Source organism: Tiliqua scincoides, chromosome 9, assembly GCF_035046505.1.
Source record: "Tiliqua scincoides isolate rTilSci1 chromosome 9, rTilSci1.hap2, whole genome shotgun sequence".
NCBI classification, from domain to species: Eukaryota; Metazoa; Chordata; class Lepidosauria; order Squamata; family Scincidae; genus Tiliqua; species Tiliqua scincoides.
In genome coordinates, this window is record NC_089829.1 from 28,710,904 (window position 1) to 28,782,426 (window position 71,523).

Below are 71,523 nucleotides of genomic sequence, written 5' to 3' on the forward strand. Positions count from 1 at the left end.
GGATGATCTGAGGATCAGAGCCGTAGACTTTATTGCCAAGGAAAAACCTTTCTTTTGTGAAGAATAGGGTTAAATAAAAAGCCTGGGATTGAGAGAGAGGGGGGGGGAAGGTGGATTTTTTAAAATGGGCATCACTGATAGAGAAGGGAGAGAAAGGGGCCTCCCATCGCAATGGTGGTGTGTGACCTTAATCAGAGATGGATCCACAAATGTGGTGGACCTCATAAATGAAATCAGTGCAGTGAGCCCCTTAACCTGGAAGAGGCATAGCAAATGGAAACAGCCATTTTTTTTCACACATGAGCTTTTTGGTGTCCCATGTGCCAGTGGCATAGCTAAGGTATATGACACCTGGGGAACACACAAATTTTTAACAATCCCATACCGTCCGAGTGCCTACCCCCATTTTTAACACCCGTACCTTGAGGCAGAAACCAGAAGTGCCTTTCAGAGGCCTCTAAGACACCCCCAGAAAGCATGGTACCTGGGGCAATGTACCACTCTGACCACCCCCCCCCCCAGCCATGCCATTGTTGTGCTCAAACAGTTTGGTGATGCTGTTCAGGACAGATGGGCAATTGTAACACATGACCCGCTTTGTCACCCTCTGGCCCTGGGTTTAGGGGCAATGTCTGGACTACAATCATCAGGGTGCTTGCTTTCTTCACATATTTTCTTCATGAGTAGCCTACCTTCTCATCTGACTGTATCAATATGCTGCAACATCTGAGGTGCAGAAAGTGGATAGAGAGATTTTGTTTTTTCCCTTCCTTTCCTCTTCCATGACATCATACCTTTGGTTCACCTGAGTAAATTGAAGAATCGGGAAAAACGATTCGCACAACACAGAATTAGTTTACGACAGAAGTTCTGAAAAGTTTTACTGCCGCAAACTACTTCATCAGCCCCAGTGGCCATGTCGCGCCCCAGAATGCAACTCCTCAAGGCTTTCTGGGGCATGGCAAAGCCAATGAAGTGGGTCACACACCAGCGTGACTCAGAAGGTGCAAGGCATTCTGTGGCATGAAGTAGCCAGAATGCCTTGTGTCTTCCAGGTTGCGTCAGCCCCATGATCCACCAAAACCTGGGTCGTGACCCACATGTAAGTTGCAACCCACAGTTTGAGAACCACTGGTTTATGAACTTCATTGCTACAAGACAGTCACTTGCTTAGATGGCTTTGATGCCAAATAGTTCCGGGGGAGGGGGGAGCCTTTCACTGAGCACTCAGTGGTGCCCCCTTGTAGCACTTTGGGTGCTACCACTGCCACCAATGCTCAAAGTTCAGAGGTCAGCCTGAACAGATAGGGCCTCTGATGATCATGGACCATGAGCTAGAGTTCTGCTTTGCAAGCCTCTCATGTCACCCTGATGAAACTAATTCTTATGGAGAAGGTTCAGTCTACCATGGGGTGGCCAATCTTTCAAATTTAGGGGTCTTGGACCTTTAACAATTGTGTAGCAGAGGGAATTTCAGCAGGTGCAGCTTGTCATCTCACAGATTACAAGGTGCACCTGCTGAAATTTCCTCCTCTACACAATTGTTAAAGGTCCAGAAGCCCTGAAGTTGAAAGGTTGGCCACACCTGGTCTACTAGGAGCTGTTGACTCTTTCTGTGTATAGGATGAAAAAAAGAGTGAAAATGGCAGAATTTAATTTCAGCTTGGGCAGTCACAAGATCTAATAAACCCCCTTTCCTGTTATCAAATGATGATCTCCAGCATCTGTGCAAATACTCCTGCTGACCATATGAGAAGAATTTGGGAGGCTCAAGGAAAGGTGAAATTCTGAAGCTGTCCTTTTGGGAGGCAAAGCTGGCAGAATATGGAATTCCTTCCCTTGGAATGCCGTGAGGACGTTGTGAAAGCCACTGGTATAAATTATATTTAGTGAATACCTGGAGATGGGGCCATCTGTGGTTACTGGCAGGACTTCATCTGAGCCACTGTGAAAAGTGCTTTTTCATGTTTTGTCCTGGGATATGTGGAAGAACAATGCAAGGTGAAGTATTGATGCCCATGTGAAGAATCAGGCCCCACACTTCTGGGATTAGGGAAAGACTTTATGGGTCCAAGGACACATCAGTGGAAAAGCAACCTTGGCAATGATCTTTTTTTATGAATTAACCCTTGGTGATTGCATGGAGGTTTGTAAGAACATGAATGATTTATATGTGGCAGTGTTGCCCTCCCCCCCCCCCCACAATACCAGAACAGGCAAGCAACCAACAACATTGATTGACCATTGCGTCAGGACAGGTTGAAGGAAGTCCTTTGTGCAACCCATAATTCTCCTGTGGAATTTGCAGCTACTAGATGTGGCAATGGCCTGTTCCTGAGATGGGTTTTGAAAAGGAATAGTCAACTGCATGAACTAGAGGCTGAGCAATGACCATTAGCCCCATAGCTAGCCATGTACAGTGGCAATATTCTTCAGAATACCTTATGGGGGTGCTAGGCAAACTACTAAGAATGACTCTGCTTGCAGCCTTCCCCAAAAGTGACCTTGTGACCTCTGGATACAGAATGCTGGATGGAGGACAACTCTGTTTGATCTAGCAAAACAGCCTGCATCCTGCATTTCTTTGTCTACCTGCAGAAGATGGATCATCACCATCATATGTTGTAGAAGAATGCCATTTCATGTTTTTGTTGGGGAGAGAGATTACTGTGGGAGTGCAAGATGCATGCAAGGTTCATGGCCTTCTTTTAGCTTTACAGCCCTTATCAGTCTGGGACCAGACCACTGACCGTCTTTACCCAGCTGAACTTATCTTTTCAAGGTCTTTTTAGTGATGGCCCCATAATGGCAAGATTGACTTATTTCTGCTTTTTTTTTCCCCATCATACAGTTGTGCTGTTTTTTCAAACAAGGGGGCTAGAAGAGGGTCTCTTTCCCCAAATAGGTCTGTATCTATCCCACACTCCGGGGTTTTCTGAAAAGACTCTCCTTCATTCCTTACTGGTCTTTGAAACGTGGCTGGCTGTGACACAGATGTGACCTCTCTGATCACCATGGAATGCATGACAAGGGGATTCCTATTTATTTCTCTCTCTTTGTTGGCCCTCTGGCCACATAGTTAAGACCTGTCTTTGGAAATAAACAGTTGACTGCTTGCTCCAGTTTTAAATCTCTTTGCTCTCAGGAGTGGTGTTATTTTTGGTTGTGACCTGAATGGCCTCTTTATTTTTATTTTTTTTAATGATGATGATATCATTTGTAATAGTCTTGTGTACCACCTTGGACATGTTGGGAAAGGTGGGGTAGAAATATACTTGATCATTCAATAAAGATTCAATGTCCAAACAAGCAGTTATCTTTCTAGTACATTTATTGTAATTTGTTGTTTTTTTAAATTTATTTTCATACAAAATCATCAGAGACAAAATCTGCTGTTCAGGAAGAATCTCCTGGGATCTGCAATGAAGGGGGGTATTATTTATGCAATATATAATCAAAACTTCTACAGTGATCCTTCTTTCAGTTCCTTCAAATCTCTTCTTAAAATTCACCTTTTCAGTGAGAGGACACCTTAGTTCCCATGTCCTCATATAATGGAGTTAAGTATGCATAACAGAAACAGTTGCATGTGTTTCCCTGTTTCCCCCTACCTCATTCTCTCCCCCTACTTCCACCCCTACCCATATTGTCCCCTTGGTCTAAGCCTCAGTACAGGGAACCTGTACTTTCAATCTGCGTAAAGCACGGTGTTCATCGATGGCACAAGAACTTCTGATTCAATATGGCAGCCTTGATGTCCTGTTCCTCCACTGACCTTTTTTGGCTCACCCCTGTGCATTTACACTTGGGTAACAGCTCTCTAAAATCCCTGGAAATTACTCATCATGAATTCGAACCTTCATCTCATTCCAGCTACTCTCCGGCAGCAGAGGAACGGATCGCAATAACCACCAATCTATCCTTGCCGGAGTGCTTTGAAATATACCTGCTGTTAACCATGTGGACAGGTGAGGGGCGGTTACATAAATCTAGAGGCTGCTGTTGTCAGAAGTAACAGATTACCAGGGAAAGTAGTAATAGAGACTGTATTTAATCTGCGACCAATTGATTGCTCCAGTGTTTCAGGTATTTGTAGTGTAGGTTTAGATTTGTTGGGTGGTTTCGTTGGGTGTGCTGCCTTGTCTTTTTTCCCCAAATTGCTGCTTTTCACAGTATCATCCCTTCTTTTTTTCCCCTCTCCTTTTTTGGGGGGGAGGGGGGAACTTGACTGTAAATCATGGCACTAATCACCTGTCACCAGCCAACATGCATACATTGGCCATCAGCCTGCAAAATTTGTTTGGAGAGGCCTTTTTCAACAACAAAAAAATGTTTGAATCAATAACCATCTGTTGGGTTCTCCTGTGTAAGTATGGGCAACGCAGAGAGGGACAAGGAAAAAGGTGGAAAGTAGGGAGAGAATTGTAGGGGGGGGGGGAAGGAGAGAGAGAGAGAGCATTAATTGCCTGTTTAAGAAAAATCTTGCAGAAAGATACATTAAGTGCCCAGAGCAGCAGTTCCCTACTATATAATGCTGCAATGTGTTGAACTTGCTTCCTAAGCAGTCCTGCTAATGGATGTCAAAGGGGACTGTAAGAAAATGTGTGTGGGGAGCTAGTCAATGCATGGATTTAGAGGTTCAGCAACCCCCACCAATTCCTTACCAGGTGAAAGAAGATCAGTTTCATTCTTGACAGTGGCAGCATCAGGAAAAGAATATATTTATTCTCTTCCTGAAAGAGCCAGGATGCAGTAGTGAAGTGGTTCCCGAAGTGTGTGTCACAATGCCCTGGGGTGTCGCAAGGCACTTATTGGGACATCAAGGGATACCCAGTTCCTGGCAGTGAGACCACACCACAACGCTGGAAACAGCAGGAGGTGGCTTAGTGTGGTGGTCAGAGCTGCTGTGTGTGGTTTGGCACACTTGAAAAGGCCTTTCCGCCCACCCTGAGTCCCTTACCAATGTTTGATGGGTCACTTTCAGCCTCTGAACCAGAAAGTAAGTGGTGGTGACATCATTGTGCAATCACATCACACATCATCACCACTTTCTTCTGGGTGCCGGGCTGTCAAGATGAAGGTAAGTTTGGGAAATACTGGTGTAGTGGTGATAGAGAGATAGAGCCTGTGTCTGCTTAGCATTGACTCAGAGACCGAATCCCAAAGTCTCTCTATCAGTGGTTTGGGAGTTGAACTTAGTCCTAGAAAATCCAGGTTGAAATCCCTGCTCGGCCATGAAGCTTCCTGGGTGACCTTGGGACAGTCACTCTCTCTCAGCCTCTCCTACCTTGCAGGGTTGTTGTGAGGACAGAAAGAGAGGAAGAACTCTGTATACCATCCTGAGCTCCTTGGAGGTGGTATAAAAAATGTGAAAAATGCATATAGGTGCAGGAGCAGAAACAGCAACGTGAGTTGGGTGGAGGAGACAAGTCTCTCACATGTTAGATTTCTGAAAGAAAAATAAGGATGTACTTCACATTGGTGCTCATTCAAACATAAAGATAGGTGTGTCCACAGGAAACTGTTCTGTATACATTCTGAGCGTGCCTGTGTGCAAGAGGAGAAAGGGAGACTGAGAGACTGTGTAATAAAGTGTTCAGAAAATGTGAAAAAAGTACTTTTTCTCCAAGTTACCACAGGGATTCAGCAACTGGGAGGGTGGGAGCAAAAGAGGTGAATTCCTTGCCCACTCCCAGAAGATGTGTGGTGCATGGGGAGGCAGGTGAGGCAGAGCCTCCCCACCAGAGTCCTTCACCCCCAGAAGAGCCGCTGTGTGAGATGTGCAAGCACTCACAACCCAGTGGGTTTTTGTCACACTTGAAAAGGCCCTTCTACCCACCCTGTGGGCTGTGAGTGCTTGCACACCTCATACAGTGGCAACACTTTGCAAAGGACTCCAGTGGGGAGGCTCTGCCTCACCTGCCTCCCCATCTACACAAACATTGCAGAAAATGCCAGAGTGGAACGCATAGTGCGCATCAATCTCCCTGAGGAGCAAGACTCCCACCTCTCGTTTCCCTCCGCCCCGCACGTTCTAATAAGCTGGGGATAATTATTCCACTGAAACATAATGTTTTTAAAAAATTATAATAAAACCCGCCCAGGGCAACTTCCTGTGCAGCAGTCTAGACCTGAGGTGTAATTCCAGTACAGCGCATCTCTCCGCGCAGTTCCCTGCCACACTTGACTGCCTGCTTCTGAAAGTGGCTTGGCAAAGGGGGAGCCGTTTATCTCTTTTATCTTGGGACCTGATCCAATTAAATAAGTGCACATTTACATTTGCATCCATCAAGGCAGTAGCATGCAGAGGAAAGGGAGGGGGAGAGAGAGGAAAAAGGGAAAGGTTTCTCTGCAAACAAACAGCGGTGGCAAAATACAACCTCCCCCCCCCCGCCCTTGAAACCTTAAAACCTGTTCTGCGGGTTCGATCATGTATCTATTTTGCCATTAAAAAAAAAAAAAATTCTGCTTTTGGTGTCCTGGTCTCTCCAAAGGGGCTGGAATTCTCGTCTGGCTGGCAGGCTGCGATTTTGCAGAGAGCCTTGCTCCTGAATAACCAGGCATAGGATTGAGAAAAGTTATTCGAGGAGGGGAGGGAATAAGACAGAAGACTCCCCCTCTCCCCCCCCCCCAAAAAAGGAAGGAAGAAATCCTTTCCCAATTCCCCATAATGATGATGATTTAAAAATAAAGTTTACAAAACTCTGGGAGTTCTAAAGCACTTTGTACGTGTAGATGTCCTGTAAAAACCATCAATAATAAAAGGAGGGGGTCCTGGACAACCACATCACCCAAAGCCAGAGAGTTGCTTTGTAGCAGCCCCGTCTGCACCCTGCAGTAGAGCTCTAGCTACGAGTTGAAACACGAAACTCCTGGTATGGAGGAGGGCAAAACAGGGGACGGAGACGGGCGTCTCTCCTGTTCCAGGTCGGGTTTTTTTTTTAATGAGACTAGATCTCCATGTTGCCATCAGGATTAGTCATAGTTCAAGAAGAACTTTGCAAACAGAAGGAGGTTTTTCGTTTTCTTTTTTTTTTTCTTTCCTTTTTAAAAATTTTTTGTGAAGATCTGAGCCGAGATTCCCCAGAAACTCCCTCTGCTGAATTCTGGAGGAGGGTTTCTGACTAGAGGAGCACTCCCCCACCCCGTTCTTCAGATCAGTGGCGTAGCTATTGGGGTTGCACAGCACTAAGTTTTGCAGGGAGCCTCCCCGCGCCGTGCCTCTCCCCCTCGGAGCCATTCCGTCGGTGGGAGCTAAACAGAGCCTCACGCTGCGGGGAGGCTCCCTGCAAAACTTAGTGCCGTGCACCCCCCAATAGCTACGCCACTGCTCCAAATTTTTATAAAGGCTGGGGGGAGCTATTGCAAAAGCAGATTCCACATTCGGGACCGTCGCAGCTCCAAAGACCATCCTCAGAGACAGGGCATCATTCCACAGCTCCCACGCAGAAAATGAACTAGGGAATCTTTCCCACGTATGTAAAAAAATTCCTAAATTTGAATCATAAATAAATAAATAAATTGAGAGAGAATAATGGGAGTTTATAAACATCTCCAATTAAACCACCACGCCTTAGAATACACCTGACTTCCTCTGCCACACCTGTTTTCAGGTGCTTTGAGGGACAGACCTGTTATTGAGGCTACAGGCTACAGAGTTGAGTATACATTTTGGTCTGAATGTATGGATTCAGTGACGCAACAGCAACAAACAAAGAAATTCTAGCAATCTATACCATAGGAACCAGACCATCCTCAAAACGACCATCCTTTCCAAACCATCGCAGCAAAATTCAAGTGGGAGTAGCACCAGGAAATAGACGTCACGTTGGCATCCAACTACTCCGTCGGTTTAACTCGATTGGGGGGGGGGGGGTTAGGGGTATACATTTAATTTTAAAAAAACTGCATCGCCTGAGGATCATATATATCCAGTGGCAAATGGAAAGTAGGATACTACAGCTAGCAGCTATGTTGATGATTTGCAAGGCAAGGGAGTTGAAAGCAAAATTTGCGATTTGAAACGGAACATCTCTCGTCTTCCCTCAGCCTCAGTTTTCCTTCCCTGTGAAATGGGTGCATTATCTGCTGGTTTTTGGCGATGCTGCGGGGCGCTTTGAGACGATCGTGATAGAATCCCTGATCTGTAGTAGCTCAGGCGTAGTTCCTACTTGGGTGTAAACCAGTCAACCCAGTGTATGACTCACAGGTGCGGGCTGTAATGGGCTGGGCTCCCTGGATCACTGTATCGCAAGGCTCCACCACTTCCTAACTCAATTAGGAGTTGGTGTCCTCCAAGAATGAATCCTATTTATGGTTGTTGCGAGTCTTTAAGGTCAAGGGGGTAAACGCTGCTCCGGTTTTAATTCGGGCTGGGCGTGTCACATGGTCTTTCTCACAACTTTGGCGGGGGGCTTACTTCCGAGTAACCTGCATAGACTTGTACTAGAGCCGAAGGAGAAGGTATATGGAGGACAATAATAGAGAAAGCCATCGCCATCACCACCACCCCCAATCTTTGCGGAAAACCAGGAGTTTTCAATCACTTATATTCTAATAAAATTGCTACAGAAATTAAAGTATGATAGAGGCTGCAAGCCTATCCACACTTATCTGGGAGTAAGCGCCATTGACTATAATGGGACATCTGCATAGACATGCATAAGATTGGGCTCTAAGAGAAGGAAGCGAGACTAGGGTATATGGGTCTCAGAGGGGCTTACTTTCAAGTAAATGCGCATAGAGTTCACCGTCAGACAGCCACAAGACAGGGCTTATTAATAGGTTGGGTGGTGAAGAGTTTTGTCACCACGCAATAGGGTCTCTCCCCCACCAAGACCTCCAGTTGCCACAACAGCTGCAGAAGTCATATGCTATCGATACTCAGGAGTATACCCTGGGGGTGGTGTTGAAACTGAGCTACTGGCCCTCCCTATTTATGGAAAGTCTGTAACTCAGTGGCGTAGCTGGGGGGGGTCAAAGTACTAAGTTTTGCAGGGAGCCTCCCCGCGGAGGGTAAGAACCATTGGGGGGGAAGCAACCTTCAGAACCATTGGGGGGGAAGCAAAACGGAGGGGTGATGCTCCCTGCAAAACTTAGTGCTTTGCCCCCCCCAGCTACGCCTCTGCTGTTAACTCACCTCTCGCTTTCCTGGGTTGTCTCTGCAAGGCCTCTGTCGAGCCTCAACTGGGTTGAGGGCTCAGTAGAAGCGGTGTTGCTTCTGCTGGAACGCTCCCATTGAGGTAAATGGGACCTTGCAGCTACTGTCCTGTACACACTTACCTGGGTGTAAGCCCCATTGAACTTACTCAGTCCCGTTGAGTAGAATTTACTTTAGCTTTCCAACTTACCTGAGAAAAGAGGCTTACCTGAAAAAATTGGGGAGGGGGACTTCTGAGCCTCTGTTTTTCTTTAAAGTCGTGGATTGTACCCCCCCCAATGAAAAGCTCTAAGACACAATAATGTATTTTTATTGGTTTATAAGAGATGCTTGTCCCCTCTTTCCCTATTAAAATAACGCTCCAGGGGTCTTACACCAGTAGTAGCCAATCAAACGGGAACTACTCTCCGGATCAACAGGGAAGACATGACCTGCGAGACCATCTCGAATCCAGGCCGGGGACTCCAAAGATTAAAAACCCCACACCCACCCCCGTTTCGTGGGAATGGTTTCTTTCCAAGTCAGGAACCGGATCCAGTCCAAAGTCTCCATCCTCTGCCCAGCCGAGGTTTCCACACCTGCTGCTCTTACTCCCCCGCGGAAATCCATGTGTATTCTAAACCAAAAAGGGTCTGGCTTGCATTTTTTTTTGGAGGGGGGGGAGATGATTAGGAAAAATACCCCCCCCCCAAAAAAATACTGCGAATGAAGTCAACGATTAGTAGCACCCTAAATCAGTGGCGTAACTAGAGAGGGGGACAGAACGCTAAGTTTTGCAGTGAGCCTCACCCTGGCATTCGCCTGCATTTTGCCCAGCCCCGCCCCGTCCTGTCCTGAATAGCTCTTAAGGGGGAAAGGGCCGATTGCCCTCTGCGGTGAAGCTCCTTGCAAAACTTAGTGCTTTGCCCCCCCTTCTAGCTACGCCACTGACCTAAATCCCCTTTTTGTTTTCTGCTAACTTGCGGGGGGGGCGGCATGCTTGGTCTCCCTGCAAGCTCTCACTTGTTTCATTTTCCAGCAGCCCCAGGATTCTTTGGTCTTGCTCTCTCGTTGGTGAGGCTGCAAGAATGCGGAGCCAACAATCAACCATCTGTTAGTTACAAGTTACCGCCCCCCCCCCTTCAGTGGGGGAGAGAGAGAGCTAAGACTCCATGAAGAGAAGGGGGGGGGAATAAAAACACCCGAAAAGCAGCCCTGCCGCAGACTTTCCCTTTCTCTGCGCCTGTCTCCGAGCAGCCCCCCCCCTCCCAAAGAAACAGCTGGGCTGCATTTCTAGCACCCATAATTAATTAAGAGCACTCCAGCCCTGGGATTTGATGATTCAATAAAGCCAGCCCCTCTTAGTCCCTTCCGTGGCTGCGCCTTCTCTCCAAACCTGGGGGGAGGAGGGGGTGTCCCTAGGTAGGGGAGATTAACGCCTTTCTCTCACCCTCCCCCCCCCCCGTTTTATGGGAGAAGGCAGGGTGTTTCTAGATCCTATCTCCCAGTCCCCCAGAACGACCACTTGTTCTCAGGCAAGGAGGTTCAGATCTTCCCATTAGAAGTTATTTTGTGCTAAAATTGGGTTAAGAAATGACCAGCCCAATCCTATGCCTGTCTACTCAGAAGTAAGTCCCATTAGTGTCAATGGGGTTTACTCCCAGGAAAGTGTGGATAGGATTGGGCTGTAAAAAAGCGGAGGGGGGGGCAAGCGGAGGGGAGAATTGCATTGCTCCTTTGCAAAGAAATACCACTCCAGTTTCTCTGCTAATCCGGATTAACAATTCAGTGTTGCGCATGTTTACTCGGAAGTAAGCCCCCTTTTTTTCTCTTCAATGGAGCTTGCCGTCTAAGGAAATCCTAGCGAGGGGAGGGGAGAGATCCTTTATACTAATTCGATTCAGGAGGTCGCTGGAGTCCGATTCGATTTCGTTTTCTCGCCCACCAGGCGAGGTGTTGATTCGAAGCGAGGGAAGGTTGGCTCCGTCCTCTTCCCGATTCGAAGCGTAGTTTTCTCGTGCGATAGAAATCTACACGCTCCGATTGCCGAGGGGTGGACAGGCATGCGGTGGAGGGTGGCTCAGCCCCAGAGGCTGCTGTGGACAAGAAACCGTACTGTGGCAGACCCCCGGCGGGCGTTCCCGCGGGGAAACACTCCAGCAGTCCAGCGATTTTTTCTTTCTTAACCTTCGTGTAAAAGGGAGGATCCACCCACCCCCCCGCGTCAAAAGACCGCTTTCACTTCGGTTCAACCTCACCTTGAGGTGCTAGGACGCTTTCATACCACAGAACAGCCACTCAGACCAGTAGAGTAGCTGGGGGGGACGACAAAGCACTAGTACCTACGCCTCCGTTTTCCTCCCACCGCCTGGAATGGCTCCGAAGGGATAGGGCCGCTTGCACGCAGCGGGGAAGCTCCCTGCAAAACTTAGTGCTTTCCAACCCCAACCCCCAGCTACGCTACTGGCTCAGACAATTGCTAAATGTCTCTGGTTGACGGATGAGACCCTTTTCTCTCATATTTCTCGCTCACACACTTGAGTAAGTTACCACGGAGTGCTAAAACAGGAGTATGGTATTAAGAAAGGGTCGATCTTTTTTTAATTCTGAATCAATTACATTTGGATTAAAATCTCCCCCCCCCCCCATTATATTAGAAGCAACTCTTCGCCGGTGTTGATACACACCACAATGGCGAGTAGGACGGTGTGGCTGAGAGCCCTCTCCCATGAATATCTACTCAGAAGTAAGTCCTATTATAGTCAATGAGACTTGCTCCCAGGTAAGTGAAAGAGGCAATAACGGAGTTTAACTAACTCGTGAATCCGGCTCGAAGAGTCTTTAACGAGCACATCAAACGAACGCTAATGCCAGCTCAAGGGAAGGTCCGGGCTTCAAATCGATTTAAGGTCTTTCTCCTGATAAGACTTACCCGGGCCCGGGCGCTCCAGAAGGCGACCATACTCCGGATCATGGCAGAAAACCAGTCTCCAATTAGAAATCGACTGAATGCCAGTCGTGAACTAGGTTCACAGCGTTATCCTGTGCATGTTACTCAAAAGTAAGTCTCGCCGTATTCAATGAGACTTACAACCCGATGAGTGTATAAGATGGCAACAATCTTGTACACACTTGAGGGTGAAGCCCCATTGAATTTTAAGCAGGCCTTGTTACCTTAAAAGAAGGTGCTTTGAAGAGTGTGATTAGTAGTTTTGGGGAGGTCTGGGCCCGATCCAGCCAGGTGCCGTTGATTCGATCCAATAGCTTCCGAGTTCAGTGGGACTGACTTCGGAGCAAATTCGTCTCTACTACGCAGGTGGAGTAGGACTGGGTTGGTTGAGTTACCATCTGCTCCAGTCTTTCCTGTAGAAATGGTTAAGGGGACTGAGCGCAATCCTAGGTCTACTCAGAAGTAAGTTCCATTATAATCAATGGACCTTACTCCCAGGTAAGGGTAGATAAGATTGCAGCCTTACAGAGCAATCCTTTGCATGTTTACTTGGAAGTAAGTCCCACCGTATTCAGTGGAGTTTGCTCTCAGGTGTTTCTAGGACTGCAACCTTACAACACAGTCCTGGGCGTCCCTACTCCAGAGTAATTCCCAGTGATTCTGGGAAAAAAGATCACTCCACCTCTCTGCCTACAACTTGGAGTAAGTAGTGCTGAACTCAGTAGAACCCCCCCCCCCCCGGCCTGACACAGGTGTGTATACACGTTAGAGGTGAGTTCCATTGAAATCAAGTACTTTTGAGTAAACACAGGACTGGACTGGTGAAAGCACTCCACCCTGGCTGGATTGTCTCAGTTATATTTTTTTGCTGGGGTGGGGGGTGAGGCCCCCAAAATGACTGTATGCCATAGACATGAATGGACCCCTGCAGGTGGATGGGTGACAGTAGAAGCCCAAGCTCCTTCTAGCCTTACTGAAAGTGGGATGTGTGGAGCAGGGGAATAGCCCAGGAATCACAATTACACCTAAGTAGGTTTTATTTCCACTGGAGATGAAATGACTCCAAGAAGCATTTCTCTGGTCTGTGTATAGGGCGAAAAGGTTAATTGGGGGAACAGGGACAGCTAAATAAATAAATAAATAAATAAAATAGCCTGTTCCATGGACATTCCTGCCTTGAAAACATACATACACTCAAGACAGTGGTAGTGGTGCCCTCCCCCTTTTCTAAGAAACCAAGACACTGTTTCTAGTCCTCATGACTAGGGCAAAAGACCCAAATTTTTTTTATGTCAGATGAAGTGTGACCCTTGGAGAGGAGAGAACATGCAGCCCAGCATTTGGGAATCTCCTTTCTGGACCCTGTGTTTGAGCGACTCCCCCTCTACCCTAGTGAATACTCTGGGCAGTATATCCTCTTACACCACAACCCACGCTCCTGCTGCTTTTACTCATGTTGTATCTAACGTTTGTGAACCCCTCCACCCACTGCCCCCCCCAAAATGCATCGCAAAAAGACTTCACTTTTTTATTGTTTGCCCTCACAACACCCCTGTGAGGTAGGCCATGGACACAATGAGCAATGTAAGCACTTCGTCAAGATCATGCTGTGAGTGGGTGGGGCAGGTGTGATGCTCTGGATCTTGTCTGCCCAGAACTAAATTGAGAATCCCACATTGGATGTCACTGGGTGAAGCAAGAGAGATTAGGCCCACAAGAAACCAGCCAGGTGTGGATGTGGCTCTCCACGTTTTATTAAATTCTCAGCTCAGGTTAGTGATTAGTCCAGGGAGTGGCTGATATTTTTGCTTTGGTCTGGGAGAGAGAGCTTTAGACCAAGAGGTTCCCTCGGAACTCAGGTCAGCCTCATGGGTTTCAGGTTTTTTAATAACAGCCTTCCTTCTAATTTAACTTCAGATTACTCTCTTAAGTGCAGCTATGTCTGGGTAAGTCTACTATCCTCTTGCCTCTGAGTTGATCCATATTGATTTTGAAGGCCCCACAGAAAATCAAGGGAATTTAAATCAATTTGACCCTTATCCAGAGGTAACTGACCTAAATGCATATCACTGCATAACCTTGTTCCCTTATATTCTGTTTCATTCCCTTCCTTCAAATGGAATTATAGATTGTAAATTCCTTGGGACAAAAATCTGTCTTTCTGGACTTTGTAAAGTGGCTGGTTTCTATTTCACTTGCCAATCAAACCGATTTGAATTTGGGAAATCCAGACCTGGGATACCCCAGTCAATTGTTTTATTCTGGAAACAAGTCAGGAGAATGTTCTACCTAGTAAATGTCTTTAGAATTTGGGGACCAACTGATTTGCTGCGGGTGGGGTGGGTGGGGCAGCTCCCATGTTCCAGGGGAAAATAGTGTTACAAACTCCTTCTGCTTTCCTCTGCCCCCAAAAGTAGCATGAGAATGATACCATTTTAAGACAGTCAGTTTGAGGCTTGTTTGCTTCATATTTATTCACATGGCCTTATTGCCATTGGCCCCATGTTGTGCAATGGTAAGGATATGGTCAACTTCACAGAGGCATAGATTCACAAGGCCCTGGAGCCCAAACAGTTGAAACCCAAACACCATCCTGGTCTCAGCCCCAAACTCTTCAGACCTTTTCCCAACAGAACTGCACCCTTTTGGCATGGAGGAAAAACAGATTTTTAAGCACCTTGGCTAAAACCACTGACAGCGAATTTGGGTTTGTATGGTGACACCGAACAGGGCTAAACATGAGCTGGCCCAGGGCAGCAAGAAGAATGAACTGATACTGAATCCGCATTAATATCCATATCTAATTCTTGAACTGGTGTGGAGCCTGTTGGAATTCGGATTTCCGCAGTGACACTGAAACCAGGAGAAGACATTTGTCACCGAAGCCAATGCAAGTCAAACCAAAGCAGTAAAATTCGGATCTGGTTGGGAGACATGAGTATGTAGTCTTTGGTTCTAGACTTCAATCCAGAGCTGGTATTGAATAAAGCAGTAGAGATCCTAGGACCCAATCCTATCCAATTTTCCAGTGCCAGTGCAGCTGTGCCAATGGGGCATACGCTGCATCCTGTGGTGCGGAGGCAGTCACAGAGGCCTCCTCAAGGTCTGGTAACATTTGTTCCTTTACTCTGGTGCTGCATTGCGGCTGCACCAGTGCTGGAAAGTTGGATAGGATTGGGCACTTAAGCAAGTTTAAAGTGTGGTATTATGTATATATGGTAACCGCTTTGCACAAAACACTTAAGCCTGTTTCCTTGGAGTGAAGGGCCACATCCTTCACAGCCCATTTGAACCAGCAGCCATAGAAACCAAGTATCTAGTTAGACAGGGAATAGGCGCCTAAGTGATTGCTGGTTCGCTCTTAATCATTCCCCCCCCCCCCCAAAAAAAAAAAACCTCTCTTTGTGCTGCTGAATTCTATGTTTACTCAGAAAAGAACCTAATCCTAGGCATGTCTACTCAGAAGTACATCCCATTATAGTCAATGGGGCTTACCCCCAGGTAAATGTGGTTAGGACTGTATCCTAAATCTCAATGAGTTCAGTTGGACTTTCCATTTGGTGTCATGTAGTGTTTAGAGAGTCTGGGGTTCTAATGACTGGTAGATGCTGAAAACATTTCAGTGACGAGTTACCCTCTCACTTAACCCATTTTTGCCCAGCCCACAGGTGTACCAATGTGGTCCCTGTTGCATTGGGCAAAAATGGTTTAACTCACTGGGTTGTTGAGAAGGTGCTATTAAGGGGAGAACTTGTCCTCTTTGACGTATAAAAAATAAACGGTGTCTAGGAATGGAGCTGTGTAGTATATCCTGGTTTCGGGGACTATTTCTTCCAGGTAAGTACATTCTGAATCGGGGCCTCAGATCTAGGAAACAATCCTCCCGCGTTTCTACTCTGCAGGCAACCCCTTGATCAGAGGGGGCGAAGGAACCCAACAAAGACAGGCTTAAATGTTTCTAAAGCTCCAACTGGATCCAACATTAGAGGGAGTTTAACGTCTCTCTCTGAAGCGGCTTCACACGTTGTGGCTCTGTTTGTTGCAGGTCCTGAACTCTGTGGGAATTCTGTAGAGCAGATCCCTGTGAAGTCTTGGGGGGGGGGGAAGATATTTTCTTTCTTGGGGTTCTCTAGATTTGTCGTACTTTCATAATTAAGCCAGCCTCAATAGTCTCAAACGACCCCCCCCCCAATACAGTGAATCTGTCCTTTGTGGGTCCCACCCGACTAGTCAGTTACATCGAAGCGAAGCAGCATTTACATGGTCACTTTCACCTTCGTCTTCAGCACTGAAGCTGAAGCCAGCTGGCACTCCTCCCTTGGGGCGTACAGTCCCGTTCACACGTAATAGGGGGAACACAAAACCGGGTTTAACTGGCTCTGAGCCATTGACTTCAGAATGGAGATATATGGACTCGGACACACTTGGAAGAACTTCGGCTTTAACGGTTTATGGATCGGCCTTCCGCCCTCCCTTTTCAGTCCCTCCTCCTCCTCTCTGCAGACTGAAAGGACAAGGCCTGCATTCCTGAAATGGATTTCGAGTAGGTCTTGTCAAGAGCCGCTGCAACTCCCCGCCACTTTGTTCTCAAGCCGAGGATCTGATCGCGGGAGCTGTAAGGAGCAGCGTGTCTCTGAGCATGTACAGAGATTCTCCTCCAAAAAAGATGAACAGGCAGCTACACTAGGGAACAAACGCCTCCCTTTGAAACGGATTTTTCATGACTTGGAACGCTTTCCCCAAGGGAGAGTCAGCGCTCGGATTCAGACTGGAGCAACGATCCACCAACCACTTGTTCCGGAACTGTCGTTCCTAAGTGGATTTTCAACAGGACTGCTCGAGAGCAACTGGGCGTTCCAGCTGGAAAATGGGTTACCAGGCTGAATCCCAGTGGGGGTGGGAGCTGAACTCCCAGAGGTTCCACACTGGAGGAAGGGTAGAGAAAGGGGGAAAAAAAATAGGACATCAAGGTGTGTGATTCTGCCCCCCTTCCCCATTTAGGCAAGAGAGAGCTGTTGTAACTGTGATCCCTAAACCTGTTGCGCCTACCTCTGAGCCTGTACTGCAGTCAAAGCACGTTGATTTGCTTACTCGCAAGTGTAACAAATAGCCATCCTCTTAGACTATTTAAATGGAAGGCGGGGGGGGGGGAGTCTGTACCTCTGGCTTCTGTGTTAAGATTGCAGTTGGAGGCCGCGATCCTCGAGCAAGTCTATAGTCTTATGAACACTTCCTTAAGCCCAATTTAGCACAGTGTGAGTAAATCCCGTTCTAGTCAATGCAGGTAGGACTGCAGCCTGGGATTTATTTCTTGGTATACATGCACAGAATCAGGCTGTGATCCTATGCCCAGTCAACTGGGAGTAAGTCCCACTAACAACCAGGTCGGGTTAGGGTTCAAGTGGTTGAAATAATCCCTGGTGGGCTCCACAAGGGACTTGATTTGGAGTAAACACGCTTAGGCTGCCAAGTCCCAGAAGATTTCTGTTTTCTAAGACATGCATTTCCTTTTCTTGGAAGTTTGATTTCCAAATATTGAACCGATGAAGGCTGAGATCCTTGCACGTTTACGAGGGGTAAGCCCCACTGAATATAGGGGTATTGGAGTAAAGGTGTCTAGGATCGCCCTAAAGCAGTATGCCCGCTCAATTAAACCGATTTGAGAATGCTAATGTGCAGATTAACCGGTTCAAGAATAGCCTCTCTCTTTCGAGGGCTGGCAGCGCCCTTCACACAGAGGACAATATCTGGACTCCGTATATGGGTTCCTGGAAGCCCCAGGCCAACCCCCAAGGTTTAGAGAATTGACTTTCGCGTGAAGTCACTTTGACTTCAGTTTAGACGATACAGGCGTTTCCTGGGAGAAACTTCGACTTCAGGTCAAAGCGTCGCGATTTCTCGGGACAAGCAGCTCGTGTGAACTGGGTTAGCCCCCTCTTGAACTTTCTAGAACGTGAGAATCTCAGGATGATTTTCCCGCCCCGATGAGACCTCCCCTCTTTTGTTTCGCCTTTCAATATGCACTGCGGTGCACCCCAAGAGTGAGTGGATCTGGTTTAAATCGGCTTGCGATGGAAAACCAAAAGACTGGGAGCCCAATCCTATGCACATCTTCTCAGAAGTAAGCCCCATTACAGTCAGTGGGGTTTACTCCCAGGTAAGTATGGATAGGATTGCAGCCTGGATCATTAATTCACCACCACCTAGTGTGCAGGAAGAGTCTCTCTGGCTGTAATCCTATCCATACTTACCTGGGAGTAAGGCCCACTAACTGTAATGGGACTTACTTTTGAGTAGACCGGCATAGGATTGGGCTCTCTGACCGCTTTCTGAACTGGTTTCCCCTCCCCCAAACCAACCGGTTTCCCGGGGCTTGGGAAGAGAGCAAGAGTGAGTGGGTGGGTTGCCTCCCTCCCCCAACCCTACAAGCAAGATCTGAAAGATAAAAGCCTGAAAAATTAAGGAGAGAGACCGATAAGCACCCGGGAAGTTATTAGAGCCAGAAGCATGTTTGACTATTCCTCCCCCTCCCCATCAATGAAATGAATCATTCTAGACTCTGAGGACAGAAGGGGGGGGCTCCCTTGCCCAGAGTTTTAAGAGAGACTCTTTCTCCCCTTTGATGGGTCAACCTCTGTGCTGTTTGATCAGGGGATTCTACGCTAGATTTTTCACTTGTACTTCCTGAGAGCCTTGTATTTCCTGGAAGACCCCAATTTAAAGCGACACATTCCACACCCCTGATTCCTAGAAGGCCCTGATCTCGAAAGAAGTTTCAGTTTAGACAGCGATCCCTCCCCCCTCTCTCAGTAGTGAGGCTTCTTTTTAAGTGACTGAACCGGCAGCTTAGAGACCAAGCCTATGCATGTCTACTCAGAAGTACGTCCCATTATAGTCAATGGGGCTTACTCCCAGGTAAGTGTGGATAGGGTTGCAGCCTTAATCCAAAACGTGGTTCCTTCTGAGACATTCCCAATTGATCTCAGTACGATTTACTTCGGAGTAGGAACGTTTGGCATCGAGGTCTTCTGCAAAAAAAGTAAATGTCTTGGAAGTAAATCCCAGAGACTGCCCTGTCACCCTCTCCTCCCCGCTCTACCCCTAGCCCAGTGCTTCAATTTGACCCGCTAGCTAGAGAGTCTCTGGCAGGTGGGGGATCCTAAACACAAGTTTCAAAGTTACCTTACTGCTTCAGAACTTGAGGCTCAACTTCTTGTCATTCTCTTCCACCCTTCCCAAATACTCTCCAGGGCCCTGATTTGCCATCATGTTGTGAGGGGGAAAAAATCCTTTAGAGCAAGTGGAATAATTGGGGGAGGGGGAGAGAGAGAGTTGGGAAAACCGCATCTTTTATCTGTACTGTATAAACGTCTATCTCCCTACAGGATCTGACGAGTGTTGGCTTCCAACGCAAGTTTTATATAATTGTATGATTTTATTTAGTGGTGGGAGGGCAAAAATAATCAGTCAACTGTATAGTATATACTAAAACAAGCTTCTGTTGCGGAATTGTGAATTTGGTTTAAGTCATGGGGTGAGCTATCTGTCAGAAAACAGACCACAAGAAAACAAGAAGATGCTTAAAAAACGTTCTGAAGAAAGTGTATGGATTGCGTCAATCAAAACACGTTTTCTACAGTTCTAGGTGTTTGTCTGAACGTTCCAAAACTCCTGGCAAATCGAATCCTGGACGACGTTTCGGTATGGGAAATAAATGTTCCATTGGTGTGGAATATGCAGTAACAACCCCTCTCCTTCCCAGATAATCATAAGGTTGGTCACCACTCCCCAGCCTTGTACACGTCAAAGATTTAAACTGGTTGGCTAGTACCAGGGAGCCAGTGGACTCGAAAACCGGTTTAAATTCAGCTTCTTCTAGAGAGAAATGGACTGGGAACAGACTGCAACCCCCAAACTTTGCAAACACACACACAAAGTTCCATCTTTTGGGGTTTGCAGGTGGAAATAAATTCCAGTGAAATCTGTGGGACCCATTTTAAGATTATTCCAAACAGTATAACACAGGAGGGAAAAAAAAAACACAAAACGCCAAGATCCTATTCGGATACCTGGGCTTTACATTGAAGGAACACACCGGCACCGGAGAGGCGTTCTTAATGGGGGTCTTTGGCCTCTGACCAAAGACAACTTGATAAGAATTAAGTCACTGGAATGCTCTGTTTAAGATTCATGGGAGTTTGATTTTTGCAAAGTTCCCTGCAATCAACGTATTTTGATTCATGTAAAGAGGGAGAAATGACTTCTTTCTAAAATATCTACCCCCCCCCCCAAAAAAAAAGCCTTCCTAAATTTCACTTGGGGGAAATCGTTTAAAGTCAGGTAAGATAGGCCTCTTGTAATTGTGAATTGATTTAAGAAGGGCCCCTGACAACCGACTGGGTGCATTTAAGAGAAAGACATTTAATATGGGGGGGGGGGATTGTTGAAAATAGGGTTGATAACCACAACATTGTTTGTTTGCTGCAATCAATCAAAATGCAGGCTCTTTTTTCCTTTCTCCATATAATTCTTTTTTTTTCTTTTCTTTTTTACTAATCTCTCTCTCTCTCTCTCTCTCTCTCTCTCTCTCTCTCTCTCTCTCTCTCTCTCTCTCTCTCTCTCACTGGGGAATGTACACTGCAATTAATAATTAATAATATTAAATTTATTCTCTGAAGCCATCCTCCTTGAGCCTTAACTAGGGCGAAGCCGGTGACGACAGGATTGAATCGCAGCGACCCTTAAGGAAATGAATTAATTCCCAGTGGAATTTGTACATCAAACGAAAACCCACTGATGGATCTATTCAATATATAGCCCTTATTATATAAGTAGCAGAGGCTGGCGGGGGAGGTGGCAGGCGGGAGGGGTGGCACGCCTTCTTATTTTTCAATTGAGGAGGTGTTTGCTTGTAGAGTTTGGGAGGGAGCAGCAATTAAAAAATACGCCTACGAAATGAACCCTCTAATTAAATGAATCAAACGGGTCGGGTCCCTGATTAAACCCTGGTTAAACTGCACCCCTTTCTCTGCATGGAAGGCTGCAGACCTCAGGGATCTGCTTATGTTTAAAACACCTCTGTCAGAAAGTGAAAGACTGGACGACCATTCTTTTTCAGGGGCCAAGAGGTTCTCTTGAATCAGGTCAGGGCATCCCTTGCGAGTGAGACCAGCTTTCTCTCTTCCCTTAAATTTTAAAAATAAATCCAACAGATTTATTTCCGGGGGGGGGGAGTTTGAGGCTCTTCCCCCCCACAAGCCTTTCTCATAGTTCACTAGTTTAATCTGTAGTTTCTCCGCAGTTGTGTCCTACTCACTTGTTTTTTTTTTTTACCAAAATCCTATTATTTTTTTTACCAAACCCTATTAATATTCTTTCTTTCTTTCTTTCTTTCTTTCTTATTTTAAACGAATTGGTTTTGTTTCTCTAGCTGGCGTCTTGCAGGAGGTTAGAGAAGCCTCTTAATTCTCTCTCTCTCTCTCTCTCTCTCTCTCTCTCTCTCTCTCTCTCTCTCTCTCTGGGGAGAAATTCCAACCCAGACGGGATGGGAGAAGAACCCCCTACGATTAGGACATTTGAGGCCAAGACAATCAACAGCTAATGACGAGTCCAGACAAAGTGCTGAAGGGGTTGCAGACGATTTATCTGCAGCTGTTTAAAATGTAGCCTCATGGATCTATGAAGAAAAAGAAAAGAAAACAAATGCCTACCATCCTGCTTAAGAGGTACCAAGCAGCTTCTAGTTCAAAACAGGGCATTGACCAGGGGCTAGGAAGGCGCACAATTCCATGAGAGGCAGGGAGGGCAACGTCCTCTCTATTTGAAATGTTCTGAGAAGCAGTCTGTGGTTTAAAAATTGGATCTACACTCTTTGAATATCAAATACAGCCCCAGTGAAAATCAGCCCCACTGACATTCGCTCTAAAGCTTTACTACCAAGTAAAGCTGAAATCCTAGCCATACTTTCCTGGGAGTAAGTCTCATTGAACACAAGGGGGCTTACTTCCGAGTAGACATGCCTAGGATTGGGCCGGAAATCTGTTTCAGATCGCGCTGTTAAGGTTAAATGCATATTTTCTTGGAAGTAAATCCTTCCAGACTCCCTTCAAATTCCCTCCGAGAAATGTGTCGCGAGCCTGGTTTGGTGCGGGCTCATTTCCCAACAATGAGGAAAAGGGGGGGCGGGAGGGTAGAAATCCAGAGGGCCTTGGTTTCAGGTAGGGTGTGAGTTTCGCTATGAACGAAGTATTTCGCTCACGTCGAGTTCTGCTTTAATTCACGGAGGAGGAGATTTTGGAACAGACTGTAGGATTTGCTTTTCACAGGCTCCCACCCAAGGGTGACACTTGGTGCCAATGTTGTGTGCTTTTTCTCCCCCCCCCCCCAGAATTGTCTTCCCTTCAGGCAGGGCTTGAACGAAGACTTTAAAGGGTTAAATTTCCCCAGGTTCAAAACGATTTAGCAAATCAAATATTTCTTCGGTTGGATACATATATCCATATATAAATATATATATATGATGCGTGTGTACACATACATATGTACCTTGTGTACATACATATATACATATGTATATTGTGTGTGTGTATTGTGTATGTGTATTGTGTATACACAATATACGTACACCCACACAATATAGAGTGTATGTGTCTATATATATACACACACAAACATATACACACATGTTCTAATATGCATATATATGAAATATATTATATATTTCATATATATACATATATACAAATACACACACATATATATTTATATACACGTGTGGACTCGATTTAAAAATTCTCTCTCTCTCTCCCACATGCACGACTTCCAGAGATGAAGGCCCTGCTTGAAATTCGGTACAAGTGTGACACCTACCTGCGAATTTGGGAAGCGGTCCAAGGGCGACCCTCACCCTCCAAGTGTATGTGCGAAGCCCCCCCCCTCCACCATCGCTTCTGCGGGAGAGAGAGTGTCCAACAGAGGCACTCGTGGGATCACAGACCGGGCTCTGCGTCTCGGCAGAGATCGATACATGTGTGTGCGCGGGGGGGGGAAGGGGGGCCGCGGGCTCAATCCACGCACCTAGAGAGGCTACTGCGTAACCTCCCGTGAACCGGGGTGAGGATCTATCTCTCCTGATACATGAGTACCAGCTCCCGGGTGTATCGCCTGCGTAAGTCCCCCCCCCCTTCATAACTCTGCCGAGGCTTGAAATAGTAATCAGAGATAAATCTGGCATAAAATCGAACTCATTAGCAAAGTTCACCGGCAGACCGCTTTGCGTAGAGCCCGACACTGATTGGGAGTAATGAGGTTAAGAGACGGTGCCCAGTGGCCAGCCCGAGCCTTTCGGGGGGCAGCCCCACCTGGAACCTCCAGCCCAACCTGCACACCTGTGTGTGTGTGTGTGTGTGTGTGTGTGTGTGTGTGTGTGTGTGTGTGTGTGTGTTATCTGGCCCACGCTTGCATACAAGCCTGCGCGGATTTTGCTGCGCAGCCTCCCGTCCACAAGCACGGAGCCGGTCCCCAGGAGGACACGCAGGGCGAAGAGCAGCGGTGGCCCCCCTGGAATGGGACCCATCGGTCTTTTCCACCCCAGGGCTGCTGGCAGCACTGGCTGCCCGGGTTCTCAGGGCTCCCCGAACCCTGCTGCCCCTGAGATCTTTTCCGCTGGGAGGTACCCGGCACCCTCGACCTCCCCCACGCACCGAAGCCCAGCCTGGGGGGCGACTCCTTCGCGACCTCCCCAGCAGCCACCCCTTCCCAAACTTCATTGACTTCCAAAATCAGCGGGCGCGCAACATCCGCGCACGATTCCTTGGGGGGGGGGGGGAGTTGATCATCAGCACCTATGTTACTAACCAGTTTCCCGCCCCATAATACCCCCCCCCAATAAACCCATCATTTGCCATTTACAGCCTTCCCCAAATTCACCTGCTTCCACGGAACCTCAGTCAGCTGTGACCCTCTGCAAGTCGCCAGACTGCCAATTAAGGCTACTACCCTAGCTACGCTTTCCCGAGAGTAAGCCCCCTCGGACAATGTGGCACTTACTTCTGAGTAGACATGGCAAAGCTTGAGCCCCAAATCTCTCCTTCCGCCCCCCCCCCCACATTTATTCTATTTTTACAAAGAAAGGGACGCATTTGAAATGACTATTTAAGGAATATTTTCCTCCGGTCAAACTAACAATAATAAATAAACTAATTTGCATTTAAAAATAAAAAACCCGCGCTTGGGTTTTATGCCAGCAATTGATATTTGTAGCTGCCTCGCCCAGAAACGGGGTTGATTTCTCCATGAAAAAGAGGTTCACGTCGGGGAGGGGGGGGGAATAAGGCGATTAATGATAATTCAATAGGCATAAAAATTTAATTTAAACTTGTGTATATATATATAATATATATATATATATATATTTAAACTATGAAACAATTTGGGAAAAGACACAGAAATGTATATATATATATATATTTATATTACCAAAAACCAACATGAATGGACTGTACAGGTGGTTGGGTTTCATAATTTACTTCAAAGGTTTGGTGTTACCAATTTAAATACAAAAAAAAGCTACATTAAATATACAGCGTAAGATTTAATACAAATTGCTTCCTCTTCTTCTCTTTTGTGTGTGTCTCTCTCTCCCTCCCTCTCCCTGCCACGTCTTAAAACTTTTTTGTTTACATTGATTTACTCTTCCCCCCCCCCAATAAATTCTAAAAAATAAAAATAAAATCCGAATAAAACGCATAGATGTCTCTCCCTTCTGTCTCTCTTGTCTCTCCCCCCTTTTCTTTCTCTCTTGGCTGTGTACAAAAATAACTGCCAAAATCAAGACTGAATGGGGTGTAAATAAATACAAGGTCCCCAACAACAAGGGGGAAAATATATATATTTTCCCGGCAAAAGAAGCGGAAGAAAGTAAGGGAAAGAAAACACCAGGGGAGGTGAAAGAACAACAACAAAAAAATCTCAAAAGTCCCGTCATGGATCACGGAGAGTAGTTAAGCCGGGAAGAATCTTAGGATTAAATATGGGACGTACCTTTCTTCACATCGTAAGAGGAGTCTTTGCAAAGCTCGAGCTGGGACTGGCTCCTGAGGATCTTAGTCTCTTTGGCCAAAGCCTCGGCTCTGTTCAAAATAGTCTGGTTTAATCCATTAAAGTGAGGGCTGGGAGCGCCCGCCGTCGAGGCGCCGCCATGCAGGTGTCCGAAGGAGGTGTAGTTCGTGTAGCCCGGGTAAAAGGGGCTGGTGGCGTAGTAGAGGGGGCGCGAGAGGACCGAGGCGGCGGCGCTGCTGGGGAAAGGACACGTCGTGCTGGCCGTTGGGGACTGCGTGGAGCCCGCCCCGTTCAAGCTGGCCGGAGAAGCCTGCGGGGGACCCTCGCTGCCCCCGCCGCCCTCCTTGGCTTTGTCCGCAGAGGTGGCGATCTCCGCCAAGGACCACAGTTTGGGCTTGGACAGCGCCGTCGAGGAAGCCACAGGGGGCGGAGGCCCCTGGGGAGAGTGGATGACCGATGTGCCGCCGCTGTTGGGGGGCAGGACGGGGTGCAGCTCCGCAGAAGGGGGTCTGTACTGGGCTGGCAGAGGGTGGGGGGGCTGCGGGTCCTCGCCTGCCCCCGGGGGTAGCTGCTGCTGAGGGTGAGCCTGGAGGAGGAGGCGGCCAGAGACGCAGTGGGCCAGCGGTGGAGAGGCTCCTGGCACCCCTTTGGAGAGCACGTCCTGCGGGGTGGCGTCCTTGCAGTCCGAGTCGCTCAAGGCACCGCCGTCGGCATCCTTGCCCTTGGGGTCTGCTCCACCTGGGGGACAAGGGTGGGGAAAGCAGCATCAGGCTTCTCTGAACTCCGACCACTCCACCTCCTTCCATCCCATCTAGCCCCCTTCTAGAAGGCGCCCACAGACGGCAAGATGTGACCATCTGTCCTCGGAAATCCGTCCCGTCCCATCCCACTGCTCTGCCCTACCAAAGTGGGACCACCACACTTGCTGTCACCCTCAGTGGTGTAGCCAGACGGGGTGCAAAGCAGGGGCAAGTGACTCCCTTTTACTACCACCCCGGGACAGGCTCTGAAGAGGAGGGGGAGGGGCTGCTTGCACATTGCTGTGAGGCTCCCTGCAAAACTTAGTACTTTGCACCCCCTCTAGCTACACCACTGGTCACCTCACCCACCCGCGGCCACCGGCTTAGAGCCCTATCCTATGCATGTCTACGTAGAACTACATCCCATTACTGGGGCTTACTCCCACGAAAGTGTGGATAGGATTGGAGCCTTACTGATCTCCGAAGCCTCCGGGTCATTCTTCTCCTCGAGCTTCTGCGGCTCTTCCTCGTCGTTCTTCTCTAGGTCGATGTTCTCCTCCTCTTCCTCGTCCTCGCTCCGGTTCCTGGGGGTCCAGGTCATCTTGTTCTCCTTCTTGAGCCTCCTGCGGGCGTTGGCGAACCAGGTGGACACCTGGGTGAGGGTCATCTTGGTGATGATGGCCAGCATGATCTTCTCGCCCTTGGTGGGGTAGGGGTTCTTCCTGTGCTCGTTCAGCCAGGCCTTGAGGGTGGCCGTGGCGTCCCGGGTGGCGTTCTTCCTGTAGGCTGGGTCGCCGTAGGGATAGGATCCCAAGGGAGCAGCGTAAGGGTGGTACCCCAAGGAGCCCGCCATGCCGGGCGTGTGGTCGTAGGGTGACCCCTGGGGAAAAACGAGAACAAAAGCAGAGGCCTTCTGAGCACCGACGAGGAGGAGAAACCAGAGCTCATCCGTGTATGGGGGGCGAAAGCCAAACAGCAGAACGTCTCAATTTCTCTCCTATTTGGGGGCAAATTCGGTGTTGGTTTTGGTGTTTCATAGATCAGGCCTAGACGTCTGGGTCTCTCGGGCGTGAGACCCCTGTAAGCTAGACACGCATTGCCCCCAAACGTCTGGACGTGACCAGAAGTTGGATCATGGACTCGACTGACTGCGAGGAACAACCTCCCCCCCCCCCGACACACACACACTCCCGCCCTGTTAGTTTGCCACCCAATTCCATCTCTACCATATTACCCAGCGATAAGGAGTAACAAATTGCAACACCCCCTCGCCTCCTCCCCCCTCTAATTGAATTCAACCTTTCACACAGTGCCCGGGAGTTGGTCTCCTGCAAAGGAGACAGTGAGGAGGCGGAAAGAGAGTGACAGTTACTTCCCCCCCCCCTCCAGCTACCCACCCACCCATCTATTTTCTATTTGACGCCCCCCTCCCCTCCAGGGAAAATATGACAAAAATGTTTCCCCCAGCGAACCTGGAACCCAATCCTGTGCATGCCCACTGAGAAAGAAGCCCCATGATACTCAATGGGGCTTACTCCCAATAAGTGTAGATAGGATTGCAGCCTTGATCCGGATATCAAGCCGCGCTATTCGAATTGAAATCGATCTCAAACCTACGCGTGCCTACTCAGAAGGAAAAAAATAATATATCCCACTGTGCTCCATGGAGCTCACTCCCAGGAAAGTGTGCCTAGGATTGCAGCCTTCATCTCCTGCGCCTCCAACAGAGGCCTAGATCGTCCCGTTCGTCGGGCTTCTTGAACTTGGAAGGGCTGCTGAGTTGTCTGGAGAGAAGCAAACCAAAACGGAAGCCCAACAATCTTCTTTTGGGAGGGAGACAAATTCACCTTGTTGATTTGATTTTTTTAATGAAATCCAGTGTCTTTTGACAGAAGACCTGGAGCTCCTGGGAATGTCTTACCTTGGCACCATTATATATATATATATATTTCATAAATATATATAAGTATATTATTTGCAGGGAAGTGGGAAAGGTAAGTCAATAAAAAGAGGGGCTGACTTCAGGACGTTCCCCCTCGTGCTCTGCCTGTGTCGGTATGTCTCTCAATAGTTTTACTGAGGCGGGATTATCATCGTTTGGCAAAATTGGGGATGTTTCTAATATTAAGCCTGCGGGGAGAGATTGAAGCGATGAGACTCTGCCCCCCCCCCACCTCACCCTCCTCTACCTCCCGTTGCTTCCCGGCCACTCAACTGATGGGCATCTTAACTACGTGATTTGAATTGAAGTCGAACAATTGCCAGTAAGGGGATGAGGAAGGGGTCGCGATTCGTCCCCCCCTTTATGTACACACTAATTCAAGGGAGGATGTCTGCTTCGGATGCAAAAGCCCCCACTGAAAAATCTGACTTTTAAAAAAATATGGGGGAAAAAATAAAACTTCTTCATCATCCTCAAGAGACGAAGGCTGCGATGGACTTTCCGAACAAAACACGCTTCGGGATCGCGATGCCCAGCTAGGGTCTTGGGCGTCGGAGAGCCGCGAGGCCTTGGGCGTCGGAAGTCCCCGGGATTTGCTCCCGAGGAAAGGCAGGCAGGCAACCGGGAATCGGGGCTGCTGCTGGCCCGGCTTGCAAGTCTCTGGTTTCCTGTGGAGGAAAGCCCCTCCAGCTCAGTGCAGCTTCTTTCGGCATTCTCTTTCTCTCCTCCTCCCCCCCCCCGCCTCGAAAAGGGTGGTAGCAGAAAATGTTTTACTCGCGAGTAAACCTGCTGCGTGCTGACACGAATCCAGTGACAGAGTAGTTGATTTCCACCCCCCTCCCACTGATTGTCCCGGGCGCTCTTCGTCTATCTGCCTGTAGCGGTGGATCCTCGCGCCTCCTCTTCCTCCCCCCTACCTCCCCCCGCGATCACCTCTGAAAGGAAGCCCCGACCACAGTCGCGCTCCGCGCGCTCTACCCCCCAGCCTATGCATATCTACTCAGAAGTAAATTCCATTATAATCAGTGGGGTTCGCTCCCAGGAAAGTGTGGATAGGATGGCAGCCTAAGTCTACTTAGAGCCTAAGCCTATGCATGTCTACTCAGAAGTAAGTCCCATTATAGTCGATGGGGGTTATCCCCAGGAATATGTGACTAGGATAGCCCAATCCTATGCGTGTCTAACTCCCAGGAAAGTGTGGCTAGGATGGCAGCCTTCGAGTCCAAGCCTATGCGCGTCTACTCAGAAGCAAGTCTCGTCACAGTCAATGGGGCTTCCTGCGGGAAAGTGCGGCTCGGATCGCATGCAGCCTTACCACGTAAGAGGAAAAGGCGGCCGCGGCTGCCGCTGCCGGGTCAGTGCCGTACTGGAGATGGGAGTTGTAGCCGGGCGACGGCGCGCTGAAGGCGGTCGAGCCGGCGTAGGGGGAGAACGCGGAGCCGGAGGACGACCTGCCCAGCTCATCCGTCCGGGGCCCGGAGATGACGCTGGTGCTGTAGGCCGGGCAGGAGTAGAGAGCCAGGGACGCCGACGGCTGGTACAGGTAGCCCTGGGGATACGACATGGCCGGGGAGCGGGCATGCAAGCCGCCCGGCTGGAGCTGAGCGCCCTCCTCGGGCTCGCCCGCTGCCTGCCCGCTCTCTCCAGCCGCCGTCGGGGGCGCCTCTGCAGCCGGGCCAGCCAGCCAGCCAGCCAGCGGGCGGAGAGCCCCTTCCCTGCTCCGCGCGCCCTCCTCGCTGCCTCCCCGGCGCAGCCGATCTAGCCGGACTCGCAGGCGAGCGGCGCCTTTCTCCTTCCCCCCTTCCTCCTCCTCCTCCTCCCTCCTCTCCCTCCGCCTCCCTCTTTCCTTTGGTCGGCGAAGGGCGCTTTCTCTCTCCCTCCGTCTCTCTCCCCTTTCCCTCCGCGCTCAGCCAAAGGTCCTGCCAAGATGCTAAGTTGGAGATCGAGGATTCTGACGCCTCCGACGAGGCGAGGCGAAGCTCCACCTTTGGAGGGGTGTCGGCGGAGCTAAAGGGGGGGGGGATGAAAGAGAGAGAGAGAGAGAGAGAGAGAAGAAAAGGGGGAGGCTGGTTCCTGCTGGGCTTGCCACAACCAAAGCCAACCAGCCAGAAAACCTCTCACCAGTTCTCTCTGTCCTCCTCCTCTTCCTCCTCCTCCTTCTCCACCCCCCCTCCAAGCTCCCAGCTTCCCCCCCCCCCCGTCTCTCTGCGAGGCTCAACTGCGCCGGCCTCTGGCTGGCAACCAACAGCCGAGCTGCTCAGCTCAGATCACCTCCAACTTTCTTCCTCACTAAATACACCATCAGCGCGATTTCTCTTTTGATTTATGGCGAGGATCTCTCTCTCTCTCTCTCTCTCTCTGGCCGCCCCCACAGGAATGCGAAGGCAACTGGCAGGTTGAGAGGATATCTCAGAACAAGATTTAGGGCACAATCCTAAACAGATCTACTCAGAAGTAAGTCCTATTGTGTTCAATGGGTCTTACACCCAGGAAAGTGAGGTTAGGATTGCAGCCTTTGCATGACAACTCAGAAGTAAGTCCCATTAGAGTCAGTGGGGCTTATTCTAAGGAAAGAGTGGATAGGATTGGGCTGTTAGTAGCCACTGGAGGAAAAAAGAAAAAGAAAATTAAAGAAAAATCCGGAGAGGGTCTGGGAATGAGAGAAGCACTCCCAGGAAACGCTTGAAAAAATGGTAATTTTTTTTTTAAGTCACCAGCAAAAAACGGATGTATAAGGCGGCTCATCCCGTGTCCCGCCTTCCAGGCGTGTTGCTTTGCGATCCACAAAGCCTTTGAGGCTCTGTATGCTCTTCTTTTTTTTCAGGTCCCACTCTTCCATTGTAAAGGAAGCTCCTACCAGGTGATCACCACAAATGATTGGCAGGTTGTAAACCCCCAAACCCTTTACTCAAGGGGAATCCAGCGGTGGGGCTCTCACCATTTGTTAACACCGTCATCATCTCTCTCTCTCTGTAGCAGTAAGTGCGGAGTAACAGCCCAATCCTAGCCCTGTCTACTCAGAAGTAAGTCTCATTGTGTTCAGTGGGGCTTTCTCCCAGGAAAGTGTGTATAGGATTGCAGCCTCAGAGCCCAATCCTATGCATGCCTTCTCAGAAGAAAGTCCCATTATAGCCAACGGACCTAACTTTGAGGGAAGCGTGGTCAGGATTGCAGCCTAAGAAGATTGGGGACGCGTTGCGGTCCAGGGCTGTGATCCTATCCACACTTTCCTGGGAGTAAGCCCCATTGGGAATAAATCCCTATAATGAGATTTATAGGGACTGAGAAGACATGTATAGGGTTGGGCTCCAGGTCAGCTACTGGGTGCAAATCCTCACAGTGCTTAAGCAAGAAAAAGTTTGGGGCGAAAGGGTTGGGGAAAATCACTTGGAAGGATCGCAGTGTTCATCCCTTGGACAGCGAGCAAACCCTTGGGGATTTCCAGAACTCCAGGCCATCTTCCTTGCTGTTGGGAGGCAGCCCTGGTGGCAGTGAATGGCAAGCACAACCACGATTATTCACAACTCGCCTCCTGACAAGCAGCCTGGTGTTTCTGACTCAAGCGCTGAGTCAGGTTTGGACTGGGGGACAAGATTCCAGGTCCATCTCAGTCTTTTGTCAGGTCCCAGCCTGCTCTACCTCGCCAGGCTGTTGTGAAATTATGCGTTTAAACCCGTCTGCGCCACCTCGGAAGGACAGGATTCAAATAGCATTTACGCACCATATTGCTATGCGTGGAAACTGATTGATTGTGGTGGGATATAATTGCAAACCATTCAGCTATACAGTCACGATCAGGCTGTGACCCACGATCACGAACAGAAGTACCAAGGTCCCACTAGATTCAGTGGGTTGACACTGAACTCGAGTTGTGGATTGCAGCCCAAATTAATATGGGGGTTTATAGGTCATGAGGACAGGTTTCCCCTACCTTTGTTTCCATTGTTGATCGATTTCTACAAGTGGACCCCCAGAAGCATCCCTTCCTTGCGCTCCTCAAGACATAGACCTGTTGTTATCTGTGCAACAAGGAACAGTGGGGTGGAGGGTAGGAAGAGATCCATGCATGCATCATCATTAACGATGATGATTTCTAGGGCTCTTGGAAAAAGAGAAGGGTGTGTTTCTTAATTACCATTAATTGTCAGATTCAAAGCTGGTTGGCTGAGCTGCGATTGTTGGGTAAGAGAGTTGTTTCGCCTGCCCTCGTCTCAGCTGCAGAGGGGATTGAAAAAGTGGGGCTAAAAGGAGAAGAATTAAGGGGGCAGGGGTTGAGAGGACGCCTTGTATGTGACGCTTTGCCTACCGGTCCATAAGCCAGTGGTCTCTCCTCGCCTATCCCCCCCCCCCCAACTCATAAAGGGGTAGAAGGGAAAGCCGATTAAAAACATATGGGCAGAAAGAAGCGCCCACGATAGGCGAATGTAATCTCCTTTGGTTCGAACAGAGATATTTCCCAGCAGCAATATATCCTTGACTCTCTCTCACTCTCACTCTCTCTCTCTCACACACACACACACACACACTTTGGGGGGACTGCTTATGCATCGCCACCTACCACACCTGATACGTCCTCTCCATCAGAAGTTCCCATGCTACAATTACAAGTTGCCAGTGGCGTAGCTAGGGGGGTGCAAAGCACTAAGTTTTGCAGGGAGCCTCACCGCAGCGTGTAAGCTGCCCCTCCCCTTCGGAGACATTCCGGGAGGTGGTGGCAGTAAATCGGAGGTGTACGTCTGACTTCCACGCCACTCCCACGCTGGGGAAGGGCCACTTCCACGCTGCAGCTGAGATTCCCTGCAAAACTTTGTGCTTTGCCCCTCTCTAGCTACACCACTGGTCCTTACAACAACCCTGTGGGGGAGGTTAACGCATCAGATACTGACTGGAGCTACAAAGTCTCCTATTGAGCTTCTCAAGGCGGAATTTCAAGCAGCTTTTACTACCCCCCCCCCTTTCTTGGGTAGTCTGCAAATAGGAGCCCTGTACACGGAGCTCCTTGGGGGGGGGGGGCATCTCATGTAGCTCTTGATCGTTGTAGGTGCCCATCGTCTCTGCCTTGAGTAGGGCTTCTGTTATGATCGCATTTTCCGCTCCCAGCGTGTCCGTCTGAAACGTACAAGAAGCGTGTCAGTTTCAAAGTACGTTAGAGGCAAGCTCTTAAGGCGGAGACCCCTCTTCGCCTTTGTTGCCTGCTCCCAGGCGCGGGGAAAACTTCCACGACACGCGCGATGCGGTCCTCGCGGGGGGAGGGTCGGAGGAGCCTGTTTGGAGAAGGGGACCACGACCCAGAGGGGATCGATCTACGCTTGGGAGAGCGGATCTCGGCGCTGATGGGAACCGGCTGGGAAGCCCTTTCACCAGCTGAAGGAGAGAAGGACCGCCTGACGCCTAGCGAGGCTTCCTAACGAATAGGTTCCATGGCAAGCCGCAAGATCTGCTGCTTGCGCGAGTCTTGCCGGGTGGATTCAGGCAGGTCGCGGTCAGGGCAGTGGATCATTGGTGGGTCTTCTTCAGGTCCACTCCCGAGAGAGTTGGAAGGGGTGCGCACCGTCGACCACCTTTGGAAAAGACCGCGGCTGGCTGGCTCTCTAAAACGCGATGCAAGCTGGGGAGTGTTGGGACTGCAACCGAGCCCACACGCCGTCGAGCACGCTGCAGTGCACAGGACGGGGCTTACTTCCGAGTAAACGCGCCTAGACGCTGGAGGATCCGGCAAGCCTGTGCACGCCTACTCAGAAGTAGGTCCCATTGTGCTCAGTGGGGCTTACTTCCCGGGGAAGCGTGCATATAGGAGTGCAACCCCCCACCTCCAGCTCGCTCCTAGACCGGTTTACTCGGAAGTCGAGTCCACCTTATTCGACTGGGAGCTCTTCAAGGCACTGCACCTGCCCCTCACTCTCCTCGCATTGTGTCTATGTTTTGCGGGGGGGGGGGGGGGGTCAGGTCGCCTGTCATGGCCAAACTGCATTCATCAGTCGCAAACGTTCAAATGCTTCGGCTTAACGGAGTTGAGGATCGAGCAGGGGAAACAAGAACTGAAATAGCCACCGAGCTTCCAGCATACTCATTCCACTAGAAGCGCGCTCTCTCTCTCTGAGCCCAAGCCTAGGCATGTCTACTCAGAAGTAAGTCCCATTAGAATCAATGGGGCTTACTCCCAGGAAAGTGTGCATAGGATTGGGCTCGCTCTCTCTCGTTCCTCCTCCCCCTCCCGTTTTGTCTTGTAGTTAACTCTTCTGGACCAGTGGGGGGGGGGGCAACAGAGGGAGAGGACTGAAAATCCTCTCTTGTCAATTCGGATTCACGGCAGGCAAACCTCCAGGGATTCCGCAACCCTCCCCCCCCCAGCATATGTATCGATCCCTCTCTCTCTTTGATAACTACTGCTAATTCCTTTTAACTCAGAAGAGTTAACTCTTAGCTGGAGGATCTAATAGAACCGATAACAATATAACCGCAGTTATGTTATTAGGATTATTGTGTATTGTAGACACACACATATACACAAAGTCACAGAGTCAACCCCCGCATCTCGGGGGGGGGGGAAGTCTATTCTGAAACCCTGGTGAGCTGCAGTCAGTTAGTGTTGACAAAGACACTCAGTGGCGTAGCTGTTAGAGGGGGTGCAAAGCACTAAGTTTTGCAGGGAGTCTCGCCGCAGCGTGCAAGAGGCTCCTAACGGGAGGGGGGGTACCTTGCACGCTGCGTTGTTTGAGGCTCCCTGCCAAACTTAGTGCTTTGCACCCCCACTAGCTACGCCACCGATTTGACTCAGTAAAAAGCAGTTTCTTATCACCCTCACCCAGAGCATCCTTAGCTCAGTAGTAGAGCATCTGTTTTAATGCACACAGGACATCCTGAATCCAAGCCTAGGTTCATGCCAGAGGGCTGGGGAAGACCCTTCTCTGAACCCCTGGTGAGCTACCAGTCAGTGCCTGCAATACTGAGAGAGACGCCCTGACTCAGCAGAAAGCAGCTACTTACGTAAGAACGTCCTCACACCAACATGCACCACACCAGCTCCCTACAAATGCCTGCAAGACCTTCGGTATATCGCATACTGAACAGCTTGAAGAGAAGACAGTCCCGCAGATGAAGCTCACTGGATGATCTCGACTCCGTCTCTATCCCTCTCAGCCTAACCTACACCACAGGATTGTTGTGAGGTTTAAAAGGGGTCACCAGGTATGCCACCTTGAGGCAGGGAAAGGAGGAAGCATACTGAAAGAATTCCAGACAGGGTTAGAAGATGGTGTCGAAATTCAGCCCATGAGCCACAAGGTCACACACTGGCTATTGTACAAAAAATTGTAGGCTGTTTAGTTTTCAATTTATTTTCTTTGGTTAAAACAAATAAACATACATTTCTTTTTTAGGACCCCTGAAGAAAAATAATGCAATTGATGGGCAGCCCAATCCTATGCATGTCTACTCAGAAGTAAGTCCCATTAGAGTCAATGGGGCTTACTCCCAGGAAAGTGTGGATAGGACTGGGCTGTAACTTACTGTTGTTTTGGGATTCCCCTCTCCTAATGGATGAGCGCTGCTACTTTCAATGCTCATCTATAGACTTTTCAAAGAAGGAGATCCCTGCCTCGAGGACCTTACAATTCTAAAAAGTGACACAGTAGAGGGAAACAAATGGAGGGGAGGGAAAATGAGGTGGGGAAAACAGGGAAGGAACCTGCGTTTGATATTAATAGAAGCATCAAGGGGGAGGGAATCAGCAATATACGTTTTCTGAGAGTTCACAGAGCAAATTGATCACCCAGCTGTCAGACTGACGGCTTGATCAGCACTGAAAACCCATTTTAAAAACCTAGTATAATTTGTCACTTTCCCACTGGGAACCCTGGGTAACGTAGTTTTATGAAACTGATAGGAGATGAAGGGGGAACTCTTGGGGAGGGGGTTTCAGTTGCTTTAAAAGCCACGAATTAAGTTTGTCATACAGGTAAGTAATTTTTTTCCCCTTGCAAGACAGTGGAGGGGTGTGGAAAAAGGGGAAAGAACAGGAGGAAACGAGAACAGAAGGAAGAATTATGAAAAGAAAGGAGCATGAAACGGAGATGAACTAAAGATGCAGCGCAGAGAAGGCAAAGAGCATCCCTTTGGCTTTTAGTCTTGCAAGCTTTGCGACTACATTACCCATGAGCTTTTCTGCCCTTAACCCCGCCTACCTGCCTTATCTCGCCTCCTATTGGCTATCACCTTCCACCGCTTAGTTCCCAGTGGCCGATCGAGGCTGCCACTCACAGGGATGCTCTGCAAACCTGCCCAGGGCGTGCAAGCGGAGGCGCTATGGTGCTGGTGGAGAGCTGTCGCCTTTCGCGGTGCGCTGCTGGTTGGCTTTGCAGGCGGCGGAGGAGAAGGAAACCGGTGTGAAAAAGGTGAGCAGGGGCTGGGCAGGCTGGTAACCTCTAGGGGGAGGAGAAGAGCTGTGCGTCCCCCTTCCAATGCTGTGGATTGGGGTAAGCACCAACCCTCTTCCCCCCCCCCAAAAAAAAACCCATTGCACAAAAAAACTGCACGAGATCTCCTCACCTGCATGTTACTCCTAGTTGGTTGCTCCTTGCAATACTAGTTCTTCCTAATTTGCACCAAGGTGCATGCTGTTGCTTCCTTCTGGTCTATTGCATTGCAAGACTTTTTTTTGCCCAGGAAAGTGCATTGGGAAAGTCACTTATGAGGTGAGAAACTGCACCTGTTGGAATTCCTTCTTCTACACCATTGGTAAAGTTCCAGAAGCCCTAAAGTTGAAAGGGTGGCCACCCCTGCTTTATAAATTCACAGGGGAGTAAGGCTGCAATTCTATCCACACTTACTTGAGAGTAAACTCAGTTGACTATGATGGGCATATATCTGAGTAGACATGCATAGGATTGGGCTCTAAGCCTTAGTTGAACTGACTTCCAAGTAAACATACATAGGATCCGGTTGTTGAATGTATTCCTTCCCCTGCCATGTGAAGCTACATGGTAGTGATGATGAGTGGGTATCAACACCCCCTTTTGTGTGGTAAGTTAGTGTTTCTGGGCACCTCAACCTTTGGACCACCTGGTGGGATGTACTTCTGCCCTTTTCCAAAGATGCCATTTGGCTGGTATGCTCCTGGTGATGGTGACTATAGGATGGCTTAAGAAGTGATTCTTGTTTTGGCTTGACAAATCAGGATAGAATTGTGTATGAGTCAATATGGTAGTTTGGAGTCTGCTGAGAGGTCAGTCTGCATGAGCTTGGTGTGACTTCGTGTCCAACATTACTGGGTATGTTTCTTAAGAGTTGCTCTGAATGAATAAACATTGACTGTATACTTTTGTATACCAAGGACAGCAGACTCCCCCCCAAAAAAGTATTTGAAGAGATGGGATGCCCTTATCTGTGCCTCTTTTTAAACAAAGAAAAATTGTAAGGAACTTTGTAGACATTGAAATGATAAATAGAAACAGTGCACTGTAGGTATTTTGATTCTTGTGCACTTGTAGCTTCATTTAAAAGCCATTTCTGCCCAACATTGCATATATGCAACAGGGATCACACCTGTGGGCTGGGCAGAAATGGGTTAATGATAATACATTTTTTTTTTTTTCCTGGAGTCCCCTTTCTCAGTTCCCATATTCCCCAGGTAATAGTTGCTTCATCATACAAAACTTTGATCCTGGCTTTATCTGCTCATGGAGAGAGTTGTGTGGCCTGGTTCCAGCGCCTAGGAGAGGGGGGTAAAGGGGGTAATTTGTACCCAGGCCCAGGAGCCAAAGGAGGGGGCCCAGAAAGTTCCTGGCTTCTGACCTGAACTTGCTGATGGGCTCTGCATCAAGAAGGCTTGTAGACCTGAGCTTCAAAGACTATTGTGGCTGTCAGCACCCTCCCCCTATCTTACTTTGCCCCCCTATTCTGCTGCCCCATTGCGCCCCTCCCCCTTTGGAAAGGGGCCCAGAATAAACTTTGTACCCCATGATAAAATTCCTTTCATAGGCCCTGCCTGGTTCTATGTACTTGGGAACAAATCCCATTGAAATCAGTTTTGATTCCAAGTAAGTGCTATAGGATTATAGTATTAAAGTTGCAATCTTATGCCCAGTTACTTGTGGGTAGAGCTCACTGCGAACAATGCAGCTGGCTCCTGAGTAGGCATGGCTGGTATATGGCTGTTGTCCGCTTTCTCCAGTATAGCACTGAATGCCTCAGTCTGAGGTTGTGGTCTGCAATTTTGCTTACTTTGGTGTAATCCCATGGAAAGGCAGTCAAGTCAGGCTTCTTGCAGTTAAAACACTTTTGTGTAGACAAGCTGCACCTGCTGAAATTGTCTCTTCTATACACTTGTTAAAGGTCCAGCATCCCTAAAGTTGAAAGTTTGAGCACCCCTGGTGTAGATTCATGTTAGTGATATATTTTGCAAGAAAATGGCATATTAATACGTGCCTAGGAAAACACGCACACGTCAGTGAAACAAATGATCAAAATTACATAGATCATTGTTTCTCAAACTGTGGGTCGAAACCAGCTAGGTGAGTTGCAAGCCAATTTCAGGTGGGTCCCCATTCATTTCAATATTTTATTTTAATATATTAGCCTTGATTGTACCATGCTATGTGACTACATTATCAGGCTATTCTGTATATGCTTTTAACAATGATAGTCAATGGGACTTACTCCTGGGTAAGGGTGGGTAGGTTTGCAGCCTAGGTTTGTTAAAAAATTTTCCTGCTTGATGATGCCACTTCCAGTCATGACATCACTTCCGGTAGGTCCTTACAGATTCTCATTCTAAAAAGTGGGTCCCAATGCTAAAAGTTTGAGAACCACTGACATAGTTGCATTATTACAGTTGCATTATTAGTCTTTTATATTTGTATGTTTCTGTCCACATCTATTTCATTATTATTAGTTGTCAGTTCTTGGTGACAGAATCCCCTTGAGTTTCAAGCTCCTTTAATTTCTGAATAAGATTTCCATTGCTGTGGCTAAAGCAGGCGTTAAAAAAAAAAATTAGGGGCATGGCTAATTGAGATTTTTAGTTCTGCACTGTACTTCTGATAATATTGTACCAAAAAATTTCCAATCGTCTTGCAAGTAATCAGGACCTTACTGAATCAGGATCATTACTGAAGAAGCTACTTCAATTAAATCAATCAACCAGAATCTCCTGGGCATAGTACTAAGGAAGCCTGTTCTTTCTTTTTGCATGTGATTATTATTGACGGAGATTGCTCTCTCATATGAATTGTTTTCTTCAAGACCCTGGAATCAAAGCCTGCATTCTTGAAGAGATCACTTGTGTCCTTGCCTCTGGTAAGAAGAAGGATTTCTGTAAACCAGCTCTCTCCACATTCTTACATGCTCAATCCACACAGGTGTGCACTTCCATCAGTTTTCAACTCCTCGATGGCATGAAAATTTGTCATGGGGTTAATTTTTATTGCTTTAAAGCTATCTCGCTGGTTTTTTTTCTTTTACCCTCAAAGGAGCTTCTATCATAATCTCCCAACAATACCTTGTGTTCAGCAAGTGAGACAGATCAGCTTGCAAAGTTCTTAATGTTTTGGAGTGTGTGGGTGTGAGTGCCAAATGAGTAACAATTTGTTTCTCGCTCATTGCTTCTTGTAGCAAAAAAAAAAAAGCGCTGTTTTAAGAGTGCTTTCTTTCAGTCGGCGGCTCAGAAAGACGAGGTAAGATGATTGCTGTGTAATACTCATCTCTCGACCACTGCGATTCTGCTTCCAAATGATTGACTCTGTTTTATTTGCAAGCTCTGATTAATGCAGTGTAGCAAGTGGGGGGTGGAGTGGGTTGGAAAGAGGATTGCACCATTGCAAACATAAATGTTTATCACAAGTTGTGGGGGCTGCAATATACCTTTTGTCAAGGCGTTGCAGTTTTCGAAAGCGCTGGAGATAATTTTTGGAGGTATTGAAACATTTAAGCGAGGCTGCCTTTGCTGTGGTTGTCACCTCCGCTTTGTGTCAAATTGTGGATTCATTTCTTTAAGGATGTCTCTATTTTGTGCTTTATCTGCAGATTGATAGATCCTGCATGACCAGGAGGAGCGAGGCTTTCCTCCGAGAGGAATGTCTTTAAAACGGAATGCGTCTAAACCTAATCTCCTTTTGTGGGGCCTATTTTGACTCTCTCCTTATTTTTATTAAAGGGAAAGATGAACTTGACTCTGAGGCTTTTCCTGATGCTTTCTGCTTTGTGCAGCTTGAGCAGATAGCTTCACAAATGCAGAAGGAACCATAACACCCTGGCTGTTAAGTTGGCTTCCTCTTTATGGATCAGTTGGAGTTGCCTATTTTTCTTCTTCTTGAATTCGTACATCTCTTTTCATTAGGGTATTTTATGCTTGCCAAACTTTTTTTTAATTAATCTTTAATAATCTCTACAAACAGGGTTTCCCAGAAACAATCAGGTACCCAGTTAATGACATACTGAAAAAAAAACCTTTACACTCTGGGGACAAACCAGTCCGACCGAAGAAGGAACACTAGTATATAGAGGTTCTTTTCGCCCAACACTTCACCTTGCCATATTTCCATCTCTCCAAGTTTCTAACTATGTGCCTACACAGGCATTGTGTCTACATTGAAGCTGGATCATCCCCCAAGAATCTGATATTTGTTCCCCCTCCCTTTTGCCCACGGCCGGGTTCTGAACATCTGATTTTGGATTCGAACAGTTTGAAATATTTTGGCTCTCTACTCCAGAGATGTTTGTATTTTTCCCCCAGCATTTATATCTTGGAGCTCCATATTAATATTAATATTTGCATTTGCGTGTCTGTGTGTTGTAAGATATTGTAATTCTCTAATTACAGGCGGTGTAATATTCCTTATGTTAGCCACAGGGGAAACTGAGGCTGAGACAATGACTTGGTGAAGGCCACCCAGGGAGCAAATGGCTGGCATGGATCCGAACCCATGCATCCTCATTCAGGCCCAACCCACCAGCCATCGCCTGGTGCAGCTCCCTTTGTGTCAGCCATTGCATGCGCCGTCTTATCTGGCTGGGCCGTCTTTCATTTGACGGCTGCGATTTGAAGTCTCTTTTGAAGGCAGCATTTTTGTTTTTGAAAGACATTAAAGGTAGTCTTATGAAAACAGAGCCGCAAATGAGAGCGACAAGCTGCCGATGCTGAGATTGCATAATGGGCAGCAACAGTCTGGTCCCCTGAGAACCCGAACGTGGCTCTCCCCGAGGTGGTAAACTTGGTGTCTAGACTATTCTGGCCGCAGGTGGAAGCTTGTGAGGTGACATTTCCCTTTATAGATAAATGCTCCTTGCGTGCAGACAGTAAGACTTCACAGTGGGCAGTTCTAGCCAAACCTTTTCCTACACCTGCTAAAATTCTAGGTGGGGGAATGCTTTTTTATGGGTTCCACCACGCAACCCTCTGTTCAGATTGGTTTGGGCCTGACACAGGCCTTTTAATCTCAGAGAGAAGTAGGCCTCAGTTTCTTTTCTTTTCTTTACTTTTTTTTTTTACTACCAATTTTTGACCTTATTCCTTGGAGTTGTGAGCAGAAGAAACTTGGATATGAAGGACCATTGGGGGAGAGCTTGTAGCTCAATGGCAAAGCATGTCTTCTTTTTGCATGTAGAATGTCCTCGATTTAGTCCCTATCATCTCCAGTTTTTTTTTTTTTTTTTGGGGGGGGGGGGAAGGATCTTTGGTAGCAGGTAATAGGGAATGTCTTTTACAGCAATACCTTCTACTTTTGTTTGGTTAGGGACCAGGGCATGGGTGAAAGTCAAAAACAGCCTTGTTTAGTTTGTGAATTTATTTTGGCTGGCAAAAAAACATAAATAACTGCATAACACAAAAATCTGTGTAAAATCTAAACACACAGAAATAAAAGAGAAATAATTTAAGAACTTTGATGAATGTAATGCAAGGTTGAATGAAATCAGACAGAAGAGGAAAGCATGTGGACAAAATTTGAAATGTGGTTATCATTGACAATGGCTGTAAGAACAAAGCGATGAATGTCAAGTGGGTGAAAGACCAAAGTATTGCTGTACCTGAGAATAAGTACAATTGAATTCAGTTGGTCTTCTGAGTGAACAGGCTCAGGATTGGGCCCCATGTCTCCTAGACTTGATTTACTAATCAGAGCACAATCCATTGCAAGTTGACCTGGAAGTAAGACCCACGGAACTCAACTGGGCTTGCTTCCAATTCACTGTGTGCAGGAAAAATAGCCAAAGTGTTCTTTAACTGAGCAATAGCCTTGGGTAAGCCTAAGACAAGGAAAAGGCATTGGTGGAGGTAGAGTAAAACAGTGATAAAATAAAAACACATCACTTTCTGCACTTCTCATTTTTGTTAAAAAAAACAAAAAACCCTGAAATCTACCAAAGGAAGAGTTTTTTATTTATTCTTGAATGGGAGGAGTGCATGGTTAATGACTGTGGCTGCCACCGATATCCCTTACCTAGTATACGTTTAAAGTAATTATAATCATAATGTAAATTTTGAATAAAAACACATAACACTGCTTTCTGCACTTCTAACTTTGGAAAACACTGAAATCCATGAAAAAATAAAACCCTTTTCTCTCACTTCTAAGCATTGAAAATTCCAAATCTTGTGTGTGTGTGTGTGTGTGTGTGTGTGTGTAGGGACTGATGGTGAGTATGTAGAAATATCTGGTTTTCAGAACCCTTTTGTTATACCTCTCTAATAGAATAGTTGAGAGAGAGAGAGAGAGAGAGAGAGAGAGATTCTGAAGTCCGCAAAGTCTTAAGTTTAATGGACTTTCGTTGGAAGCTCTCTGTCTCACTCTCTCCTTTTCTTTTCTTTACAATCTTACAACAAAATGAATGCAAATAACTTTTTGGAGAGGGAGGTGCGAGATGACATAGGTCCTCCTATTCGGGAAACACACTAAAATGTTTACTTAAAAACAGGTTGGACAAGAGACAGGAGCTTTCTCTCTTTGAAGGCAGTGTAGAACATAAATCTCTGGGGCTGGAAAGCAAAACCTGGATGTCCTGCCTTTATTAAATCAATATGACTGTTGCTGAGTGATAGGTATATCAAACATCTTACCCCCAAGAAGTAGGTGTAGAGTTATGATTCCCTGCTTGCTTGTAGGTTTCATCTCTCATGGGAGTGGTTTCTATGCCTTTGATGACTATTTCAGGGTTGAAGGGCTTGTCCTTAAGACCAGAATTGTTCAACTAGTTTGTTACAACAGGCAGAAAACATTGTGCAAGAGCCGTGAGGAATGTCTCTTAACGTCCTCAAATATTGTTAATGTGGGCCTGTGTACAAATCTTGGGGTAGTAGCAGGTGAACTGGAGCAATGTTTAAATTCACTGGCATTTGGGAGGTGAAGCTTGTCAGTGTCTCAGGATTTGGGATAACTCTCAGAAAGTGCAATGGTTAAAGCAGTGATGGCAATAAAGCAGTGATAGTTTAACCTTTTCCATCTCATGGCACATGGAGAAGGTGCTAAACTTGTCAAAGCATACTGTTGTGTTTTTTTTTGACAATTGACAAGAAATGTGGTGGGGGGGCTCACAACTCTCAACAGCCCTATGTTTTGGAATCTCGGTAGATCTGGCAAGGAGGTAGGGTGCGGTGTCAGCAGTGGCCCCTTTAAGGGTAGGGCCTGGGCATCCAGCAGAGTGTGCTGCACAGCTGCAGCCACTTGAAGGCAATAGGGCCCTCAGGGATATAAGGAGCACCTGAGGAGGAAGGGTTGGTGGGCAGCAGAAGGAGGAAAGCTTGAGGAAGAACAGACTGGAGACATGGACTGAGGAATTGATGGGTGAATGGACTTGGAGACTGCTGGAGACACTGGAGTTTGGTGTGTGGCTGCTGGGCCCAAGACCGGCTGAGGATCAAGGGGTTGCTGTAGTGGCGGGAGGCTGCTGGCAGGAGAGAGGACCTCTGCAGTTTGAACAGAGGAGCTACCCTGGAGGTGGGGTCCAGCAGGACTGCAGGGCAGAACCAGGGTCATTTTTGAGGAAAGAAGGAGAGCTAATTAGTTAAATGTGGGCATAATTTTCCAGGCGGAGCTTGGACTGGGAATCTGGCAGAACACCCTACTAATAAATGGCCCTCCCCCAAATTCTTGTAGGACAGCCGAAGACCACTCGTGACACACTAATTGAAAATATCTGTGTTAGAGAATTGGGCTTGGGTTCAAATCACCATTCAGATGAATCTGGCTGCCTCTGAGAATTTCTCTCTTTCAGTCTAACCTACCTAACAGGAGGGTTGTTAGGATAAAATGTGAGAGGAAGAACCATGAACCTCAGCTTCTTGGAGCCAGGATGGGATAAAAATACTGTGATTATATGAAAGTTAGCCTAGAAGAAAGAGAACCAAAAATTCATTCATGCTGTTATGGATTGAATTGCTTTCTCCATGCATGAACATTGCAGCAGTGGTGGGGATCCTCCTTACTGACCCCGGGAGTGCCCCCCACCCCATTCACATACTTCAAAGTCAACTTTTGGGACTCCTTTTTGATAATGCACAGTATAAAATTTCTCAAACTTTCTATAGAGGGGAGAGAGTAACAAAAAAAACAATTACACTTGTAAACTGTCCTTTCTGCAAGAACCTCAGGGTGGCATGTATGGGTTAGTATCATGTGTTCTGAACCTTGTGAGGTAGGCTAGACTGGTGGATTAGCGTGTTGGTAGCGTTCATGTCTTTGCATGTTGCTTAAAAATTTAAATTATTGTGAAAGTACATGGTGTGGAATTGTCCTGCCTTAAGATGTTTTGCAAGTTCTCCACTGGAAATAATTTTGAAGTGCTGAATTCATGCTGTAGCCAGCCAGCAAGCTAAGAGCTAAACTGAGCATACTGCACACAAGGGAAGAAGAGGATGAAGCAGCCGTACTGCCCACAGAGCGGTGCCACTGTAACCCTGCTCCTTTCTAAAGCTGGCCCTGAATGCCAGTCTTTTGCAAGCCTTGCTACCTGCACTCATTTCAACTGGAGACCTTGGGGAGTGAACCTACAATGTTCTGCCCACAAAACATGCTCGCTGTCCCTAAGCTATGGCTCCTGCTGTCTCGCATTCTCCCTCTCTCTGCAGATTTTGGCCCCCTTTTCTTCCTAATGTCATTCTTTGCCGAAGATCTCCATGGGAAAATGGAACCACTAATCTAAGTGGTTTCCTTGCCTTGGCATAAACGTGTAATTGATATCTGAAAAGCTGAAAGCTGGGGAAAATTATTTCAACCCACGACTGCTCCGGTTAGGTGCCAAAAATGCACACACGGATACAATCCACCTTCGTCAGGCACCGCAATAAATGAAATGAAGGTTGTGACTTGGTGTTATAGAGTTGTGCTAAATGGCTCCAGTTCCGTTGATAACTGGTTTCGTTGGGTAACGTGTAGCTATAAAACCTTCCTGAGGGTCTCTGTCACTCAGAGAGAGGAAGGCGCCAACTTCTTCATGGCAATAACGGCCAATTGTGGGACTGTATTTTGAAGTGCAAATGAGAGCCAGGATGGTGGTTCAGGAGTTGGACTTGGAGCCTAATCTTACCCAGTTTTCCAGCCTTGATGCAGCTGTGCCAATGAGGTATGTCCTGCATCCGGTGGTGGTGGGGACAGTCATGGAGGCCCCTTAAGATAAGGAAATAGTTGTTCCACTATCTCAGGGCTGCACTGGAGCTGGAAAGTTGGATAGGATTAGACCCTTAGGTCTGGAAGATTCAGGTACAAGTCTCTGCTCAGCCATGAAGCTTCCTGGGTGACCTTGGACCAGCCTCACCTACTTCACAAAGTTGTTGTGAGCACAAAAGGGGAAGAAATTATGTACATCTGACCCTGCTGGCATCCCCCCCTCCTGCACAGCCTCTCTGGCCCTTGGAACACCTCCAGATGCGACCAGAGGGGTAACATCTGGAGATGACTCAGAAGTGATGTCACTACTGGGTCACGGGGCACCGTGACGCCATGTGCCTCACCAGAACAAGATGTCACAGCACGTCCCTAGAGGAAGGGTGGCATAAAAATGTGAAAAATAAAGTGAATAAGTGGGGGGGGGGGCAGGGAAGAATCTTCCAAATTGACAGATGCTACAGAGGCAGCCAGCTCTCAGTGGAGCTATCTTGGGCTTGCATCCTCACCCTTGCATTTATTTACACCCATGAAAAATGGTTCTGAAATGCAAGCTTTGGACTCTGGATTTCCTCAGCTGTCTGGCGTTGTTCCTGTAAATGAAACCAGAAGTTCTGCACTTCTGGGTTTCACAGCAGTGTGCACAGAGCATGGTAAGCAGGGTTTTTTTTTTGTTTGTGTTTTTTTTAGGTAAACCAGAAGCAGCAGACCTGAGACACCATCAGGTAGTACCCCAAGTTGTGCTGCTCCTGAATTTGTCCAGATCTTTTTTATACCAATTTGAGTTGGCAGTTTTTCTGTCACCTTGGGATAGAGATTCTCCAAAATTAAGATGCCTTTCCAAGCATGTTTTATGGTCCTACTGGATCAAAGCAAGGGATGGTTTGTTGTTCTTAAATATTTCTGTCCCACCTTTCCACTGCTGTCTGTGGGCCAACTCCTTTCCAACTTTCCAGCCCTGGTGTAGCCGTGCCAATGGGGTTTATGCTTAATCCTGTGGTGGAAGGGTAGTTATGGAGGCCTCCACAAGGGAAAAAGAGACATTTGTTTCCTTGCCTAGGGGCTGCACTGCAGCTGCATCAAGGCTGGAAAGTTAGATAGGATTGGGCCCTCAGTCATGAAATTCTCTGTCTCCACTGTGGCCAGATCCATTCCACAGGGAAACTGATAGGTATCTAGTAAGAAGGCAAGAGTCTCCCTCTGTTGTTTGTTCCTGGTATTAGACACATGTACTGTGAATGTGACATAGGAATGAACCAAAATACTTCCCTTTAAATTTCAACATTTGCAGATGGTGAAAATAGGAGACCTTTTTGGCCATTTTTGGGAGATGGGGCAAAAGGTTGGGGGCTCACCAGTGATGGTGACATTCTTGGCAGTTGCCATTTGGTGTCTGCTAATTTTATTTCCCAGAAGTCCCCAGGCAAGAGCACTATGTGATGGCATTCTGTGTACCCAAGGAACTTAGGAAATAAAAATGATGGCCAACACCTACTCAGAGTAACTCTGCTGCTATAGAGGCATTGGTAGTCAACAAACTAGGGTGGGTGTTTATTACTTTTTTGCCCCCTCCACCCCATACGCATCTGAGTCAGAAGTTCTTAAATGAAATTGCCTGGCTCAGCCTTACATAACAATTCCATTGATGCTGTGGGTGGGTGGATGGTCTGGAGGTGAAGCTCCAAGTTTTGCTATCCAAGGACATCCACAGCCCTGGCTTGGGCTGTGTTACACCACTTTGTTGGCACGCATCCCTGTGCCTATTTTAAGTCCTGCAACTTGACAATTTTAGTTCTTCATGGTTTATGAGTCCACAGCGTACTAAATTCATGCACTGTAAAATTAACTCATTTTTATTTTTGGCTTATAAATGACTACTATACTCTATGGCAATGTTTCCCAAGCTCCAGATAGCTGCAACTTGCTTTTATTTGTCCTGAATTATTATTGGAACATATTTACACTTGTAAAGGTTTACTCAGAACAGTGACTCACCCAGAGATGCAACAGACAGCCACTTCTGAGGATGGATAGTTCAGGAGCATCTCTCCATCAGGAGCAACCAGGTGAGCAAACCACTATTCACCGAAACAGTAGAATAATCTACCACCAGCAAAGTTTCATTCAAAGGAGATGGCCAGATCACTGAATCATACAGAGATGCAGCAGGCAACCTCTTCTGTGAAGCCTTTAGTTCAATAATTCTTGTGATGTGCTAGACTACTTCAGCACACCAATTTGAGAATTCTTCTCTACTGCAAAGTACATGTTTTTCATTGCTTTGGGGAGTCAGTAATTATTTTATTGATTTGACTTGTAATGCTGCATTTGTGCAAACACTTATACTTCAAGCAGTTTACTCAATATATTGCTCAAAATTGCTCAGCTAAAACAAGTTTAAGCATAACAAAATCTACAATTAACAATCCTGCAATTAGAGACCCAATCCTATCCAACTTTCCAGCACTGATGCAGCTACAGTGCAGCCCCAAGTTAAGAACATAAGAACAGCCCCACTGGATCAGGCCATAGGCCCATCTAGTCCAGTTTCCTGTATCTCACAGCGGCCCACCAAGTGTCCCAGGGAGCACACCAGATAACAAGAGACCTGCATACCAGTGCCCTCCCCTGCATCTGGCATTCTGACATAGCCCATTTCTAAAATCAGGAGGTTGCGCATACACATCATGGCTTGTAACCCATAATGGATTTTTCCTCCAGAAATTTGTCCAATCCCCTTTTAAAGGCACCTAGGCTAGATGCAATCATCGCATCCTGTAGCAATGAGTTCCACAGACCAATCTTTTTTGTTGGCATCCTTCAGTCTCGGAAGACTATGGTATCGTGCTCTGAATGGTGGTTCTGGAACAGTATCCTCTTCAGTGTGCGAAGCCTGGGTAAAGTAGATATGGAGGATAGGCTGTTTCCCATGCAGCAAATCCCCCCTCTCCACGTTGCTGAAATGGTCCAATGGAAAGGCAGAGGCCAATACGGTTGGTTCCAGCAGCGTTGCAGGAGTTGCCAGAACGTGACTGTGTTCAGCCATGAACTGCCTCAGGGACTCTGGCTCCGGATTTTGCCTCGAGGTTGACTCCTGAAACCTTTTCCATAACTGGATGTAGCTACAAGGCAGTGAAGGTTGGGGATCAGAGTTTTCCTTCTCTCAGATGCGCTGCCTTCCCAGACTGACGAGTCCCATCTACCTGGTGGCTGTTTAGTCGCCTCTTATGACAAGTACAGCCAAACTGAGGGCCTATTCTTATCCCCAGCCCCCAGGGGATGGGGAACAGACCAACCACACACTGAGTAAAGCAATATTTTTGTCTGTTCTGACTCTCCCGACACTCAATTTTAGTGGATTGTTCTGGTGATGCGAGAGTGTAAAGAGCATCCCTCTATCCACTCTATCCTTCCCATGTAAGGGAATAAATGTTCCCTTACCTCAAGGAGGTCTCCGTGACTGCCTCCCCATTACAGGATACAGCAAATATCCCCTTGGCATGGCTGCATTCGTGCTGAAAAGTTGGTTAGGATTTGGTCCTAAGGCCATAAAACTGTAACAGTGAACTCAAATAGCCTTAAGAACAGCAGACCAGTAAAAGCCTGCTTGAATAAATGAATCTGGTTATGGAAAGAGACAAACCCCAGGAAGATGTTCTAAAGTATTGGTGTCACCACCTAAAAGGCCCTTCTCTTGCACTTGTCTGTTTCAATGGGTTTATTTTATGTTCAACTACTGCCCTTTCAAACATTTCTTTCCCATTTTATTCAGAAGAGGCAAGGAAGACTCAGCCACCATAGGTGGAAATGCATGGCCCCATAGCCGTGGAGGCAAGACACCATGTGAATACTCTTTTGTCTACCGAGACAAACAGCGGCTGCAGGGAGGGAGATTTCAATGGGTCACAACATGGGATGAAGACTTAAAAAAAGAGCTCTACTCCTGTTCACCATGGTGCTGATCCCGATCGCACACGAACAGCTACAGCTGCTTGAAAACCAAACCCACATGGTCGTTCTCTGAATGGTGTTCCATCTAGGTTGGCACCTACAGAATTCTGTACTGCTGATTAGGAGGAGGGAAGATGTGTACCTGCTAATGGTAGGCAAAGGGTTCAAAGGGTTTCCTTCCAGCCCCAACGTGGTCTCAGATCCCACCAACATTCTCTGTTCTGCACCTTCACTGTTTCTTGAAGCCCAGCATGCAAAGAGCTCACCCCCACTCCCTCTAGGATGGAACAGCTGAGTCTGTAGGATATCTCCCTTTTAATTATCTCACAGTTCAATCCTAACCAGGCTGCAGTACAGTGGCACTGAAATAGACTGTATCCCTCATGAGCAAAGAGCCAGTAATTTATTCACTTACCTTGGGTCAAGTCCCAGCAGCCACTTTGGGTCTCCTTGCATCTGCACCAGTGAACCAAGTAGCCCCGTATAGGACTTTAGGGAGCAGGAGGGGGGATAGGATGCAGCAGAGGCCTCCTCCACCATCCCAGTCCCCTCCTGGGCCTAAACTACCCTATTCCCTGCTCTCTCCCGACCCCCAAACAACCCCCACTCCCATTCTGTCCTTTCCCCACCACCCAGCATTGAGCTGACCCCAACTGGCGGTAAGCCAGCTACTCTGTTGGCTCAGAGGCCTGCCAATGGCACTGGCCTCTGCAAGGCAGCAATGTGCTTTACGGCACATTTGTGAGGGCATGATTGCCCACCCTGCCAACAGAAGCCAGCTTAGGATTGGGGTATCCCTTTTGGTGAAGAAGTGTAGTTTGGTGGCAAAGCATGTCTATGTGGAAGGCTCCAACTGAAACCTCTGGCAGTATCTCCAGTTAAAAATAGACGGATCTAGTACCAAGTGATGAGAGGAAAGAGCTCTGCCAGAATCATGTGCAGCTACTACCAGTCCAACTAGACAGTACTGGGTTAAATAGGTTACTGGTTCGATTCATGAGAAACTACCTCCAAATGTCAGACCAGTAGTCTGTTGAGTTCAGTGTTGTCCACACCTGTGGTGGCTCTTCAGGGGTTCAGACTGGAATCGTTGTCTATCCTACCTAGAGACTGAAGCTGAGACCTTTTGCCTGCAATGTGTTTGTTTTACCACTGAGCTAAGGCCAGGGCCTCTGAGAGAGGGGCGCAGGGGGTGCATTGTCCCTGGGCCTCCGGTCAAAATGGGGCCTGGGAACCAAATTCATATTTGAAGGGAAAAGGGAAGGGACTGAAAGAAACTTTGTACCCCTGGTAAAATTTCTCTTGGTGGCTCTGGCTCCCTCGGAAGCCTTGATCTCCTATTTTTTCCCCACCAATTGACCATTCAGAGCTATTGACAAGAAATATCACCCCCCCCCCCAAAAAAAAAAAAAAAGAATGGTTGGGAGCTACGTTAATATGTTGGTGCATTGAATGCAATCGTCTGACTGACTGGCTGGAGTTAGTGGCCCATCTGGGTTAATGTTGTCTGTACTGATCCCACCAAAGCAGTGGCATACCACACTGCCACAGAGCTGGGGCAGTAATGTCACAATGTCATGTGATGTAGTGACATCACTTTTGGGTCCTCCCTGGAGGAGGGGGGTGCTGGTGGCTTTGTGCACCCTGTTCCTTCTCCTGCAGAGGCTTCCCATCAAGGGGAGCCTCTACAGGAGAAGGAACAAGGGTGCAAAGCCACCAGCACCTCCCTGCAGAGAGGCCAGGAGCCTCCTGGAGTGCTGTGTATGGGAAGGGGCACTGCTGCTACTGCTTGCTGCCTGATAAGTCCACAACTGGTGCCCCTTCCTCATGATGCCCAGGGCACTTGCCCTGTCTCGCCACACCCAGGATACGCTCCTGTACCCAAGGCTTCAGACATGGGTCTTCTTCAGCTTGACCTGGTGATATAAGCTATTGGACCTGAGGGGCCTTCTGCAAATCATGGATTGTCCCACTGAGCTACAGCCCTCCCCCTCTCAGCTTGGGTGGGGTGACAAGGAGTGGATCTTGTCTGGAGAAAGGTCTGTGAGCTTAGGTACTCAAAGCAACCACTTGGGCTGAGCAGATACAGAGTCTCTAATTCTCAGGGTCTCCTGTTTTGCATCCAGGAGTTCCAGAAGACCAAAGTAAGTCTTGCAAACCTGAACCTAAAGTCTATCCACCCCCTGCTATAAGTGCGGAACTGCTTGTGAAAGCAGAAATGTAAAAATGTCATTATTTGATGCAGGTTGTAAGTAACCTGCACCTCTCACGAATGTCTGGGAGGCTGACAACGAATGCACAGTGAGATTATGGCAGGGCAAAATCGGGGGCATGAAGACTTTTGAGTTTAATTTTAATTTCTTTTTTTTTTAAAAAAATATACTTTGGGCACATTTTCTGTTTTGGCTTGTTTGGGGAATGAAACATATGTTGCAAAATGGAAGTGGAACATGGGAACAGCTGTATGATTGTCAAGTGTGTGTGCGTGTGTGTGTGTGTCTATATCTAAATTGCAAGCTTGATTACGCTTTAGAGCACAATCCATCTTCAGAAGAGCAATTTATAGAGAATCTTTATGGTGAAGAGGAAGCATTGATCTGCTCTGAGCTTGCGGACAGTGCTGAGAACTGGCATTTCGATTGGCTAAAACTGGCTCCACGCGGCAAGCATTTCAAATAGCTCTCTTTCCTGGGAAGGGCCTTCCTCCTTTGGCTTCCTTCCTTCCTTTGTGATTTTTGGACCCATCCAGGAGCAGCAAGTGGTGGTAGGAATGTGCTAAGTGTTTAAATGATGACACCATTAGGTGGCCCGACTATGAAATGAGAGATTCCAGCCCAGGCATCACACCTGCTCCTTCGAATCCTGATTCCGCCGGCTGCATGGATGATGATTGATTTGTTTGTGACAGATTGCAGGAAACAGCCATTGATTTTTCAATATTTTTACCTTAAAATTATTTACAGTTGTAACCATGGGGATGTATTTCCATGGGCTGTCGGCTTCTAAAAGACTGGGGATAATATTCCCTGGTCCCTGACAAGACAAATTACCTGTAATGAGTGCAGTAGCTGAAGGGTATACTTTTATTTCAAAATATGTCAATAACCTCACTGACTAAACGAATATTGATTTAGCATAATGAAGCCTGAGTAATGTGAAAATGAGCTCTTCAAGGGAAGGAAGGGGAAAGGTTCTCTCTCTCCTCTCTCTCTGCTTGTAGCAAAGTAGCTTTTCATTCTTTATGGCTGGCTGCCAAAAATGCACAACATTATAAACAAGTCACTGTTAAACAATAGAAGAAATAAACCCTGGGCTTTTGCAGCTGCTGTGGGCAAAGCACTGTTGTGATGAGGGAGTGCTCCCGGAAGTAATTCCCTCCTCTCGAGAAACGAGAAAGGGTGAGTGTCCTACATGATGCAGAGTGTTAGGAACCCAGGAATACATCTGTGGTCATCAAATCCAGCTTGGGGAGAACAGCCATGTACATTTCGTGTCTTTGGGATGTGACAGGGGGTGCTACTATAAATGACATTGGGGGGGCAAGCAAAACATGTCAGTGTCTCCCCAGTTCTACCTGCACTATTCCTGTTTGGACCTAGACAAGGGATCTTGTAGGTGCTTGAAAAAGGGGGAAAAGGAGGTTTCAGGAAAGAGAAAAGTAACACTTTTCCCCCTCTTTCCCACCTTTCTGAAACCTTCTCCAGCCCAAAGGGCTCCCTTTGGGAATGACTGGTAGCTGTGAAGCTGTGCTTCTTTGTGTGTGTGTGAGAGAGAGCGAGAGAAACAAACCACTTTGAAATATCTGCATTCTATCAAAAGTTATATTTTTTTTAAAGTAAAGGAAAACACAACTGCCTTATGTAACAAAAAGTGGATTTATTTAACTGAAAAATGGACCAATGAAACTGATTGTTCTGAGAGACAATGAGGTGTTATTACTGTGGCACAGTGGGAATCCAATAAGGCAGTGGTTCCCACACATTTAGCACCGGGACCCACTTTTTAGAATGAGAATCTGTTAGGACCCACCAGAAGTGATGTCATGACTGGAAGTGATGTCATTAGGCAGGAAAATTTTTTCAATCCTGCCCACGCTTACCCAGGGGGAAGTCCCATTGACTATCATTGTTTAAAGAATATACATAGTAACTTATTAAAAGTACAGGTCTGTAACATTTCCCCAGATGCAGTCACATACCATGGTAGAATCCAGTCTAGTATATTAAAAATAAAATATTGAAATGAATGGGGACCCACCTGAAATTGCCTCATGACCCACCTAGTGGGTCCCAACCCACAGTTTGAGAAACACTGCAATAAGGTGTTAGTATGAGTCAGCTCTCAGAGCTAATACTGGAACTCTAGAACTCTTATTCAGTTGTGTGAGTGTTATCAAATTGGCCACTGGTTTTTTTTTTTTTTTTGTTGGTTAGGAACATCAGTTATGTTATCAGTATAGTTGGGTGACCTGTACTGATTTATTTATTTATTTGATACTTGCCTTTGCATTAACTCACCTTTTTAAAAAAGTTAACATAGGGACTGGAACATTCAAATGTAGAGTGATAGCGTACACAGCATATGCATATTGCACCTAATGGGAATATCCACATACAGATAAACCATCACATGCCTTGATACACCCATAACACATGCACTGAATCAACATGTGAACAGGGATCTGCTGAAATTAATTCACTAAATGGATTCTGCTCAGTTTCCTTCTACGAATGCTCACTACCGGAGACAAAGTCTTCCATAGTTTAATGGATTTCCACTTTATGAGGATGGCCAGGTGCCTATGAAACACAGATTTGTAAACATATATATAAGAATTTCATATATATGGAATACTTAAGATGTATTTCTCACTTTTCATTACACCTGTCTAATTCACTTTTACTTCAATGCCCTTGACATTTTTTTTTTAAATAGGTGAATGCTGTGTGCATCCCTCTCTAAGCTCTGCATTTTTTAGGAAGTAAATAACTGTGGTCTACTCCCCCCCCCAATATATAAAAAGGTACCCCTGTTTCCTTCCTAAATCAATCCTCCCCTCCCCATGTAGGAAAGTTTCTGCTTCCCAGCTAAGCTGCTGTCCTTGGGCTAGTGGCAACAGCTGGAGCTGCAGATCTCCTACATAATTCAAAAATAGTGGAAGTGCATTTTCCCCCTTCTCTATTTACTGTGGGCCTACACTTCATCTCCAGTGATTTGGTTTCCATTCATTTGATCTGATCACTGCTTTAACCTGTCATATTTTATTTTGGTGTCCTTTAGAAGGACCATATGCCCATTCCTTTAGTTACCTTTCTTGCTGGGGAAGAGGAAGTAAATTCTGCCTGCAAAAGCTGCCAATCTTCTGTCTGGAATATTCAAGGCTCTAACAGGCAATGATAGTGGTTCAAGAGACCTCTCATCTAAATCCAAAGCACTACGGGGAGTCCCATATCTGCACATCCCTTATCCGCATTTTCATTTATCTGCTAATCGGGCCCTCAGTGCTCTGCTCTACTTCCCTTGCCCCCGGAGGGTCTTCTGAACCCGGCAGAGGCTGCACGCGTCTGCCTGCAACCTCTGCTGGGCTCAGAATGACTTGGAGACTGAAAAAAGCAACTTCCATTTGTTTCAAAAAACGGGAAGTGATGTTTTTATAAGGAATTAGGAGTCCTGGGGAAGCCGCTTAGGCTTCCTCATGAGGAAACTGCTTGAATCTGCATATACGTTGGCTATGGCAACCCCCCCCCAAACTAGAACCAATCAGGCAAAACCAATGCCATTTTTGGATTCAGCACCCAAAATATACCCAAGAATAGGACTAACATTTAAGATAACAAAATGTGTATAGGTCTGTGTTATCTGTTAGCCTCTGCCCTCCAGCTTCTAGTATTTTTAATATACTCTTTTTACTTTTTAAGTCTTTAGCTGCCTGTGATTGGTTGAACCCAGTAAGAGCCTTGCCCCTTGGTGATGGATAGGTTTGGGAGCAGCTCTCCATCTACCTGGGAGTGAGGTCTTTGAGGACTGTTATCTTGACCTGGCTTTGTCCTTGTAGTGGCAGCATAGTCTACCAGATTTTGGCCCTGGAATGAGGCAGATCTGGGAAAAGGAAGGAGCACCAGGGTTCCCCCCAATTACCACAGTACCATGTAGTTATCCCTAATTAAACCAGTATAACACTAGTCTATGTGTTTCATATATATATAGCATAGAAAAGTGCATTAGGTCAGCACTCAAACTGTACCTCTGAGTGCACATAATAACTAGGCATTAAGAGTTAGGATTGCCACGCTGTTTATTTAACACTCAAGATAGAAAACAAAATGTAATCTTGGAGTAGACAGAATCCATTTTTAAATAACTGCTCCAAATAATAGGTTGCCCTCAAGCAGACTTCCTGACTCTACAATGATTGCCGTATTCTGTGTGAATATTTCTAGGTCTCAAACATTTTGTACTTGGTAGGGTTTCTAAGGGTCTATTTTTGCCACCAAAAAAATGTTTGGACACAACCCACAATTTACCTTTCTAACCAGGGCTATAAATTCCATCTCAGTACTGTTTCTAATTCAGTCTCAGGGTGAGCAAACTGTAACGCACACAAGGAAGGAGAGAGTCAGAAGTCGTCACTCTCCCTTCTTCAGGCTGGGTTGTAAAATCTGCCTTGCTGGGTTGGTTGAGCCAAAGTTCGTTTAGCCGAGCTGCCATGCCCCAGAAGTAGCCTGGACCGTGAATGAGAGAAGTTGAGCAAAACCAACTTACATAGGCCCCATCTGGTTACCTCTGGATGCTGGTGGGCATCCTCTGGACCTCCTCACTGGACCTCTGGACCTCCTCACTGCCATCAAAAAGTGCTTTATATGGTTACCTCCATCAGAGCAGCCCTCTGCCTTGGCAAACTGTTTGCTGATGATCCAGTATTGAGTAGAGTGGGATTGATTATTAGCTGTGGGTTGGATAAAAACCCAGGAACCAAGGTAATGAACAGAAGGCATCGGTGGTATTGCTGGAGGCAGGGGCACCAGGGTGGAGATGTTGTGATGTTGCAATGTCACCAATGGAATCACTAGAGGGTGTGGCAGGTGCTGGTCGCACTGTGTGCAGCACACAGATGGGGTGACATGACTTGCCAAAATTTTTAATTTTTTTTTAACAATACCATCATGTGATTCATCATTTGATATGGAATTGCATGCAGAATGCATTGAAACAAACTGCATTAAAATATCTCTATTCCATCCAAAGTTACAACCAAAAAAACAGCAAGGGCAGGGCGATAATATGTCACTGTTCCCACTGCCCAGGGCATTGCCCTGCCTACTGCATGGGAGAAGGTCCATCATGGGGATGACCCGCTGGCCTCCTGCACTGGATGACACAACTCCTAGCGATGCCACTGAACGTCACTTCTGGATTGTCCTAGAGGAGGAGGCGGTGGCAGCTTTGCGATCAGGCTGCCGGCCCCCATTTCTTCTCTGCTGAAGAAGGCCGTGGCGGCCTGCTGCCAGCCCGAAACACGAGGAGGTGGCAGCTGTTGTTGTTGCAGCAGTGCTGCTACTTCTCTCGTCACCGCCATCTTGGCTGGGCCGCATGTGGCTCTGCTTTCCGGCCTGCCGCCGCTTGCTATGCAACTAATGGCAATAAACGTTTGCTGGAGATTTTGAAAGAGATTTCACTTACTCAAAATAAACAGTTTTAAAGTGGTTAGAAAGGGAACAGAAAAGAATGTAAGTACACGTGGGCTAAGAATATGGGCCGGGATAAGCGCATCCAGCTACCCAAACTGCCAAGAGCTGAAAAGAAATGATTTTTTTCTTTCTTTGGGTGACCATTTTGCAATTTAACACACGTAAAAAAAATGGAGGAAGCATGTACAAGCATCCCACCAGTAGACAAGCCACTGGAGCTCATGAGCAGGGCCTAGGAGAGGGGGGTAAAGGGGGTAATTTGCACCCAGGCCCAGGGTCAAAAAGGGGGCCCAGGAGCCAAAGTAGAGGGCCCAGAAGGTTTGTGGAACCTGACATTTTCCTATCTTACCTGAACTCACTGCCAGCGCATAATGCTGGGGAACAATCATGTACACGCAGTGTTAACTGCTACTGCAAGCCAAACACACCAGGCCCAGGGAAGCATCCATGCCCTCCTTAAAAAAGTGTCAAATCTGGGAGGAAACTGGCCTGCTATAGTAGCTCTTTGGTTTGTGGATCCCTTAACCATGAAGGATGCATGTATGCACTCAGGGACCCAGCTGTGGGGCTACAGTTGCTGCAGAAGTCCATTTTGATCCATTTTAATGTGAGCCTAAATGCAATAATGTGAATATTCTGCTATCCATTTTCTATATCTCAAAAATTTCAGAGAGACTTAGGAGTGTGTTTGGTTTTCCATATTACTTTATCTAGCTGCTAATGCCGTATGGTTGGGTAGACCTGGACACTACATCAAGAAGCCTAGTAGACCTGAGCTCCAAAGACTATTGTGGCTGTCAGCATCTCCCCCGCTCTATTTAGCCCCCCCCATTCTGCCTGCCCCCCATTACCTCCCTTCCTTCTTGGGAAGGGGCCTAGAAGAAACTTTGTAGCCCCTGCTAAATGCCTCTCATAGGCCCTGCTCTTGAGCATGATATGAAGGCCAGAAGCACCTTTGCTCTCTTTTGGCTGGTGAGTCAGCTGCCAAGACAGAGCAGAAAGCAGATTGGGCCATCATTATACATCCTTTTGTCACATCTCAATTGGATTCTTGCAGCACACGGTATGTGGGGCTGTCCGGGAGTACTGTTTGGACATTCTCATTGAACAGAATGAGACTTACTTCTGAGTAAACATGCACAATCTCCATAAAATCTAGAGAAGTAAATATATTTTTGTGTCGTCATTCTGAAGATTTTTATCTCATCCTTCTGCTAGAAGAGCCTCTGAGGTACCTTGTGGTGCAATCCTATACATGCTTACTCAGAAGTAAGTCTCATTCTTTTCAATGAGTCTTACACCCAGGAAAGTGTGTCTAGGATTGCAGCCTTACAGCATCAGAAACTATAGATGCCCTTTATAACAGTCTCTGAGGAGTATGGCCTAACACCTGTCTGTATCTCAGTTGTTCTCAGGCTGTTGTTATTAGATACTAAGCACTCTATGACTTATTAGTGTTTTTTTTTTAAAAAAAAACTAGTCTAGTCTCTCTCTCTCTTTGTACTTTAGGGAAAAAAAAACTTTTCAAGTGAGTTTCCAAGTGAAGGAATAATTAAAGAACTGTACCACATTTATGGAAGCTCACATGCAGTGGTTGTTTTGTTAAGTCCTGAGTATGTGAGCAGACTGCATTGGGGATTGCTTGAACAGCAAAAGGCGGAATATGCTTTAAGTCGCTTAAATAGAGAGAGCAGTTGCTAATTCGGAATTCAGTGCTGTGATAGCAAAGAACTACAAAGTCAGAAGCCATCTGAGGAATGGAAGCAGACTGCAGTGCCTAAGGGCATCTTTATTCACTGGGGTTCAATCATCATTACTGCCCTTCCTCCTCGGGTAGGGGTGTCAAACATAAGGCTCGTGGGTCGAATGTTGTCCCCAGAAGCAACTTGTCCAGCCTCCGTTGGATTCTCCCGTATTAGGTTGGCAACCTTCAGTCTCGAAAGACTATGGTATAAGCCTACAGCACCCGGTATTCCCAGGCGGTCTCCCATCCAAGTACTAACCAGGCCTGACCCTGCTTAGCTTCCGAGATCAGATGAGATTGGGCATGTGCAGATGAGATCAGGCATCCTCCGTATTGGGCTCTCTCAGACCTTGAAAATATGAACAAGAGTTTCACATATTCTTTTCTGTCATTTGCTGCTAATGAGCTTCTATGTGAGAACAAAGTGCTTATTTCTGGCCATCAGTTGCTTAATGATGTCACTTCCTGCTGAATGATGTCACTTCTGGCCCTCAACAGGTACCATGAATGTTAACTTCGACCCTCTGTATGAAATGAATTTGACATCCCTGTCCTAGGGCATCCTAGTCTACCTCTCTCCTTTCCTCCACACTTCCTTTTCCAATCATTACTCCGTTCCTTTCCAAATCCATGAAGTAGGAGAGGTGCTATGAGGACATGAGCTGCCACACCCCTGGGCAATGAGGGGTACTTGCAGCACCTCTTCAGGTGCCAGACTAACTTGAGTCAGTCCTGCAAAAGGAGACTGGTCTTCCCAAGTACTTATTTAGATCTGATTGTCACCCAATGATGGAGACCAAAGTTATAAATGTGAATTAAACATTTAAGGAAGCCTTTCTCAAACTGTGGGTCATGACCTACCAGTGGTTCATGACCTGATATGTGGGGGGTCATGACCCAATGCTCAATGCTGCACCGAAAAGCCTTACTGGGAGCCCCTGGAGGCTGCTTCCGGGTTGGGTTGGGCCTGTGACCCACTCCATTGGCCTCCACAGGCCTCAGAATGCCTCTTAGATGCAACTGGAGGTTGGGAAAGAAACCCAGAAGTAAATAGGAAGTGGCCTACCGAACTAGCTTCCTGTCACATCTGAGAGGCATTCTGAGACCTATGGAGGCCAGTGGAGCAGGTCACGTGGCCAGCTTGACCTGAAAGTAGCCTTCTGGAGCTCCCAGGCTTTTCAGAGCACCACTGAGCATTGGGTCGCAACCCACCATAGAAATGGGTTGCGGTGCTCAAAAGTCTAGGAACCAATGATTTAGGAAGTTGGACAGCGTAATCATTCTGGGGAAGTCTGTAGGCCGCTATTCTCCTCTCCTCCTTGCTTCCTCTTCCACTCCATCCTACATAAGAAAAGCCCTGCTAAATCAGGTCTGAGTCCCATCTAGTCCAGCATTCTATTTCCCACAGTGGCCACCTCTGGGAAGTCCACAAGCAGGAGAAAAAAGCATGCTTTTCTCCCACATTGTTCCCCTGAAACAGATCCTCTTCTTTTTTCAAACGCAGTGAGCATGAGAGAGGATGAAGCAGGCTGTTATGTGCTGCTGTAAGGCTGTGAAAGAGGAGAAGGAAGACAGCGGTCGGCTGGTGGAAGAGGTGAACTAAGGTGGCTGACACCGGCACCTCCTGCTTAACTGTTGCCTCAAGTTATTGGTTGTCTCTATTTCTGACAAAGCAGGATAGATCAAGCTCAGAGGGTAACTGATTCAAGCTATTAAGGTCTTTATTTAAAGGGGCTTCCTAAACGCTTGCAGTTGTCAGTTGAGTCCGTTCTAATATTTCACCGCAGGCTACTCCTTGCTCCTTTTGCCTCTCTTCCCTGCTAATTGGGTTCTCATAAACATTTGCAGTTTTGAACGCAGATTTTTTTAAAAAAATTACATTTCTTTTCATACCTCCAACTTTCCGGAATCTTGCAGAGTGTACTTGTGCCTGTAACTATTAGGTTATCGTGTCGATGTGACAGCCCTTTTTAATTTAATAGAATAACAGGGAGCAGACTAGCATATCTGTTAATTTTTCAAAACATTTTTATTCCACACAAATTAGTGCAGGTCCTGGAGGGCAAAATGACAAGAGGTTACTGGTAGACTATGTATTTAATTAATTGAAAAAATGCTCAAATTGCTTTTACAGTTGTTATTAAAAAGTAGAATCAGTGTTGCCACTACACAACCATAATTAGCACCCGGGGGAATTAAATATTTAGCATTAGTAATGTAACGCCACGAAAGGACACAAATTTCTATTTTTGTAATGACGGCAACACAGACTAAGTGCAAATGGTTGAAAAGACAGCTGTGACAAGTGAAACGGCCTGGGATATTTCAATAAGACACCTCATTGGACAGCTAGTCTTTCCACATTATTGTTTGCAAAAGATCTGCACGTCTCGAAATCCCTCTAGAAGCCCATTACCCCAAGTATTTAGGCTTTTAATTGCATGCCGCCAGAACGGTCGGGCAAATGTCGCACTGCAACTGCTTGAAATGTAGCACATTTTCCCAAACGGACCTTCGAAAAAGTTCAGATCTCTTTCTTTCCTCTGCGTTTTTTTTCGGTGTCAGTTTCCAAAGGGTGTGGAGCCCATGGAGAAAGGCAAGGCCGAGGAAAGCGTCTTTCTTTTTAAGTTTAATTACATTTTAAGCACAAACATAATTTCAGTGGAGCAACATGAAAAGTCGGATATAGGGCTCTAATGAGCTGTAGATGGGCAAGGGGACCCTGGAGGGATTTATCCTCTAATTTAATAGGATAAAAGCACTTGGTTTAAGGCACAGTGTGATGGCAGAGCTGGGCTTAAACCCTTGTTCTGGAGCTGTGTCTCTCTTTGCTGTTTTCATTCTAAACAGGCCATGTAGAGACTTTAAATGACCGCCTGTTACAACTGTTCAGCTTGTCAAAGGGTATTATGTTACCATCCTACAGCAGATTCAACATTTTTTTTTGGGGGGGGGGGTAAAGGAAGGAGGGGGAGGAATATTCAAATGAAAACCACTTGTGTGCTAGTTTTTTTTTTTGTTTTTGAATGAAATATTTTAGCTACAGCTCTTCGATTTTGTAAGTGTTCCACTCTGAGATGCTAATGAGGGGGGAAATAAGAGCTGAGAACATGGCTCATTAAAAAGGGACCCTTGCTCTAGTTCTGGAAAGATGTTCTCTTAAAGTATTGGCACAGCAAATGTAAGCATCCACGTGGATCATGGCAGGGGTTCTCAAAGTGTGCATCACAATGCCTTAGCACAGGGGTGCCCAAACCCCGGCCCTGGGGCCACTTGCGGCTCTTGAGGCCTCTCAATGTGGCCCTCAGGGAGCCACCAGTCTCCAATGAGCCTCTGGCCCTCTGGAGATTTGTTGGAGCCTGCACTGGCCCGACACAACTGCTCTCAGCATGAGGGTAACTGTTTGACATCTCGCATGAGCTGTGGGATGATGGCTTCCTCCACTGCTTGCTGTTTCACGTCTGTGATGCAATAGCGGCAGCAAAGGAAAGGCCAGGATTGCTTTGTGCACAGCCTTTTATAGGCCTTGAGCTATTTCAAGACATTCATTCTTTCATGTAAGTTCATCTTTAATATATTCATTTATGTAAACTTATGTAAATTTATTCAAATTTTAAATGTAAATTAATTCTTTTTTTTTTCCCTGGCCCCCAACACAGTGTCAGAGAGGTGATGTGGCCCTCCTGCCATAAACTTTGGACACCCCTGCCTTAGGGCATTGCTGCACACACACAGAGTCGCTCCAGGATGTCTCTGGTCATCCCTCCTACCTGTTCTCTCGGGTGCCATCATCGTGGATCTCATGAAATCTTGAGAGATCCAAGATAGCGACGCACAAATCTCATGAGATTTGGGTACCACCCTCTTGGATCCTGTGAGATTTTGTGAGATCCAAGAAGTCAGTGTGCCTGGTTGAGCTGGGAGGAAGAGGTTGCAGGGGTGTCACGACCCAGGTAAGTTTGGGAACCACTGGGTTATGGGCCGGTGCCAAAGGTGCCTGTTTTGATCACAGGATGGCTGTGATCAAAGATTTACATCTTCCTCTGAGAGTAGCACAGATAAATCCAGTGTTGACTTCCTGCCATTACAAGGAACATGATAACTATGGGCACCTTTAAGACCCTGGCAGAGGGTCTCCTCATGAAAATCATTCTTCTTGAATCTGCTGTTTGCTTCATGAGCAGCTTTCTTCCCTGGGCAATTGACTTTGGTGGCAGAGGGTGACTTTTTTAGGGCCACAGTAATTTTTAATTGTAAGTTTCTCTGTCCTCCACCCCAGCAGAGTTGCTGTGAAAGGAGTGTGCTCTCCTTGGTGTCTGAATCCTTGGCTCCAGGCAAGGGGAATAGAAACAAAAGGGGGTATTGTTGGCCTAACAACCAGTATCCCCCAACAAGACCTCCAGAGTTCAGCTGTGGGGGGGGGGGCAGCTTCACCTACACCCTAGGCTTGCCCCAGTCTCAGAGAAGCAGGCAGCCGTCAGGTAGCCTGTCCAGAGACCTCTCATCACTAGCCTTGAGTGCCTTATGAAGCCCTGGGCCCTTCTCTTCCTAGGCTGTCTCTCTCCCATCCCCATCATCAGCTACACCTGGTCTAGCCTTGGGGTTAAAGGGCCAGCATCACCCCAGCCTAGGGAGGCTCTCATACTTCAAGACCCAGCCAACCTTGTGTCTTAGTGGCCGAGGGGACAGTGGGAGGACTGGATGTACAGCCATGCATTGGCCATATGGTGCAGGGTTGAGTTGGGGCAGCTGGAGTTCCTAAGAAGGTGGGGCAAGTCTGGAAGTGGACATTAGTTATTGATGGGTGCAGTCCTAACCCACTTTCCAGCACTGACATAAGGGCAATGCAGCTCCGAGATAAGGGAGCAAACATTCCCTTACTTTGAGGAGGCCTCCGTGAATGCCCTCCAACTGCAGGATGCAGCACACGTACCATTGGCACAGCTATATCAGTGCTGGAAAGTGGGTTAGGATTTGGGCCAATGTCATATTATGTCACATTGATGTTATTTGTCATATTCACACCCTACATTTCAAAACAGTGGAGAAAAACATACACAAAACATCCCGTAGATATATAAAGAAGACAACAGCAATGAAATGCAGTTCGATTGTTTCTGTCTACTGAGATCTCATCGAAATGAGAAAGCCATGAGAGTTGGAGAAAGGTAACATCTCCTCCCCCACTACTCTCACCCCAGTGAAAGCCATCTATGCTAGTGGCTGCCACCATTTGTGGAAGCATCAACTCTTTGGAGTCAAGCATGGTTGCTCAGGGCGCCAGGAGTCCCGTCAGTCCCGTTTGTAAGATGGAGATGATGAGAAGCTTCCGTAGCTGCCACTGCACACCAAAGATCCAAGCATAATGAGCCTGTGGAATTCCTTGCCACAAGATGTGGTGATGGCCACTTTAAATGGCTTCAAAAAAAAGGATTGGACTTATTCATGGAAGTTATGTCTATCAATAGCTACTAGCCGTGGTGGCTAAGTGCTACAACCAGGTTCAGTGGTGGTCTGCTTCTAGATACCAGTTGCAGGGGAACAACAGCTGGAGAGAAGTATGTGGGCTTCCTAGAGGCAGCTGGTGGGAAGACGAAATACCTTTGGTCTGATGCAGCAGGGCTCTTCTTATGTTCTCAAGTGACTTGTTGCGCATTGCTCTCTCCAAAGGTGACTGAATGAGAGGGGGAGATTTCAGTGTATGCATTTGTAGTTCTAGATATTTCTCAACTGCTTAAGCCATTTTAGCCAGTCGGAGTGATGTAGCTTTTAAGTGCTATCACAGTCATTTTGTGGTGGCACGTCTTCTTACATTGGAATCATGTCACAGGCTGGTGTAATTCTGTCAAAAGTGATCTCTTGCAATGAGCACATCACAGAAATGAGACCTGACAGCTTGCAAATCAAATCCACTGTACCTGCTTTTTAAATATAGTGAAGGCACCAACAGGGACGAGAACCAGCCATGAAGGGTTATTGCGGGCACTGACGTTAACGGCGACGCATCTCGTCTGAAAGCAAAATGGTCTAGTTTAGTTTTTTTTTTTAAAGAAAACTGTTCAAGTTGGCCTTCGCATCTAACGCAGTCCTTCAACGAGCCACCAAATTGTTTTGGAACAAGTGTCAGTTCTGGTTCAGATGTGACCTTACAGGTCTAAACAAGCCAGCTGTTCTCCACTTGGCTTGTGACTCTGGTAGTAATTTTTCATCTTTGGGTGCTTAAGGAATGACAAACCGACGATGTCATTCATAATCCCAGCCTTAATCCCAGCTATCATCTTCTAGCAAAGCTCTCTTCCAGTCAACCATCCTTGAAAAGTCACTAGTATGCACAGTTCCGGGGTGTGTTCAAACACTTTATAATTCAGCACTAAGGGAGAGATAGACTACATTAAACCAGAAGAAGAGCCCTATTGGATCATGCCAAAGGTCCATCTAGTCCAGCTTCCTGTATCTCACAGTGGTCCACCAGGTGCCTCAGGGAACACACAAGATTCCTGCATCCTGTTGCCACCCCCCTGCATCTGGTATTCTGAGGTAACCTAGATCCAAGAGGCTGCATATTCCATCAGAGCTTGTAACCTGTGATGAATTTTTCCTCCATCAATCCTGCTATAAATATTAAAGGCACCTAGGCCAAGTGCCATCACCACAAACCAATGACCCATTTAGCCCAGTTTTACCTATCTTTACAAGATCTGCCTTCCCATTCCATCTATCAGACCACTCTTCAAAATATGGTTGTACTGAGAGCAGGGCTGGCCCAAGATCTCCGGGCACCTGAGGCAATGTGCCAGATGCTACTTCTCATAGCTGGTGATGTATCAGCCTCTGCTTCTTGAACACTGTAGCCCAGTGGTCTCCAAACTTTTCAGCAGGAGGGCTGCATCAAATACCTGGCGTGGTATCTAGGGTCGGGGAAAAAATTTAAATTTAAGTAAATTTAAATGGTTGGCAACCTTCAGCCTCAAAAGACTATGGTATAAGCCTTACAGCACCCGGTATTCCCAGTTGGTCTCCCATCCAAGTACTAACCAGGCCTGACCCTGCTTAGCTTCCAAGATCAGTCAAGATCAGGCATCAAATTTATATGAAATTTCAATACATTTCAATGCCCTCAGAGTCCATTCTGGAGGTGAGGGGAGCAGAACTCCCCTTGCATTTGGACCATTACAGGGCCCCGACACCAAGGTCGGGAGCTCCTGGAGGGGTGGAGTCTCACTGAGGGTTGCAGGCTCACTGCAGGTTGGATGGAGGCTCTCTGAGGGCTGGATTTGGCCTGAGGGCTGGCATTTGGAGACTCCCACTCTAGCCCACCACTCCCCTCTCCTGCAGAATTTCATTTCATCACCCTCTTCCTTTTCTAATCCAGAGAGTGGGAGGAGGCGGAGGATAAATGGAAAGAAGTGGGTGGACGGAAGTGGGCGTCCCTTGCAAGTTTGCTGCCTGAGGCAACTGCTTCACTTGGCCTATTGGACAGGCTGGCCCTAATTGAAAGGTACACTCTGCAGATGAGCTGTCCAAGGAAACTTCTGTTATCCTATGATCTTTATGCGTGTTAGATAAGCTCAGTCAATCAGAAATCCAAACCCTTATGTTAGAGTACAGGTATTCCCTGGTATCCACAGGGATTCTGTTAAAGAATTCCCCTGGGGGCTGGGGATAAGAATAGGCCCTCAGTTTGGCTGTACTTGTCGTAAGAGGCGACTAAACAGCCACCGGGTAGGTGGGACTCGTCAGCCTGGGTAGGCAGCGCATCTGAGAGAAGGAAAACTCTGATCCCAAACCTCCACTGCCTTGTGGCTACATCCAGTTATGGAAAAGGCTTCAGGAGTCAACCTCAAGGCAAAATCTGGAGCTGGAGTCCCTGAGGCAGTTCATGGCTGAACACAGTCACGTTCTGGCAACAACTGCGACGCCGCTGGAACCAACCGTATTGGCCTCTGCCTTTCCATTGGACCATTTCAGCGACGTGGAGAGGGGGGATTTGCTGCATGGGTAACAGCCTATCCTCCATACCTACTTTATCCAGGTTTCGCGCACTGGAGAGAACACTCTGTTCCAGAACCACTTTTCAGAGCGTGACACCATAGTCTTCCGGGACTGAAGGATGCCAACAACAACTTTTCTGTTAAAGAATCCCCCATGGTTACATGAAACCACAGATACCAAGGATGCCCTACTCCCACCTTCTGGGGGTGAAGGGAGCTATGCTCTACCTCCGGAAAGTATTCTGAGCCCTGCAGAGTCTGTGCACGTTGGTCAGTGACCTCTGTGACCCTCAGAATGAAAGTTTAAAGGAAAAAAACCCATGACTTCTGGTTTTTCGGTCAAAACTGGAAGTGACATTTTTATGCCTTTAAAAGACAGTAGGAGGGTTGGGGGAAGGGGGGGTGCACTGCAGATCTGATCTGCGTTAACTGATACAGCGGATATGGGATCCACAGATACAGGGGCCCCTTGAACAACTTAACTCTCTAATATGATCCCCCATAATTCCACTTTGGCCCAGTGTCTCTTTTTCTTGCCAAATCCAGTGAGGATCAGGCTACTGAAGCACTATTGAGTAAAACCTAGATGATCTTGGACCTTTCTGTGAGCCCTCACTTAGAGTCTGAAGTGGTTCAGGCCAGACTTGATTGACCACCTCAATGAGAACTAGACCCTTTTGATTTAGTGAAGCAAGCAGCTTCAAATGCCTGTATTTTATTCATTTGAAAGCCTGTCTACATTTGTTGATTTTGTTTAAAAAAAAAAATTCAGTCTCTTAAAAATGAAGTAATGTCAGTGGTTTAAGTGAATGTAGCAATTTTCGTTAATGAAAGACTTTGGAATAGAACAGGGTTTTTAAGTGCATTTATTAAAGGACTTTGCCATTTTTTCCCCATGTCTGCAATTACTTAAAGTAATAGCATTGGCTGTAAATGAGTAATTTTACAAGCATCTACTTGACTCTGAGACTTCTCAGTATGTTTCGAAGTTCAGAGTGTTCTCAGGCTTTTCCCAGGGCAAATGTCTGCCTCAAAATATCTGCCCCCTTGAGCCTCTTCTAGGGAGAACTGTTCACGACCGCAGTCTGTGCGACATGGCTCAAGGATAAGACCATGAGCAGTGGCCACATTCTGGCACACGAACCTTCCTCCAACCTCAGTGCTCCCCCATGGCTAAGAGAGATCAGCTCTTTCCAGGACCATCCCATTCCTGAGGCTGACAGGAATGGGCCGTTGAAAGGTGATTCTTCTGCTGCCTTCTGAGAGCAGGGTGGATAGTGGTTTGAGAGTTGGACTTAGACCTGGAAGATCCAGGTTCAAATCTCTACTCAGCCATGAAGCTTCTGGGGTGACCTTGGGCCAGTCACTCTCTCTAAGCCTCACCTACTTCACAGGGTTGTTGTGAGGACAAAAAGAGGGGAGGAACCATGTACACTACCCTGAGCTCCTTGGAGGAAGGGCCATACAAAAATGTAACAAATAAATAAAATCTGACTTTATCTTGTCCTCCTTGTTGCTGTCTGACTTTGTTCTCTTCCAGTACTGCTCCATTTTCTCCTTCTGCATTTGTAAAAGATGATAAGAATTATGTAAGTAGAGGAGAGAAGAGTATTAGGCTAGAGTGTCTCCTTGGAAATCTTTTAGGTATGTTGGTGTAAGAGACACAATTTCCATTGATTCACTCAAGCACACCTTTTATGAATCAGCTATTTTGCCACACTTCGTAGCAGCCAATCATTAGACTCCAAAGCTATTGAACTGTTCCCCCATCACCTTTCCTGCTACCCTGTGAGCTTACTATGGAGTGCCTAGTATGATGTAGGGCACAATCCTAACCCACCCTCCAGCACTCACATAAAGACAATACAGCTCCGACGTACGAGAACAAGCATTCCCTTACTCTGAGGAGGCCTCTTTGAGTGCCCCCCAGCTGCAAGATGCAGCTCCTGTCCCATTGGCACAGCTATGTCAGTGCTGGAAAGTTGGTTAGGATTTGGCCCGTAGTGATTAGGGCGTTGGATTTGGAACAGGAAGAACAGGTTTCAAATCCCTCGGCAGCTTTGAAATTCAGTGGGCTGATCCTGATCTCTCAGCCTTACCTACTTTGTAGGATGAAAGTGTGGATAGAAGGGGTAGTGGTCAAAAATCATCTGAGCTGCTCTTGAGCAACTTGGAGAAAGGACGGGATATAAATGGAGCCCTTTCCACAGTCAATAGCTGCAAACTGGGTTCATGATAGATTATGAAGTCATCTAGGAAATGGAACCACAAATCCTTGTAACAAGTTCAGCGCATGAAGAGTTTAGTGTTGACTGATTGTTTAGAAGTCTTCCACATTTCAGCTACAAGGCTAAATAACATGTAAGGCATTCTTTCTCCTCCCCTTCCCCCCTTTTTTTGAAGCCTTGTATTTGATGGTTAATTAGACAACATTTAATTTGGCTTAACATTTTTTGTGTCAGTTTTGTGAAAGGGAGACTATAATTAGGGAATACAGATCAGGTTTCTGTCAGACTTATAACCTCTCACTCTAATTTAATGCTCACTTCCACAGTGCAATGTCATACGCAGTGGGCAGAATTCCCCTCCCTCTTCGCGCTGTCTTTTACGCATGGCTAGTAACTGCGTTGCTCAAGCTGCACGACTGACAGCAAAATGGAATCGCTCGCCTAGATGTGAGGGCACCCACTTTGCCAGGATTTTAACAGCCAGCGCGCCCGTCAAGCCGATCTACCTGATGACAGTGTCTACATGTGGCGAGCTTATGAGAATCTGTACCTCCAGAGTTTCTCTTTGATAAATTGTGTGTACAAAGTTTGGAAATAGGAGTGCTGCAGGCACCTAGGAAGCTGCTTTCCTCCAAGTCAGATCCTTGGCCTATGCTGACTGGCAGTAGCTCTCCAGAGCTGCAGAAAGGTTTCCCTCCCACAGCCCTACATGTAGATGTCAGAGATTGAACCAGGGGACCTTCTGCATTTAAAACAGGGGAGGCCAATCTTGCTTAAGGAAAGAGTCACATACAATAGATGTTCGAGAGCCACAATATTCACGCAGCATTGAAATTCTGGGCAGGCCAGTGCTAAGCTTAGTGTCACAAACATGCCAGAAAGCACATCTGCAGCTACTTGAGAGTCGGCAGTTCTGGCCCAAAGGTATGTGCTGGCCTGCTAGCACCACATTCCAACCCAGTGCTGGCTGGAACAGGTAAGATTGTGCATGGGGAGAGTGGTTTGGGGGTTTGAGTGCGGGAGGGTGGAACAGGGAGGATTGTGTCTGGACAGGGGTGGAATTGCTGGTGGCAGCATGCCATATCCTAACTGCCCCCCCCCCCCGGCCGGTCTAGCATTACACCAGGCTTGCCAGATTTGCATCAGTTAAATAGCTGGCACAAATCAGAGAAGCTCTGTATGGATGGCTGGGGCTTTACTTGGGGTAAGAGCAAATATATCCTCTTACCCCAAGGAGACCTCCAACCTGATCCTAATCTCCAAACCTCAGGGAGCCTGAGCTGAAACACCCAGAGCATCACCGGAGCTATGTCTCCTGCTCAAGCATCAAACTTTGGGAACCCTGAACGTCTTATGACTTGACAGTAGAGACATCCCGCGTGTCCTGTGATCTCCTAGGAACCATTCCCTGCTGAGAAACGGACCAGACATCAACCCCATAGGTTTGCACAGAGCAAGCCTGCTGAAGCTACAGGCCTTGTTGTCTGTCTCTGCAGAGTTATTCAGCATCCTTGCTTTATTAGAAATGGAGATGTTATCATTTTTGCAAGGCTGACTGCTCACTTTCTGATCTTTGAAAACATGGATTTGAGCCATCAATAGTTCTAAAAGCAATGATTAGGTGTCTGCAAAGAGCTCCCGAGGCTTTGAAAGGCAGACAAACCGTCTCTTGTGGTTAATCGTTCGCTGGCAGGACAGTTAACACCTTTCAGAATCGCTCAGGTGCAAAAAAAAATTTAAAAAAAGTGGGGGGGGGGGCAAAAAGAAGCCCAATTGCAAATATAACCAGAACCGAATATTTAGTTTATGGGAAACTGACATTCACACTGGGTGAAAATTCACCCCCGGGTATGTTTGTATTTCCTGAAAATGAATGCTACATGGGATCTGACCAAAGTTTGGCTGTTATGAACAAGGTGTTGGTGTCAATGTCAGAAAAGCACAGCAATTAGCAAAAAAAGAACTCCACAGTCCAATATTTATATATATAGGTGTCCTCCTATACCTGAGGATCCTGTGTCCATGCCTTCAAGTATCTGTGGTACAAAAATCTCCCCATTGTGCAAATCTACCTGTGATTGCAGCCTTCCTATTGCTATGTCCTGTGTCTTGCTGGCTCTTTGCTGTCTGTAATACTAACAGGAAGCAGGAAAGCACTCACAGGAAGCAAGCTGAAGGACTGAAAAGAACCTGAGACTCATCACAGACTTCATAGAACTTAGCATTGCATTATTTTCAGCCCTCCAGATTGTTTTCCATGAGCACGTCCTGCTTCCGGTTAACATTTACAGATAGGAAAGAGCGGGCGAGACATAGGAGACAGTGACAGGAAGGTTGCAATCCCAGGCAATAAGTTATTTGAGCAATGGGGGGGATCTTCAAACCACTTTTTTTGTAGGGTTTGGCACTATCTGTGTTTTTGGTATCCACAGTAGGAACTGGAACCTATGTCCCGTGGGTACCCAGAAGACACCTGTATATCTCCCAGGACTACCCT

General features: G+C 47.0%; 1 protein-coding gene across 2 annotated transcripts; it reads right to left on the reverse strand.

The window, feature by feature from the left end:
* Positions 1–3,643: 3,643 nt before the first annotated feature.
* IRX5 (iroquois homeobox 5) lies at positions 3,644–29,645 on the reverse strand. Of its 2 annotated transcripts, none has more exons than XM_066636766.1 (4): positions 29,146–29,645; positions 26,363–26,768; positions 25,131–25,886; positions 3,644–5,547 (listed from the first exon to the last, which is right to left on the reverse strand). In XM_066636766.1, the coding sequence occupies exons 1-4, from the start codon at positions 29,392–29,394 to the stop codon at positions 5,486–5,488; spliced, it is 1,473 nt and encodes a 490-aa protein (XP_066492863.1). In that variant the 5' UTR covers positions 29,395–29,645; the 3' UTR covers positions 3,644–5,485. The 2 variants fall into 2 exon arrangements, with proteins under 2 accessions (XP_066492863.1, XP_066492865.1); XM_066636768.1 differs by lacking the exon at positions 3,644–5,547 and adding an exon at positions 13,604–14,942.
* Between the last annotated feature and the right edge of the window lie 41,878 nt (positions 29,646–71,523).

What these genes read in the sequence shown, in the direction of transcription:
- IRX5 (XM_066636766.1), bottom strand. Translation starts at nt 29,394, where the DNA reads ATGTCGTATCCCCAGGGCTACCTGTACCAGCCGTCGGCGTCCCTGGCT. An exon ending in CCCGGAGGCTTCGGAGATCA is followed by an intron (nt 25,887 to 26,362) that starts GTAAGGCTCCAA and finishes CTTGTCCCCCAG; the next exon opens with GTGGAGCAGACCCCAAGGGC. An exon ending in CTCTTACGATGTGAAGAAAG is followed by an intron (nt 5,548 to 25,130) that starts GTACGTCCCATA and finishes TCTTGCACACAG; the next exon opens with GCACGCTCAGAATGTATACA.